Genomic DNA, 53,950 nt, shown 5'->3' with positions numbered 1-53,950 from the left:
CCTCAGGCGTCACCTCACAGGACCACGGCGGTGAGGGACACCCCCCAGGTCCCCTCAGGCGTCACCTCACAGGACCACGGCGGTGAGGGACACCCCCCAGGTCCCCTCAGGCGTCACCTCACAGGACCACGGCGGTGAGGGACACCCCCCAGACCCCCTCAGGCGTCACCTCACAGGACCACGGCGGTGAGGGACACCCCCCAGACCCCCTCAGGCGTCACCTCACAGGACCACGGCGGTGAGGGACACCCCCCAGACCCCCTCAGGCGTCACCTCACAGGACCACGGCGGTGAGGGACACCCCCCAGGTCCCCTCAGGCGTCACCTCACAGGACCATGGCGGTGAGGGACACCCCCCAGGTCCCCTCAGGCGTCACCTCACAGGACCACGGCGGTGAGGGACACCCCCCAGACCCCCTCAGGCGTCACCTCACAGGACCACGGCGGTGAGGGACACCCCCCAGGTCCCCTCAGGCGTCACCTCACAGGACCACGGCGGTGAGGGACACCCCCCAGGTCCCCTCAGGCGTCACCTCACAGGACCACGGCGGTGAGGGACACCCCCCAGACACCCTCAGGCGTCACCTCACAGGACCATGGCGGTGAGGGACACCCCCCAGGTCCCCTCAGGCGTCACCTCACAGGACCACGGCGGTGAGGGACACCCCCCAGGTCCCCTCAGGCGTCACCTCACAGGACCACGGCGGTGAGGGACACCCCCCAGGTCCCCTCAGGCGTCACCTCACAGGACCACGGCGGTGAGGGACATCCCCCAGACCCCCTCAGGCGTCACCTCACAGGACCACGGCGGTGAGGGACACCCCCCAGGTCCCCTCAGGCGTCACCTCACAGGACCACGGCGGTGAGGGACACCCCCCAGACCCCCTCAGGCGTCACCTCACAGGACCACGGCGGTGAGGGACACCCCCCAGACCCCCTCAGGCGTCACCTCACAGGACCACGGCGGTGAGGGACACCCCCCAGGTCCCCTCAGGCGTCACCTCACAGGACCACGGCGGTGAGGGACACCCCCCAGACCCCCTCAGGCGTCACCTCACAGGACCACGGCGGTGAGGGACACCCCCCAGACCCCCTCAGGCGTCACCTCACAGGACCACGGCGGTGAGGGACACCCCCCAGACCCCCTCAGGCGTCACCTCACAGGACCACGGCGGTGAGGGACACCCCCCAGGTCCCCTCAGGCGTCACCTCACAGGACCATGGCGGGAACACCCCCCCCACTCGCCCCCCCGCAGATCCCCCGGCGGCTCCTCCCGGGACTCGCCCCCTCCCCCGGCAGGTGGCCCCCGCGCGGCGGCGGCGGCCGGGGGGTGACGTCAGCGGCGGGGGCGGGCGCGCGGTGCCGGTGCGCCGGGCCGGGCCATGGCGGAGCGGCGCGGAGCCGGTAAGTGCGGTGTCACCAACACCCCCTCCCTTTGCCCCCGCTCCGCGCCGCTGCTGCGGGCTGAGCCCGCCGGGGAGCCGCGGGTTCAGGGGGCTTGGGGCGGGGGGAGCCGCCGCCGCCGGTCGCGGTGGGGCTCGGCGAGAGGCTTCACCCGCTCCTGCCCGGTGCGGGACCGGAGCTCGGAGCCGGCAGCCGTGGAGGGGGGAGCCCGCCTGGCCCTTAGACCTCGCCCTTCCCCGGGGGGCTCGGCCCGGCCCCGCTGCCACCGCCGGGCCTGGCGGGGGGGACACTCCCCCCCCCCCCGCCCCTTTTCCTCGGAGCGGTGGGCTTAAAACCCGCGATAGGACGGGCGAATGCGTGTGCGTTCGCTTCTCTCCGGTGACAGACTCGCTTCGTGGGCACCGACCCGCCTGGCGTGCCTGCACGGACGGTGCTGTGGGCTCGCACGCCTCCATCCCTGCACAACCGAGCTGGTGTCAACGCGTCGGGCAGGTCCCCAGCCCCGTGTCCCGGGAGGGAAAGCGGCTTTTCTCCCTCTTTCCCCCCCTTCCCTCCCCGAGATAGGCTGCGGTTGCTCTCGGTCTTATTTTATTTACTCCTCGCCTGAACTAGACCCTCAGGTCTGCGAGCGTGTGCTGGAGATGGCAGGTGGCGACGGTCCGGGCTTTAATGGCATCAAACATGGTGAACGGGAGGCCCGGCACTTTGGGAGGATTCAGCCTGGATTGGTGTAGTGTGAGTACCAAAAAAGGGGGGGGAAAAAAAACCAACAACCCAACCCTTATGTCCCATCAGCTCTGCCAAGCCCTCCCCACACAGCTCAGCTTCATCCTCCAGCCCCGAGGTGTGGGTTAGGGGAGAGGAATCCCCCCTCCCAGGTGCAGTGTCCAGCCAGAGCTCAACCTCTCCTGGGTGTCGGAGGGGTGTGGGTACCTCTTGTCCCTCGAGTCTGTGTCACGGCCGCGTGCTTCGGGGATGCTCTGGCTGGAGAAGGTGTTTCAAGAGTTTCTTGTCGTAAAGCAGCTGGTTTGGTTTTGGAGATGCAGTGCTTGGATACTGCTGAGAGGGGGGTTTGGTCCCTGCGTTCAGCTCTGCCTTGCTTGTTCCTCACGGTTAATTATATTAGATGGGTCTGATCCTACCTGGTGCTGGGAACTTCCCAAGAAATGCAGAGTGCTTTTCCCTCTCCTGGTCTGCAGCAGGAGCCCAGCCTCCTGCAGAATGAGGTATAGGGACGGTGACATCATTTTCACCACCTTGGACGTGATTTAAAGAATGCACCTGAGACTCAGATTTGCAGTGCCACTTTCCTCCTTTTGGATGGACGGACATCCGTCAGGTTGAAGGTGATAAAAAGCCCCGTAGAGGTGTGTGGGTATAAGATTGCAAGGAAAAGGAGACCAGGACTGTAGCGAGGATATTACAGGAACTAGAGCTGGAGTTGTCTGTAATATTTTGAAGATAAATCTCTCACCCAGAAGGTGAGCATCAGCATTCCCCCTCCCTGCGACAGAGGAGAGGGTAAAGGGATGTGATAACCCACATACCATCGATTCTTCTGCGCGTGGGAGACCGACTGCTGTGAGCCTCTGCCTGGCCTTGGAGCCCAAGCAGAGAAAAGTCAGGCTCACCGCAGTCCTTTCCCTCCTTAAGCTGAGCCCAGCCTGTTAATGAGAACTGATAAGGCCTGAAATCCTGATCAAATAACCCGTGTTCAGAAGGGACGCTGGACTGCAAACGGCTTGGCCAACCTCAGGCTCTCCAGGTTGAGTGCTTCGTGCAGATGGTCTCTGTTAATCTTTTTTTTCTTTAAATATATATATATATACCTAGAACAGAGATACAAAAGCCTACCTCTAGGTGCTGGAGTATCTTCTCATCCTGCTTCTGCCTCCTGGGTGCTGGGCAGCTCAGCAAGGCAAAATCACCAGAATTAGCATTTACGACTTGAAATTACCTCTCGATTTTCCAGGCGGTGTGAGGCAGTGGAAGCTGTTTTGGTGGATGTGAGTTGTTTGATCTCACTTGGGCATCTGAAAGTCTCTGGTCTAAGCTGCTCCCCCCCTTGCCAGGCGGAGGGGACAGGCACCTCCTGAACAGGATTTTTTTCTCCCCACAGTGAACCCCAGATGGAGGGCAGGCGAATGCCTTTCAAACATGCTGGTTCAGACTTGGATATCTACATTTAAGTGAGAAAAATCTCACCCAGTGCTTGCAGACCTCAGTTTTTAGTCCTTCTGCCTCCATCTTTTTTTTTTTTTTAGCATGACCCTGCTGTTCTCCTACCACTCAGGCCTTTTTTTTTTTTTTTTTTTTTTTAGGCATAAATAATGCTTCTGAAACTTTCCACCTCCCCAGGTGGGAGGTGTTGCAGAAATGCAACTGCAGGGAAGCGTTTGCAGCTCATCCTCCTGCAGACACAGAAGGCTGAGTTAAAAACCAGCCTGTTAATTTTGTTCTAATGCCTCTAAGCAATAGCCCCCCCCCCCCCTTTTTCCTCCCATACCTTGTGCCAACATTTAATTGCTCTCACTCTGAGGAGATACTATCTCATTTCAAGGTTGAACTTACCTAGCCCTGACTTGCAGAGGGGGGATGTTGTTGTGTCCTTGTCACAGAGGTGATGTGTCACTCGCAGCTTCTTGCCTGCAGTGATTGGGTCACCGCTTCACCTACTCCTCAGGAGCCTGGAGTATTTGAGGTGCTACGACCTCATGCTGAAAGGCTCCTGCTCCACCCGGTACAGTTTTTGTGGCCACCCCTGGGATTTTGCTGGTGTGCCCGCATCATCCAGGTGCTGGTCTGGATGCAGCTGTGACCTTGGCAATGCCGTGTGTCGGCTTGAGCTTCCTTCCAGCTTCTAACAGACACGTTTCCCATTGCAGCTCCACGGAGCCCACCACCTCCTTTTGCTCTGGCTTTGCTCTGACGCAGAAAAGATGCCCCACACTCATCCCAAATCCTTTTTTTGGCTCGGGCAGAGATCCCTTTTCCGGCCTTGTGTGTTACTTTGCCACGTGAAGACATGGTCTGTCAGACTGTGACTTCCACTGAGGTGGTTTGGGTCTCCATGCAACTGTGTCACCAACCAACCATCCGTTAGTTACTTGGGGTTTTTTTTATGTCTTACAGGATTACATTTAATATAATTCCCTAGAAGGAATCACAGATGAGACTGAGGAGTGACAAAAATCCCCAAGGACTGTGCATGGGTGCTGGCTTCCCTCCCCGGTCTCACTCTGTCAACACCCTGCTTGGGGCTGTGCTGGCACACACCTGATGTATGTGTGTGGTTCCTTACACCTTGTGTGAAATTCATCCTCAAAATATTATGTACTTTGGAGAAATGAAGGTAAACGCTGTGTCGAGGCAGTTGCCTGCATCATGCAGCCCTGTTGGCTGTCAAATAAAAAAAACCCAAGTCTTTTAAACAGATCTAATTCCAGGAGACTCAGCTGGCTGATTGGAATTATATTTTTAGTCTTCAGTTCATTTATTTACCTGAAATTTCCGTCCCATTTTAGCTGGACCTGACCCCAGTTGCCTGCTGCTTCTGCCTTTCACCTTTTGTCCTTAAAATACTGCGACTACACAAAATTTCCTTGTGTTTCACTGGTTGATTTTTTAAATGCTTTCTTTCAGCAGATGTTTGGCCATACCGAAACCTTTGTCATTAGGGGTTTTAAGAGAGGTTGTGCAGGAGGTTGTTGGGAAAGACCCTGCTTTTGCACAGTGGGGTGCAATGAGATTTTCTCGTCCTCTTGGGTAACTGTTCTATCCCATCAGCAACACAGTGCTCACTTTTAATTTTACTGATAGTACCTAATAATGAGTCTAGCAGGTATCTAATTCTCTATTCCTAGCATGCTTTAAAAGTGCCTTACTTGACAATTAATTCTGTTGGCTGTTCACATTTATTGGATTCCTTTAGAGGTCCTCATCAGTCACTGACCCTGGACGTTTCTCTTTCAGTGCCGTATCTTTTTTCCCCCTTCTTTGCTTTTTAGAAAGATCGTGTTTCTGTGCATTTTCCACATCTTATTTTTGCTGGAATGGTTATTGCCCAATTTAACTCTTGCTGCTTTTCTGGGTTTGTAACTTTGGGGGTCTTTTGTAGATGTTTCAAGTGAGTCCCGTTATGCTAAAAATTACTTTCAGCTTTGTAAAACATGCCCTTTTAAATTTAGACTCTGCTGCCATTATTTTTGGCTTGTAGTTTCTGTGACTAGCACAGAATCAAGCTCTGATAGAAGAGGACTTGCATTAGACGTGGCAGTTCATTTTGGCTTCACCCTCATCACATAGGTCTGCTGCTGCTCTGTGGGCAATTAATGCTGAAATGTGAGCTACTCCACCTGCCAGCAGTGTCTTTTCATCTGAAAGACTCACTGGTGTGTTCCTTCGGTATGGTATTGATTATTCATTAGTTCTTTGCATTGTGGCATTTTTATTTACCTCTCCGGGTTGTATGCAGGCGGTGAATAGTGGTGAGATGTTCTCCTCCTTGCACCAGTGCAGCTGAACCTGTAGAAGAGACTGAAATTAACTGTTTATGGCCTTGAGAATGGCCAGCAAATCGTCTTTGAGTGTCTTTGACACCTCTGTGGATCAAACCTGATCTTCTATGACAGGGCGACCTGTTTATTGGATGAGGGAAAGGCTGTTGATTTTGTGTACCTTGACTTTATTAAGGCCTTTGACACCGTTTCCCACAGCAGTCTCCTGGCAAAACCGGCTGCTCGAGGCTTGGATGGGCACACGCTTCACTGGGTAAAAAACTGGCTGATGGCCGGGCCCAGAGCGTTGTGGTGAAGGGAGTTAAATCCAGCTGGCGGCCGGTCACCAGTGGTGTCCCCCAGGGCTGGGTGTTGGGGCCGCTCCTGTTTAACATCTTTATTGATGATCCAGATGAGGGGATCGAGGGCACCCTCAGTCAGTTTGCAGATGACACCCAGCTGGGTGGGAGTGTTGATCTGCTCGAGGGTGGGGAGGCTGCAGAGAGACCTGGCCAGGCTGGAGCCATGGGCTGAGCCCAACTGGGGGAGTTTCACTGAGGGCAAATGCCGGGGGCTGCCCTTGGGCCACAACAACCCCCAGCAGGGCTACAGGCCTGGGGAGGAGTGGCTGGAGAGCTGCCGGTCAGAGAGGGACTGGGGGGGTGAGAATGAGCCAGAGTGTGCCCAGGGGGCCAAGGAGGGCAACGGCATCCTGGCTTGTGTCAGCACTGGCGTGGCCAGCAGGGACAGGGAAGGGATCTGAGCCCTGGGCTCGGCACTGGGGAGGCCGCCCCTCGCTGAGGGGTTCAGTGTTGGGCCCCTCACCCCAAAAAGGCCATTGAATGACTCGAGCGTGGCCAGAGAAGGGCAATGGAGCTGGGGCAGGGTCTGGAGCACAGGTCTGCTGGGGAGCGGCTGGGGGAACTGGGGGGGTTCAGTCTGGAGAAGAGGAGGCTGAGGGGAGACCTCCTGGCCCTCTGCAACTCCCTGCCAGGAGGGGGCAGAGAGGGGGGATGAGACTCTGGAGCCAAGGCCCCAGCGCCAGGCCCCGAGGGAATGGCCTCAAGCTGCCCAGGGCAGGGTCAGGCTGGCTCTGAGGAAGGATTTCTGTGCAGAAGGGGCTGTTGGGCGTTGGAATGGGCTGCCCAGGGCAGGGGGGAGTCCCCGGGATCCCTGGAGGGGTTGAAGAGTCGGGCTGAGCCAGCGCTGAGGGATCTGGGGGAGTTGGGAACGGTCAGGGGGAGGGTCATGGTTGGGCTGGAGGAGCTTCAAGGGCTTTTCCAACCCAGATGATTCTGTCATTTCTGAAAAAAATCACTTCATAGAATTTGAGTAACTTTTGCAGCACTGAGTCGCTTCTTTTGCATCTCGACACCTTCATACTCCTCACCTAACCGACCGCTGCACCTTGCAGATCTCACCAGCTGCGCTTCCCAGGCAGGCACTTGGCACTGGGAAGCCCCTGTGTGTTTCCCAGCATCTGTGCTAGGTGAGGTTAAACAGTGATCCCTTCCAAGGGCTTTCCAGGCAGAACTGCACGGCAGAATTCACAGGAGCTGCTTTCAGCCCTGCTGAAAGATGCCAGAATGATCTTGCGGGCGCTCCCCGTCCCTGGGGCTGTCTCAGGAGTGGGACAAGCTCCTAAATCTCTACCGACACCGTCCCCTGGCTTGGAAGTTGCAGGGGGAATTAGCGCTGCTTCTTCCTGCAGCACTTTGTGTCTGAGGTAAGCCTGTCTTTAAAAAGCAGCCGGCGTGGTTGTGCTTGGAACAAGCAGCTCGGTTTCTATATTATACACAACAGTCATCTCTGTAGGAAGCTGGCCAGCCCACGCCGCTGCAGCAGCCCAGCGCTACATGGCTCTTAGCATGCTTATCCTCGGGGCATTCCTGGGAGGAAGGGAAGGACAGGGAAACTCAAAAAAGCTTTCCCAGTCGCTCATGTGAGCATTCCCAGTGCTGTGAGGAGCGGTGCCCCGGGTACACGTGTGTCTGGGGGGTCACTGGCAGGGATGCTCATGGGGTTTTTCTAGGTGGTCCCCTCCTGAGACCCGGTGTAGATCCATCATGTGCAGGTGGGAAATCTTCATCCTGCTCTTTTGCCCTTTGTATTGTGTCTGCTCTCACCTTCATCATCCATGACCTGCCACGGATAAAAAGTTACCCACTGCTGTCCTGAGCTGTTGTCTTGGCTGAGTGATGGGAGACTTTCCAAGTCCGTACCAGGGAAGCGGCTTGGCTGTGTCTCAGCTTTGTGTTAGGATCAGGGAAAAGCAAACACCCCCCCAGGCAGGTACCTGTCCAGTGTCCATCTGTTCCAGCTGCTCAGATTGTTTGCACAAGTCAGTTCTTGGCTACACCTGATTTTACAACAGGATTAATTACATGGTAACTGATACACCTGCAACAATTAGCTACGTAAACCAAGATAAAAAGCTTAATCAAATTTCATGTTTCAGCATACAGGCCGCTTCCTATGCCCTCCTCCTGAAATCCCTTCCTAAAGGAAACTCTGCAGATCATCTCTGGACCCTGAGAGGCTTGTTCCTACATGTAAGTGAAGCGGGGCAGGGGGAAGGCAACGTATCAGCTGTGGAGGCGTGAGCCTTTCTGGAAGGAGTTGTTCCCCCTTCCCTATCTCTCTTTTGTGGCTGTGATGCTGCTGGTCCCTCTGGAAGGAGCTGGGAGTATCCCAGCCCCAAACTGCGTGCTCCTGGTCTGGGGTTTTATGGAGGAAAGGCGGCAGAAGAAATTGCAGGCTGGATCACGTTTGCAATCAAGGTGGAATATCATTCCACGTCTGCCATCACAGCACCAGTTGTACCCGGCCCTTCGCCAGGGCTCTGTGCTCCATTAACTCCCCCTGCCCCGTCCTGTGAAATATGGAAAGTTTTGAACTATTAGAAAGTGCCTTTGGGTAAAGGGAAATGAAACCGTTGCCTGCTGTGTGGAGGCAGGGCTGGAAATGTGAATGTGGAAATAGGTCCTGGCTTAAAATGACTTCAGGGACAGAGGGTAGGTGCTGGGCTTCGTGGGATCTGATTCAGCTGGGACCGGTTCCAATTGAAATGAGATCAAGGAGAATGGGAAGACTAAAAAAAAAATAAAAATAATTGTTCCTTTGCATTTCTGTCAGTATTGAAACATTGAGACTGGTTTGCATCTCTTCTACAAACAATGAAGCTGACCGGGAGAGTATTTCAGATAATTTCTTTTAAGAATTCTTCTGCTCTCTGGGGATTTTTTCTCCCTGTTTTTTTGTAATTCAAGGTTGTATCAGCTTGAGAAAGCCTTTCCTCAGAGTCTGAAATAAGCAGGCCAGCCTTAGTTTCCTTCAACATACCTCCCAGGTTGAGTGTGGTCAGAAATGCCATAAATTAGCAATAATTTTGTGCTTTTAGTAAGGCAGTAAGCACGGAGCAGAGTTGCTGCTGTTTCTGTGAAGGAAGGCAAGGCTTGTCGGGAGCAGGGAATGGGTGGCCAGGGAGCTGGTGGGGAAGTGGGTTTATGGGGGAGCTGAAAAGGAAAGCCTCATGAAGCAGCAAAAAAAAATGTTTGTGGGGTGGAAAGGGGCAGCTCTTGTTGCTCCTGGGGTTGGCTGCTAGGTTTCTGGTAGGCCAGATGTGCATACAACTGTGCTAGCAACAACAGCTGGCCTCTGTTCCTCGCTCCCGCATGGCCCTGCCACCATTTGCTAAACCTCAGCGAGGGAAATTTTGATGCAAAGTTGAAATTTCATACGCACTTTTCTCTCGTCTGGTTTTTGCTTTACACTTGAGGTTGGTTTTGGGTTTTTCTTTGGGTATTGTCAGCGAGTCCTTTCCTTTCTTGCTTGAATAAAGGGCAGGGAAATCTCAGGTTGGATAGATTGGATCGGTGGCCAACATCAACGGGACGAGCTTCAACAAGGGCAAGTGCCAGGTCCTGCCCTTGGGCCACAACCACCCCCTGCATGGCTACAGGCTCGGGGAGGGGTGGCTGGAGCTGTCTGGGAGAGAAGGGTCTGGGGGTTCTAATGGACAAGCAGCTGAACGGGAGCCAGCGTGTGCCCGGGTGGGCAAGAAAGCCAACGGCATCCTGGCTTGTGTCAGCACTGGTGTGAGCAGCAGGAGCAGGGAGGTGACAGTCCCCCTGTGCTCGGCACTGGTGAGGCCACACCTGGAGCGTTGTGTCCAGGTCTGGGCACCTCAATCCCAGAGAGATCTGGAGGGGCTGGAGCGAGGGCAGAGGAGGGCAACGAGGCTGGGGAAGGCCTGGAGAATCAATCCTGTGAGGAGGCAGGGAAGGAGCTGGGAGTGTTCAGTGTGAGGAGGAGGAGGCTGAGGGGAGCCCTCATCCCTCTCTGCAGCTCCTGACAGGACATTGCAGAGAGGCTGGGGCTGGGCTCTGCTCCCAGGGGATCAGGGACAGGACAAGAGGGAACGGCTGGAAACTGCCCCAGGGGAGGGTCAGGCTGGGCAGGAGGAGAAAATGTTTCCCAGCAAGAGTGGTCCGAGAGTGGAACAGGCTGCCCAGGGAGGGGGGAGTCCCCATCCCTGGGGGGGTTTCAGGGCCGTTGGGATGAGCTGTGGGGGATGTGGGGTAGGGGAGAACTTTGTAGAGTCGGGCTGAGGGTTGGACTCGATGATCCCGAGGGGCTTTTCCAACCTGAAGGATTCTGTGGTTCAGGTGGCATCTTGATGGGCTTTACATTTGCCAAACACTATCTGTGGTTGATATTATTGACTTTCCAACTTGTCTCGCGTTCCAGCTTCACCTGGTCTTATTAGACAGGGGCTCATTCTGATTATTTAAAAAGAAAACAAACATTCACGAGTCATGAGATAACTGCCCTCACTCCCAAAATACCTGCTGGATTTTAGGCACAACAGACATCCATGCCATCTGCCCGCTTCTTCAGGGCTGGGTTTTGCCCGGTGTTAGCGATCGCGTCTCCATGTCCCCTGATGTTAAGGCAGGTGAGCAGGTTTCTGGTAAATACCGACTGATTAACAAAGCGTAAATGCTGCAGAGAGCAGTTTGCTGAACTGGCTGAGGATGAAGGAGACACGAGGAGGATTGTTAGCGGCGCTAATCGGGCTGGTAGAAAGGAGTTTGATCATGGCACTTGAAGGGCCTCATTATCTTGTGTGTTTGGAGAGTGTGGAGGCAGTTCTGCATGTGGGAAAGGCTTTTACGGTCTTTGTCTCCTCAAGTCATTAGAAACGCCACAGAAAGATGGCTCTGAGGATGAAAAAACCTATTTTATCTCCGTGCTGAAAAGCTAATTGCTGTCTGCTCTTCAAATGCAGCAAAATGGGCAGAGCGTGTTTCGGAAGAAGTTTGAAGGAAATTCCCATTCTAATACTTGCAGCATCTTTTCAGTACCTGAAAAATGTGTGTTTCAGCAGATCCCGGGAGCAGTCACGGGGCTAACGCAGTAGCCAAGCAGCTAGGGGAAAAACTATGACTACAAAGTTTGGAAAACTTTTTTTTTTTTTTTTTTTTTTTTCCCCTACAGAGGAGTGTGGGTTAGTATTTTTGCTCATCTCACCCATTTCATTTCGCCAGTGCCATGAGACTGAGGAGGACAGACCCTGGGAAGCGGATGCCCATCTCCCGTGGAGTCCCCACATCTCCCCATGATTTAGGTTTATTTCATGGAATATAAGCTCATCTTCTACGCTGCCTTCTTTTATCTGAATAAATCTCATCTGCCTGCTGCTACTGAGACAGAAAAAATAATCTTTATTGCAGTAATATGCTTGTCAGTTTTCCTTTATCCCAGCAAAGTACTGCAAGACCTGCAAAACGCTTTAGAAACACAAGCATTTTTTGAGCAATACTGAAAGGGGAAAAAAAAAAAAAAAAGACTCTGAGACTTGAGTCTTGCAAACCAAACCACTCAGCCAGGTTTTCTTGGCATGATTCCTTCTGCAAAATGGGTATCTTTACCGCCCGCTGGAGCCAAAAGTCAAAAAAAAGGCTTAAGGCTGTGAAATCCCTCAATCCTGATCATTCTTTTACAGCCCCATGCAGAGCAGGAGGGATGTTTCAGAGCAATATTTGGCTAAATGCTGGGCACTGGTGGTCTGGAGCCCAAGCTGGTGCAGAGAACCTTAATTGCATTATTCTCAGTGACGCGTAGGGCAGACTGATGCTCTAGCCCTATGTTTAAAAGAGTCAGATTTGAAAACATAGCAAACCAACCCAAACCATCAGCAGCCTCCCTGTTTTGCCATGGAGTTGCTGTCTCCCTCCCACCTTCATTCTGGGCACCCAGATCTTGATGGGGAGCAGGATTGTGCCCAGTTTAGATGATCCTCGTGTAGCAGGCAGCAATAACCCGACAGCGGGCAGGCAATGCTTCATTCGTGCTCCTGTGAAGTGCTCTTTGAGCTTTGCTACTTACCCCTCCCATTTTCATCTTTTTTTCAACAAAAGTGTGGTGGTGGAACATTTCTTCTCCTCAGTAGCAATCAACTCGGACACGAAGTGCTGGGCAATGTCTGAGAGGCACAAGCACCACATGGGATGGAGTGGATATTTCCAGGGCTCTGGAGGACCACAGTGCATGGTTGCACGGTTTCAATTTTCTCATCCTGGTGAAGACTACTCCTGGCATGAAGAATTATCATTTTACAGAATCATCTGGGTTGGAAAAGCCCTTGCAGCTCCTCCAGCCCAACCATGACCCTCCCCCTGACCGTTCCCAACTCCCCCAGATCCCTCAGCGCTGGCTCAGCCCGACTCTTCAACCCCTCCAGGGATCCCGGGGACTCCCCCCTGCCCTGGGCAGCCCATTCCAACGCCCAACAGCCCCTTCTGCACAGAAATCCTTCCTCAGAGCCAGCCTGACCCTGCCCTGGGCAGCTTGAGGCCATTCCCTCGGGGCCTGGCGCTGGGGCCTTGGCTCCAGAGACTCATCCCCCCTCTCTGCCCCCTCCTGGCAGGGAGTTGCAGAGGGCCAGGAGGTCTCCCCTCAGCCTCCTCTTCTCCAGACTGAACCCCCCCAGTTCCCCCAGCCGCTCCCCAGCAGACCTGTGCTCCAGACCCTGCCCCAGCTCCGTTGCCCTTCTCTGGCCACGCTCGAGTCATTCAATGGCCTTTTTGGGGTGAGGGGCCCAACACTGAACCCCCTCAGCGAGGGGCGGCCTCCCCAGTGCCGAGCCCAGGGCTCAGATCCCTTCCCTGTCCCTGCTGGCCACGCCAGTGCTGACACAAGCCAGGATGCCATTGCCCTCCTTGGCCCCCTGCGCACACTGCTGGCTCTTGTTCAGCCAGTTGGCAATCAACCCCCCAGGTCCTTCTTTAAATTTTTGTGACTGTCTTAATTGCATCTAGGCAGCAGCCTGGGTGGTGTGTCCCAAAACAGACTGTGTGCCCGCAACAGGAGCCTGTGGTGGAGCAAACCCAGGAGACCTGAGCCTGGTCCTTGTTGCAGAGGAGCTGGATACAAGAGCTGGAGGACTGGCTGGATCTGTTTTCCACCCTCGCTCACCATGACCCCATTAAAATTTCAGGGTAAAAGTGGGAGGAATAGAAGAGAACTTGCTATCTAAGGCTTAATTCATTTTTAACCTCAAGCATTAGCTGGAGTTTGTGCAAACCACTGGCAAGGCAATTAAAGTGACTTTTTAATGGGTTATTTTTGTCGCTTCACCAGGGTGGGAGCTACAAGATCCCAGGCTGTGAGTTGCCTGGGTAGGGGCCATCCTTTTGCTGTGCTGCTCTGATGCTTAATCCCTAATGAGCTTTTATTCTTGAGCCCTGGCTGAGTCACAGTGAGAGGAAAGGTGCAGAGATGTGGCTGGATGGAACATGGGGAGCAAAATATCCGGGCTCCAGCTTGGATCCATCCGGAAAAAAGACTTTGGACAGCACAGTGTCTAGCTTGTTTGGAAGTTGCTGGGTGTTTTGTAGGAGTAAGCTCCAGGACTAAAAAACATTAAAAAAAAATGGATTCTCTGCGAGTTGCTCTTAAATCCTGAGGGTCATTAGGAAGGAGCAAGTGCTACCCCCGCTCTCTGCATGGGACGTAGCTGCTGCACCCCATGTGGTGAAGGCTGCCCTGATGATGATGAAGTCTAATTTCAGACTCTTTTTGGGGGACACCTTCCCTGGGGGACACATGTCCTGTCTGCAGCCAGGGAGAGGACAGGGGCTTGTCACTGTGGGGTGGGGGGGCGCAGGTCCCCCGAGGGCACCAGGGTACAAACCCCAGCATGTTCATCCTGGATCATCCCGGCCTCACGTTTTCCTCTCTTAGCACAGTGCATCCTCCCGAGTTACTCGTTCCCTCCAACTTTTTTAGTCCGTTTCACAACGCAGCGTTGGAGGAATGCAAGCTCAGGTCTGGCTGAATTAATTCCTTGTGTAACTTGGCCAAGAGAACCCAGGGATGAATCTGTTTTTCTCTGCAACGTGCATTCATTCAGCTACTTGCCTGCATTAAGGCACCTTGCAATCTCTCTCTACCTGGGTTGTTTAGAGGAATGCTTTCTAAAAATAGCTGCTGGGTTTGATGTCTTCCCAGTATTATTCTGTGTAGCACTAAAAACCTACCTAGAAAGGCTGTCCAGTTCATTAATGTTCCCTTAAAATGCAGCTAATCCATGTAATCTCATTATAGTAGTAGGTGATTATACTGAGAGCAAGCTTTAGCAGTGGTCCAGCAAAGCTTTTTTATTCCCCGTCTATTATCTGGATGGCTAAAAGTCACTGGGAGTGTGTTTTGGTTTTGGTCGGGCTATTTTAGGACCAGGACTTGCCACATTTTTGTTTTAATTCTCTAGAAAATCTCCCGCGTTATTTTTGATGATGCCGGCACGATTTCTGCCACTGGCTTTCAGCTTTGCTGGCTGCTGCCATCCCATGATTGCACACCACGATCTCCCGAAATCATGAGACTGGGAAGCATTAAAACAGCGGAGATTTTTTTTCCCCTGGAGTAGAAGAGGGGGAATTTGGCCGTGTGAAGTTGTTCGGCGTGAGATTCCCAGTTTCCAAAACATTGGCAGGTGTGAGACCTTGCGGCCTCGTTCTGTAGGGAGTCAGACCAAGGAAGAGGCTGGAGTTTGGGATGAAGCAGGGAAGGATGAAGTGGTGAAGCAGTTTGGGCTTGAACGGCCGCTTGAAGTAGAAAATTTTTCAGTAGATGCTGCTGCTTAAAGCCACGTAGACTTGGATCGAGGTGGCCCAATATGGTGAAATCCCACGTCTGGACAGCGATTAATTCTCCTGGAGGTTTGAACCTATTCCTGTGCTGTTTACGATGGGTTACGGGTCATGTTTTCCACCTACTTGGTCTGGCCAACGCCTGGGGGAGCATCATTTTGGCGAAGGCTGCCGTTGCCCTCCCAGAGGGTTGTTTGTAGGTGGATGCTCTGATCGCTCGCTCCTCTCGAGGACGAGGCAGGCAAGAGCACGTGGCTGGAGGTTCAGCTCCCCTGAGCCCCCGACGGTGCTGCCTGGGAGGAAAAAGGGATTTCTGGCTGGGACGCTGGGCAGTTCTCCACACCGTGTCGTTTTACCCCCTGTCCTCTCTCTGTCGTGGGGGGAGCATCTCTCTTGGGGCTGCAGCAGCGTGGGGCCATCACTGTGGGAGTGGAAACCTTTTACCAAGTGATTTCTGCAGACAGATGCAGGTTTGTGGGGTTGTTTTTTTGTTTGGGGTTGTTTTTTTATTTTTCCCCTCTCCATAAAGCCTGTCTTCATTGTTTTCCCAAGCTGAGCATGCAGATCTGCAAGCGATCCAGGCCTGTCCCCCAAACTAAACTGGATGAGATTTGTCAGCGAGCAGAGGGATTAAAGGGAAGGTTAATCTCCACGAGACACAAGTGCAAGCACTTTTGTGCGATCCCAGCGCAGTGTTTTGAGAGGACATCAGGCGCTTTGCTCGCAGAGGTACCTCTTGGGGCCCGTGGAGGGTAGGGGTGAGTTGAGGAGTCCCTCTGCCACCTCTCTGCTTGCTGGCACTTGTTACACATAACTCCTCTGGGGCAAATTCCTGGTGTGGGCTCCTCAGTCACAGTAAAAAAAAAAACAAAAAAAAAACAAACCCCAAACCAAAACAACCCTCTAGGGCCGTTTCTATGGTTTTTTAAAATATTTTTTTGTAATAACCATCCTGCTTTTGCTTATCTTGGTCCAGCCCCACCAGTGATAACACAGGCAAAGTCCTGACCTGTGGTGTCCTGGGGAGTGAAGGCCCAGCTCTCCGACGAAGCGCCGGCAGAAAGCACATCTCCTCATCTCTTTTTTAGAAGAAAAGACTTTGAAGTGCCAAACCAAAAGGGCAAAGTGATTTGCCCCGATAACGTATCATGTTTCTGCTCGGATTTCTGGCTAGGGGAGAGGCTTCTGAGTCATCCATTCTAGGAATTACTTTATTTAGGTAACGGAAATAGTTTTAAATTGATGTGCTGTCAGCCATTAAAAGCATGAAAACCGCAGCTGGCAGGACTAGGGCTGAAGAGGGAGCAGGATGGAGACTACAGGTGCTGTCTGTCTCTCAGGGATGGCTTGACAGAGGTGGATGCCTTCCTAAAGATGGAGCTGGTTTTTTTTGCAGCTTAATTCCATGTCAAACACGTGTACCTAGGCCGGTGGGAGAGGGCTCGTTGGCCGCGGGGCGCGCGTACTGAGCCGTGTTTGTTCAAGGCACTGTCTGGCTGCAGAGCACTGCGCCTGGAGCAGTTTCACATGCTGGGTCCTGCTGGGAAACGAGACCTTTCCCCACGTCTCGCCTGTGTTGAGCCACTCGCAGGCCTCTGCCACGGCTGATTTACTAAAAACCACCCGTCTGGCCAGGGGCAGCCGGGTGGCTTTCCTGCACCGCTTCAAATCCCTGCGAGTGTCAGCAAGTTCTTCATTGTTTTCTGTTCTTTCTGTGAACTAATGAGCGTTGTCTGATTTTTCTTTTCTTTTTTTTTTTTTTTTTTTTTTGTTTCCTGAGTGTAATTTGGCCTGGCCACAAGTGCCCTAACCATTAAAGAGGAAAATTCCCATTTTCCTGCGAGAGGTTTAGGCAGCAGAGGTGGCTTTGCAGTGCTGAGTGATGCTGCTCCACTCACTTACGGTACAGTGGTATGCATGGAAAATTGTGTGTGTGTGTGTGTTACTACCATTCAAGCCAGAACTTTGGGGTCATTTTTGTGCTTCTTCCTTACGGTTTTGTCTTCTCCCTCTGGCTTTTCCCACAGGCTCACGGAGGTTTCACCTTCCATCTGGGGCAGCGCTATTTGGTGCCTTCTTGGTGCCATCTGGGGCAGCTCTGCTCATTGCCTTCTCAGTGGGCTTCCATTTGGATCTGGGTATTAAAGGCATCTGATAAGTACTATTTTTTTGAGAAATAAGTATATGATCCACTCTTGAGCAGGTTACAGGGCTGTTGTTTGCCACAGCTGGCTTGTCAGGACGTGGTAGATCCCAAAGGAAAAAAAATTCTTCATGAAAAACAGGTTACTTCAGAGTACCTCATGTGCATCAGCAGCTCTAGCGAAGCTGGAAGGGTAAAACCCGTGCTCAGAAACCTGGAGTACACTCATCAATTTGACTGTAGTAATCAGCAGGTTTGGGGAACAGCTCGTTCCTCTGAGATCGAACTGGTTTTGCTGGGATGGGTTCTTGTCCACCCCATTTTCCTGTTTCCCTGGGATTCCATTGGGCAGATCTGGTTTATTGTTTCTCCTGTGGTGCCCGGTGTGGGGCTGGAGCAGAGCCCAGCCTGTAAGCAATGGGCTGTGTGGAGGGTCTCAGCATGGGGCCCCCAAACTCCAGGATAGAAACCTCGTATTCCTGGGAGATGCAGGAAGTTGCAAAGCAGGGAACCAGGTCCCGTAGCAGATCACTTGAGCTGCAGGAGGGAAGGAAAAAGGCTGTTTGCCAAGACAAGAGCAGAAGCGTTGCGTTTACCTGTGTTTAGCCCTGAAGAGTGACCCTCCCCGGAGCTCTCTGCGGGATGTTCCTGCAGAAGTGTAGAAGTTTCACTGAGGGCAAATGCCGGGGGCTGCACTTGGGCCACAACAGCCCCCAGCAGGGCTACAGGCCTGGGGAGGAGTGGCTGGAGAGCTGCCGGTCAGAGAGGGACGGGGGGGGGGGTGAGAATGAGCCAGAGTGTGCCCAGGGGGCCAAGGAGGGCAACGGCATCCTGGCTTGTGTCAGCACTGGCGTGGCCAGCAGGGACAGGGAAGGGATCTGAGCCCTGGGCTCGGCACTGGGGAGGCTGCCCCTCGCTGAGGGGGTTCAGTGTTGGGCCCCTCACGCCAAAAAGGCCATTGAATGACTCGAGCGTGGCCAGAGAAGGGCAACGGAGCTGGGGCAGGGTCTGGAGCACAGGTCTGCTGGGGAGCGGCTGGGGGAACTGGGGGGGTTCAGTCTGGAGAAGAGGAGGCTGAGGGGAGACCTCCTGGCCCTCTGCAACTCCCTGCCAGGAGGGGGCAGAGAGGGGGGATGAGTCTCTGGAGCCAAGGCCCCAGCGCCAGGCCCCGAGGGAATGGCCTCAAGCTGCCCAGGGCAGGGTCAGGCTGGCTCTGAGGAAGGATTTCTGTGCAGAAGGGGCTGTTGGGCGTTGGAATGGGCTGCCCAGGGCAGGGGGGAGTCCCCGGGATCCCTGGAGGGGTTGAAGAGTCGGGCTGAGCCAGCGCTGAGGGATCTGGGGGAGTTGGGAACGGTCAGGGGGAGGGTCATGGTTGGGCTGGAGGAGCTGCAAGGGCTTTTCCAACCACGATGATTCTGGGATTCTGTAACTGAGCACCAGGAGCCTGTGTTTATTGATGGAAAAGACTAATTAAGTTTCAGCCTTGAAGCAGTCGCTGGCCTGGGAGCTAAGAGCTGCAGGAGACTTGCCTGTATTTCCCTCTGCTTTAGTAACTCCGTTACTGTGACTAAAGCTTGGAGAGATTTCCTAAAGACATACGAGTCCCTCACAGGAGCAGCTGGCACCAAAGTCCCCAGTCTCAGTCTGCTACACCCTCCACCGCGGGGTCTCTGCTGCTCCGGCCTGGCGGTATCGCTGCGGCGCGGGGAGCACTGAGGCAGAGATAAAGGACGTTTGAAAGGCTTTTGCTGAGGCAGAGAGGGATGCTAGGGTGAAGAGAAGGGATGAACAAATGAATCTCGTCGTGCTGCTGCCAGATCTAGCTGATACAGGAATCGATAAGCTAAGCCTATGTGATGAGCACAGCCCCTGCTAGACCCCTCCTGCTTTTGCAGCTCATTGTTTAATCGTGGGCCCAGTTGCAAAGGTGGTTGAGGTCTAATGGTTTGCAGGATCTGACCCTTTACAAGGTGTTTAAGTGAGAGATTGCTGTTATCCTCCTTTAATTAGCACCTGTGATGCTCTTTTAATAACAGACATCTTGTTAGGACACTTGAGCTTTAATGAATTCAGGCGGTGGGAGGGATTGCTGCTGCTTGGAGGGGGTTCTCTGAAAAGGAAAAGCTCATCACATCCTCATGGGTCTTGTGTGGGGAAATGCTGGGAGGTGGCAGCCGAGAGCCCATGTGAGGGCACCCTGAGCCCCACCCAGAGCCATTGTGAGGGCACTGAGCCCTAAGCCCATGTGAGGGCACACAGAGCCCCCACACCCAGCCTGTGCGAGGGCACCCGGAGCCCCTGAGCCCATGCAAGGGCACCCAGAGCCCCTCTGAGCCTGTGCAAGGACACCCAGAGTCCCCTCCCTGAGCCCGTGCGAGGGCACCCGGAGTGCCCTCCCCGAGCCTCTGTGAGGGCATCCAGATCCCCACCCTGAGTCTGTGTGAGGGCACCTGGAGCCCCTAAGGCCATGCGAGGGCACCCAGAGCCCCCACCTCAAGCCTGTGTGAAGGCACCCGTAGCCCCCATCCCAAGCCCACACAAGGGCACCCAGATTCCCCTCCCTGAGCCCATGTGAGGGCACCCAGAGCCCCCCAAGCCTTCAGAGGAGTGAAGGGAGCAGAAAGTTCAGTTCAAATCCCAGCAGCAACATGAGGGCAACTGCTTTCCATGTGCAGAGTGGTGGGGGGGAAGAGAGAGAAAGAACGGAAGAATAAAAGAAAACTTCTTAATTCCCTCATCTTTGTGTTTTATGGCACGAGGGGTCCCGATGATAAAAATCTCTGTTTGCATCTGTGCAGAGGCCCCTCAGTGAAAAAGCTGTAAGAGAGGTAAATTGAAACTGTAAAATAGTTCCGTGTTCATTAGGAAGGAACGTGTCTCTACATTTCCTGCATTATTCTTACATGCACAAGATTTCTTGGGAATTTGATTGTATAATTCTCTGTATAAGCAACCGTATTCCTTCCTCCGTCACCCCTCCATGCCCAGGCAGCTGGTGGAAACACGTGAATCGTGGCAGCTCCTGACCTTCCCCTCCAGCCGTGCTGTAGGTTTGAATGATGATTTTGACCTCACATGATTTATTAAATCGATGGGATTTATGGTCTGCAGAACAGGAGAGTTTTCCAACAGAGAAAACATTTGATATGTGCTTTCTGAAAGTACCCCAAAGCTTGCCTGGCTTTAAACTGGGATAGATAATGGGTGGGAAAGGGGGTGGGAATAAAGTGAACTCTTAAATCCTTCAAAACTAGTGGCCCTTTGTGTTTTACTCCTTTCCAGCACCCCAGCAAAACTCACTATCAAGCACATGAGCAAAAAATTGGGGTTACTCCACCAATATAAACAAGTCAGATTTATTTTCCCAGCGTGTCATCTTGGTGTAACCACCAATTTTCTTACTCTCTGCTCCTGACCCTCTGTTGTGCTTCAGGACCTGTTGGCTGTATTCTGCTGCAGTTTGCCCTGAAGCTCCCATTGAGTTTGGTTTTTCAAGTGGATGGCAGATCCTGGCCTCATCCACTTGAAAAAAACCCTGGGGCTCTGCTTCGTAGTTCCATGAAAATAAACCACGTTTTCCGTCATGTGCAGCCAAGTAACATCGCTGCTGGTTTTACGACTGCTGTTGGTCTAAGCAGCTGTTTTCATTAGGCCACTGAAATAAGACTTTTTCATGACAATAGGCTTCTTCATTTTCAATACTTTTTCATTACAATAGACTTGGAGAACCAAGAAGACAGGGAGAAAAAAAGAAAAAAGGGATTGCTGACGCTGGGGCCAACATCCCCAAACTCCCTCTTGGTCAGCAGCTGTATTGCTCCAGGATCCAGCGCTTTGTTGGAAATAAACATTTAAATAGTTATTCCCTCCTCTGCAATTTCCAGGCATCAGCTGCCCGGATAACTTGGGAGCAGCACCCAGGCTGTGTGCAGGCTTTATTTAATTTCTTAAATGGAACAACCGGTCAGAAGTGATGTCTGATTTGGATATTAGAGAGCACTGTAAAAAGAACTCCTGTAACCTTTCAAGGAAGGCTGGTCAGCCTGATCCTTTGGGTTTGCTGCTGTCTCTGTTGGAGAAAGAAGATATAAGGACAAAGGGAGACAGCTGTTGGTCCTGCGGGAGCATGCTGCTTGCTGGTCCCTTGGCTGTGGCACGTCTCAGAATCATCTGGGTTGGAAAAGCCCTTGAAGCTCCTCCAGCCCAACCATGAACCTCCCCCTGACCGTTCCCAACTCCCCCAGATCCCTCAGCGCTGGCTCAGCCCGACTCTTCAACCCCTCCAGGGATCCCGGGGACTCCCCCCTGCCCTGGGCAGCCCATTCCAACGCCCAACAGCCCCTTCTGCACAGAAATCCTTCCTCAGAGCCAGCCTGACCCTGCCCTGGGCAGCTTGAGGCCATTCCCTCGGGGCCTGGCGCTGGGGCCTTGGCTCCAGAGACTCATCCCCCCTCTCTGCCCCCTCCTGGCAGGGAGTTGCAGAGGGCCAGGAGGTCTCCCCTCAGCCTCCTCTTCTCCAGACTGAACCCCCCCAGTTCCCCCAGCCGCTCCCCAGCAGACCTGTGCTCCAGACCCTGCCCCAGCTCCGTTGCCCTTCTCTGGCCACGCTCGAGTCATTCAATGGCCTTTTTGGGGTGAGGGGCCCAACACTGAACCCAGGAATCGAGGGGCGGCCTCCCCAGTGCTGAGTCCAGGGGCAAGAAACAGGGTCTCGTCATATTTTCCAGCACCTTTTCCCTGGATTGTTCAGTGAGAGGGACCCAACCACAAAAGCAAGGACAGGAGCACGGTTTGCCATCCTTTTAGGGGTGATTCTGCCCTCAATCCCTCTAATTGCAGAAGATTCTGCGGGGTCATCACTCAGCCAGGGATGGAGATGTAGCCAGGGCCACTGTGAAGCCCATCGCTTTGCTCCTGTGATAAAACGGGGCTTTCACTTCCCTTTTAGTCTCGTGCGTTGCATTTTCCCTTTCAGTGCTTCTAGAACTGTACTAATTATTAATAATTAAGCTGATGAGGCAAAACTTGGTTTCCTTCCATTGTATCTAGAGGAAGACAAGAAGCTCGGCGTGGGAGCTAGCGCTGCATCCCATCCAGTCCTACCTGGTCTCAGCAAACCCCGTGGAGTTGGGCTCGTAGAACCAAAAAGCTGAGAAATACGGCGGCTTCTGGGTGATGGGGCTGAGAGATGGGTGATAGAGACGGATCTCAAACCTCACCTCATTGAAACATGTTGGCTTAAGCCCTATTTCACAGAGTTCCCTTTGCCAGTAGGAAATTTTTGTTACTTTTCTTGATTTTTTTTAACTTTAGACATCCAGGAGACCCCTGCAGAGACCGAGGTCTTCAGCCCAGGCTTAAGAAACTCAAGTGAATCACCACAAGTGGAAGAACCCCTGTTTTGTTGCAGACAGATGTACCTCTTGCAGCCCCTTGCTTGCTCATCAGATGCCAGCCTGCCCTTAAGCCTTCCCATGGCCCTTGGACCCCCCAGCACCAACTTCTTGAAGTTTAAACTCCCTTTCCACGGACACACAGCTGGGTTCCAAGGCAGGAGTAACCTTCCTGCATGGGGTGCTCTTTCCTGCTGTCCTTGCAGAGCCTCAGGATTTATTTACCTTCCTTTTCACCTTCGTTCCTTGTTTCTCCTTTTTATTTTTTCCTTTCTTTGACCATAGATCAAGGCACCTCTCTGGCTGTGCATTGCCCCCCTTCCTAACAGCAAGAGCAGCTTTATCTGTTCAATCCTTGCGTGCAAAACGAGGCGTTAGATAATTGCTGGATTGGAGAGAGGCTGTAATTATTTTTGCTTCCAACTACAGAAGCGAGCAGTGTTTGCCAAACTGCTTGGTAACTACTGGGTGATGCTCTTCAGAGGGTATCCCTGCCCTGCCTCCACCCCTCCCTGCTGTCATATGGTCCATATGTCTTCACTTTAACCCTTAAACCTCTTCAGATAGCTTCTCCGTGCTGGCCTGGAGCATTGACTTCAGTAAGGCCTTTGACACCGTTTCCCACAGCAGTCTCCTGGCGAAACTGGCTGCTCGAGGCTTGGATGGGCACACGCTTCGCTGGGTAAAAAACTGGCTGATGGCCGGGCCCAGAGAGTTGTGGTGAAGGGAGTTAAATCCAGCTGGCGGCCGGTCACCAGTGGTGTCCCCCAGGGCTGGGTGTTGGGGCCGCTCCTGTTTAACATCTTTATTGATGATCCAGACGAGGGGATCGAGGGCACCCTCAGTCAGTTTGCAGATGACACCCAGCTGGGTGGGAGTGTTGATCTGCTCGAGGGTGGGGAGGCTGCAGAGAGACCTGGCCAGGCTGGAGCCATGGGCTGAGCCCAACTGGGGGAGTTTCACTGAGGGCAAATGCCGGGGGCTGCCCTTGGGCCACAACAACCACGCACATGGATCCAGCAGCATCCCCATCCTGCTGCTGAGCTCTGCTCAGGACCCCGAATTCAGGGGGTGTCCCACCCTCACAGCCAGTTTTTAAGGCTCTTCACAAAACTGGCCCGATGGCACCGCCTTGTTTGCCCCAGAAATTTTGGGCTTTACAAGCTGAAAGCATTAGTGGCCCTCCCTACTCTCAGCTGCTCAGCAGAGAGGGTTCATCCCCTCATGAGCCACTATCGAGGTTTTTTTGTGATGTATTTTAAACAGCCAGTTGGAGACGTAGCGTGTTGTTGAACCTTTGCCTTCTGCAAATTGCTCTGCAACGTTTTCAGATGGATTAAAATTTAAAATAAAAAGAATCCACAAAGGAGAGAGGAAGAGTTACAATTTTCTGCATATTTTGAATCGAAAAGGAAAAATTAACTATCTGAAAAATGCTGGTAATGATGCAGACTTTTGGAGGGGATAATTAATGAGTCTCTGATAGGTCACAGTTTTGCTCATGGTTAACCTTCAGAAAGCCGTTACATAGTCCGGCAGTGCTGGTATTAAATGAATCCATCTCCTCTTTTCTTCCAGGAGCGGGGCTGAGACCTGCTGAGGGATAACGGGGCTGTGCAGTGCAGGGAACGCCTCCGTCGAGCCGTAAAAATCAGATGGCGCTTGACTTCGCCAGCAAAAAAAGTACAAGGGGAAGGTGTTGGAACTGCAAATGTGGCAACTTGCTGTGCTGAATGTAGCCGCTGAAGTGAGTTTTGGTTGGCAAAACATTTGCTGCCATCGAGATTTCTATCTGCTGATGGGCAAGATGGAGTCTGCCCGTATCAAAAAAGGAGCGACGAGAAGGGCGAAGCTTTGCTGACCGCTGGGGGGCCCAACCAGTGGCTGGATGCGCGTCTCTGGTGGGGAAAACGCTGTCAAAACTTGTGGGCAGGGAGGGTTTGGGGCAGTGCAGGGGCCATGGGGCTGCTCTGGGCTCTGCCCCACAGCGGGGCCGGCCGGCTGCCCCGGCACTGAGACGCTGGGGACGTGCCCCCGCCGCCAGCCCTGCGCTTCAGCATCGTCTTGGGGACATCGGAGAAGGAAAACAAGAAAGTGGCTGAAAAATCTAGCAGCGCTGATCTTTTAATCTCAAGAAAAATAACCTTTCTGTTTTGTTAGAGCCCTCTGGGCTGTGTTTATCCACGCTGCTTGGAAATTCTCTTCTAGCCCTTGATTTCTCCCTCAGTTTGAAACATTTTCCGTGTGTGTGTGCGCTCGCATCTATTTTCACTGCGTCCGTGTGTCATCTTGAAGCGATGGGCTCAGAGCAAGACCCCTCCAAGCATCTGTAAGTAATAATGAGGCGCTTGATTTCCAACCACATTTGGGATCTGGAAGCCCTTCAACTCTCCCAGCTTTTCAAGTGACGAAGGAGAAAAAGCTGAAAGAGGAGGGAGCCCGCGATGGCAGAGAAGTGCGACTGTATCGCCAGCATGTACGGGTACGACCTGGGCTGTCGCTTCATTAATTTTCGCCCCTTGGGCTTCGGGGCCAACGGGTTGGTGCTGTCAGCCCTCGACAGCAAGAGCTGCCGCAAAGTAGCAGTGAAGAAAATCACCATCGGCGACGCGCGGAGCATGAAACATGCGTTCCGGGAGATCAAAATCATCCGCCGCCTGGACCACGATAACATCGTGAAGGTGTATGAGGTGTTGGGGCCGAAGGGGACCAACCTGCGGGGGGATTTTTTCAAGTTTAACATGGTGTACATTGTCCAGGAGTATATGGAGACAGACCTGGCACGGCTGCTGGAGCAGGGGAAGCTCGCCGAGGAGCATGCCAAGCTCTTCATGTACCAGCTGCTGCGGGGGCTGAAGTACATCCACTCGGCCAACGTCCTCCACCGCGACCTCAAGCCGGCCAATATTTTCATCAGTACAGAGGACTTAGTGCTGAAAATCGGTGACTTTGGGCTGGCCAGAATTGTGGATCAACATTACTCACACAAGGTAGGTGATGCTGAATCGATGAGGCTGGTGCTGTCTCGACAAGTGGCCGGCCGGCACGGGGAGGCGTTGAACGCGTGTAGGGTGAAGCGATCGCACCATGGTGGATCTTCTTCTTTTCTGCACTTTGGTCACAACAACCCCCAGCAGGGCTACAGGCCTGGGGAGGAGTGGCTGGAGAGCTGCCGGTCAGAGAGGGACTGGGGGGGGTGAGAATGAGCCAGAGTGTGCCCAGGGGGCCAAGGAGGGCAACGGCATCCTGGCTTGTGTCAGCACTGGCGTGGTCAGCAGGGACAGGGAAGGGATCTGAGCCCTGGGCTCGGCACTGGGGAGGCCGCCCCTCGCTGAGGGGGTTCAGTGTTGGGCCCCTCACCCCAAAAAGGCCATTGAATGACTCGAGCGTGGCCAGAGAAGGGCAACGGAGCTGGGGCAGGGTCTGGAGCACAGGTCTGCTGGGGAGCGGCTGGGGGAACTGGGGGGGTTCAGTCTGGAGAAGAGGAGGCTGAGGGGAGACCTCCTGGCCCTCTGCAACTCCCTGCCAGGAGGGGGCAGAGAGGGGGGATGAGTCTCTGGAGCCAAGGAGCCAGCGCCAGGCCCCGAGGGAATGGCCTCAAGCTGCCCAGGGCAGGGTCAGGCTGGCTCTGAGGAAGGATTTCTGTGCAGAAGGGGCTGTTGGGCGTTGGAATGGGCTGCCCAGGGCAGGGGGGAGTCCCCGGGATCCCTGGAGGGGTTGAAGAGTCGGGCTGAGCCAGCGCTGAGGGATCTGGGGGAGTTGGGAACGGTCAGGGGGAGGGTCATGGTTGGGCTGGAGGAGCTTCAAGGGCTTTTCCAACCGAGATTGTGATTCTTGGGAGAAACTGGTCCTTGAGGGTGTTTGGGCAGCTGTAAGCGCTGCTGGGGTGGTGGTTGCCCACCCTGCTCCAGCCAGGACATGTTTCCTGAGCAAAGCCTGTGGGTTGAGCTCTGCCAAGCTCATCCCAGGGCTGTCTAGCGCTGCAAAGCAGCAAGTGGGGCACAGAAAGGGTTCAAATGCCCTTCAGGTGTCTTTTGTTGCTTTATATCATATATATCAAATATATACTTACATATTTTATTCCATCCCACCAACGGACATGGAGGGGGGTGTGTGTATTTGCTCACTTTACTTAAATGACTAAGCTCCGTATTTCTTGCTTTCCTGCTTTTATAAAACACAAGCTGCTGTTCATCCCCACAGTGGAAGCACGTCGAAAGGGTACCTGGCTCATCCACAGCCACTCTGCTTATCTTTATCCTCACTTCTGTGCCAACCTGCTTCTAAAAAAAGCCCAACTCCGTCTGAATTATTTGTAGGGCAAGAGGGATGAGTCTTTGAGATGCAGTCATATTCTTTCATTTGAGGTCAAGATCCAAAGAACATATAAAATTTTTTGCTCTTTGGTACTTAGATACTATATTATTATGCAATAATAATTTGAGGGGCTGGGTGCAGCCCCTCTGATCCCACCCGTTGCTCTGTGCGTGCTTTCTTGCTGTGCTCTGGCTGGGATGGAGGAGAAGGGAAAGGAGAATGAAGCAAAATGCAGAAAAACAAATACCTGCCCTTGAGAAGGGGAAATCCGTCCCCTCCTTGAGGGGTTCCTTGGGGCTGACTCTGTTTTCTTCTCCTGCTACTGTCGCCAGCTCCCCTCCATCTGCCCAAATTGGGCTGAAACTCCCCCAAAGTGGCACTTTCTGATAACAAATTAGGGAGCCTCGGGCTGTTGGCTCCTCCGCGAAGGGTCACGTTCCCAGGCAGCTGCCAAACCCCGCAGAATGATTTAAGGTACTGAAACCCATTCTATACTCAAGACAAAAATGCAGCTATTAAAGGAAGTGTGGTTTTTTTCTCTCAGAAATTGAATTCAGCATGGCAGTCTCGTGCAGCGAAGCCCATGTGGTGGGATAGCCCTGGGTGTGTTGAGACGGAGCTGGGGAGGGATCCAGCATCCCACAGCCACCGTGGCCAGGCTGTCCCAGGCTCTCCTACACCCTCGAGAAAGGGAGACTGGAGCTGGGAGCAGCTCAAAGTGGGAGAGGTGGCTGTGCTGACAGCGGGCAGGCAGCGTGGGAAGGAGGGAGGGAGGCAAGGAAAACGGGGGAGAAGTCTCTGGAACGCACAGTCCCGACGCTAATGGGTTTTGAAGGGACTTGGCAGATGTTTAATGCAGGTTGCCATCCAGGCCGGAGTTTTTGAGCAGAGGAGGGGCGCAGCGGAGGCTTCATCAGCTCGCAGATCCACGTGGTCCCAGGAGAGAGCAAAGCATCATGTGGTCTGCACCAGTAGACACGATGCAGCAGCTGGTTTCTGCTTGAAATTACTATTTATTGTGGTAAGATAAGATATAAATCTGTTTTCTTGAGCTGGATGTTTGTGTGGATGAGTTCAGTGGCCCCCATGGACCCACCGTTGGGCCTGTGATGAGATTTACATTCTCTTTGCATTTACCAGGGGGTTTCTGCCCAGCACGGCTCTGATTTGGGCACCGGTGCTTTGCATGGGGAGACAGGGAAGAGGAGAGGGAAAAGGATGGTGGAAAGATGATCTCGTGATCCTGAACCTGAGCCCTGATCTGTTCTGGTTTCGTGTCTGGGGTTTGGGAAGAAAGAAAGGCTGAGGAAAAGGAAGAAGGTTGCAAGGGACATCAGGGAGTGAGCACGGGGTCCTTGTCACTGCTGCCTCCCCCTCCTGTCCTCCCATCCTCACCAATTATTTATTACCCAACTCAGGAAGAGGCTTCTGGCTTTTTAAGTGTGTGAGATTTGGTTTTTTTAAGTCGAGTGCATTCAGAAGCTTTTCCCAAGGAGGGTAACTCCTGGAGAAAGTCCCTGCAAAGAAGGTAGCTCTGTGTGAACGCAGGAAGTCACTGATTTGAGGAGCATCATCTTGTCAGGGACTGCAGGATCAAGGTAGGAGTCATCTGTCCGTGTCTGCTGCAAGAATTATTATTTCTAAGCAATTCTTTGTTGCCTTAATAACAGCCAGTGCAGTGGGAAAGAGCTGTCAGGAGGATGGTCAGGGCTGCAGCTTCGTGGTAGGATGTAGCTTTGTGAGATGCCTTTGCACGAGCATCCTCCGATCCCTCCCAGGTTTGAGAAGCTGGAGCATCAGTGCCAAAAAACCGGCAGATCCCCACCGTGCAGAGAGACCTGGACACTGCTCCAGAGCAGAGCTGAAAATAGCAGCGCTGTGGGGAGCAGCCAGCACTGCAAATCACGTCAGTTATTTGTAAATTCTGGCGAGGGGGAGGGCCGGGTTTGCCAAAACTAGGTGACAGACGCTGCAAAGGTACGACAGGAGGGCTTGGGTGGGGTTTGGGGTCAGTCCCGCCTTTGGTTTCCAGCTCTTCTCAGCTGACTCAGAAAAATCAATTCCTTTCTGTATTTCTCTTTCAGCCTCTCTTTCCTCAAGGGCTCATAAAGATTTATATGCTCCTTGGTCTGTGCTCTTGCAGAAAACAGCAAGAGGGAGAGGACCAGAGCATCAGTGTCTGAAGCTGCTGAGCCTCCACCCTGCTGCCGCCCAGCATCGAGCAGAACAGGGATCTTAGTCCTAATCTTATTCCTAATCTTAGGCCCAAATCAATCCTAATGCAGAGCTGCCCAAAATCCTGCTCCCTGGATAATTAATTGCTGTAAAGACCCGGTAGATCCAAACCTCTAAAGGCAGTGCAGAGCTACACCTCGAGCATGATATTTCCTTGTAAGCCTTTGTGGTGAGAAAGGGTCGCCTTAATGGTTTGGATTTTTTTTTCCCTCACAGTGTTTTCTAGCTGGAATATGCTTAGACTGATGGCTGGGTTCTGCTCACACGAAAAATTGCAGGTTGTGTGTTGTTATTCATCTAAAAGGTCACAGCTCTTCTGACCCCGTGTTTCTCAAATCCCAAATCATCCTGCTGAGTGTTAAAATGGCAAATAATAACTGCGGTGGATTGTGGGCAGAGTTTTAAACACAGTTTAGAAATACATATAGTACCTAAATAATAGCCCTTACTTGGCAACGTGTCTTGTTTGCACGGCTTGCAGCAGGCAACCGTTTAATTAGGATAATTTGGTGGGAAAGGGAGAGCTCTCCCACTCTGGGAGATGCTCTAGACCACAACGGGGTGCTGGCCTTCACCAGCTTTGAAGCAGAGCAGCTTCACCTCCGTTTCTCCCACCATTTGGCTGGTGTTTGCTGCTCAAATCCCTTTCTCCATGTGCTAAGAGCAGCACAGGGGCATCTGTTCGTTTGAAACTTCCCCGGAACAAATGAGATGAATTTCAAGCTGCCAAGGTCACGGCCAGATCTGGGTCTTCACTTTCACGGGCTGCTTAGACCTGACGGCTTAAATTTTAGCCCTGTCTCAGATAAACACACTTCTGAGCTCCCTGGGTGCTTCCTTACTTCCAAACATCTCTTTAGGGGAAAGAATATCCTATTTAGCAGGGGAGGACGCTCAGGAGTTGATCCTGTGAATCCCCTTCTCTCTGTCACCCCATCTCTACCCCGATGTTCTGGCCACCCAGCTGTGCAGGCTCCTTTCTCCTCCTTCTTACCACTCTTTTTATCCCCAGGAGTCACTAATCCCGCTGTTTATCCCTTTAGAACATCTCCACATTAATCCTTTTTTCCTCAGTTGCTGCTGTTCGTGGTCTGAACACTTTGCTATGTGACTTGGTGCCCAAATGGGGAGTGTGGGAGTGTTGGAGATGAAGATATGGGGCAGCTCTGGCCTCCGTGAGCTCCTTATCTTTATGCAAACGGTCGAAGCTGAGCATTTCTTGTTTCATAAACCACCTCCTTGTTGAATTCAAGCATCTTGCCTTCACCGTCAGAGCGCTCGGCAGTGCCCCCTCCATCTGCAGCCTCGTGGTCCTGCCTTCCCCCACAGTCTAGCCCCTGCCTGCATTTCTTGTTATATAATTAGAGATTTATTATACATATATATAATTATATATATATTGAATGACTCGAGCGTGGCCAGAGAAGGGCAACGGAGCTGGGGCAGGGTCTGGAGCACAGGTCTGCTGGGGAGCGGCTGGGGGAACTGGGGGGGTTCAGTCTGGAGAAGAGGAGGCTGAGGGGAGACCTCCTGGCCCTCTGCAACTCCCTGCCAGGAGGGGGCAGAGAGGGGGGATGAGTCTCTGGAGCCAAGGCCCCAGCGCCAGGCCCCGAGGGAATGGCCTCAAGCTGCCCAGGGCAGGGTCAGGCTGGCTCTGAGGAAGGATTTCTGTGCAGAAGGGGCTGTTGGGCGTTGGAATGGGCTGCCCAGGGCAGGGGGGAGTCCCCGGGATCCCTGGAGGGGTTGAAGAGTCGGGCTGAGCCAGCGCTGAGGGATCTGGGGGAGTTGGGAACGGTCAGGGGGAGGTTCATGGTTGGGCTGGAGGAGCTTCAAGGGCTTTTCCAACCCAGATGATTCTGGGATTCTTCAGAGAATGGGTGTTTAGCTGCCCGTCTGTCTGTCCATCCCCACTCTTACACCCTAAAAAATATCTTAGGCTCCAAATGAGAGCCTAGATATGATCTTCCCCAAGTTTGGGGGGCAAGGGGGTGTAGAAGTGAGAAGCTGTCCTCCCCTTGAGCCCCCTCAGCTTGTGGTGGACAGGAGGGATGAGACAGCAGGCAGGTAGCAAAGCCATGCATTAAAAATTGGGATAAATACGGATGAATCTCTAGACTTAAAATGTTTTAGGAGGCATCTCATGTGGCGTGTCACCCAGTGCTGGTCAGAGAGAAGCCATTGGATTGGGTGGTCGTGTCTGGAGAGGACAACAACATCACCTGCTATTGGGGGATACGGTGGCTTGCTGAATGTCTTTTTTGGGTGATGAGGCAGCGAAGCAGGACCCTCCTTATCCTGATAAAACATCCAGATTACTTCTTCGGGGGGTCTGGGGGCTCTGCTTTGTGCCCCACAGCACTTGGGGGGCATCTGCATGGGGCTGTTGGGAGACCCTCTCTCCCTTGACCTATTGGCAGCATTAATTACAGAATTAATTGGCAGAAATTCCATGCTGAGGAGGGTGCAGCAGCCCTTTTAGAGGGAGATTTTGTGGTAAATAGTTTCCAGAACATCTTCAAACCTTTGAAGTCCTCCCTTTTTGTACTTGCTGATCGGTGCAAACATAATAGCTTCCAGTTCATCCAGTAAAAGGATAAAATTCCCAGGTGGATCATCATGAGGAGGTCTTCAAAGTTGATGAGGATGTGGGACGTTGCTCCCTGCTCGCCCCGGAGGGGACCACCCTCCACGTTCAACCCTGGGGCAGCTGCCTGTGGCCCCACACAGCCAGCACTGAGCCTCCCTGCTGTGACCCCGACTCAATTCTGCTCCTTCAGTCCTCTGATGAAGCACGTAATAATCTGTGGTCGTGAAATAAATGCACTCTGTCATCCTAAAACGATGAGAACGCACGTCATGTTGCTGGAGCCATGCGCAACGGCAGTTTTATTATTTTATTAAGGTTCCTGCAGACCTGGTGTCTTTCCCAGCCTCTCTAGAACTGCCCTACCTGCCTTTTTTTTTTTTTTTCCTTCAAAAAAAAGCTTAAAAAACATGCTGTGAAGAGACACCAGCCTGCTGCTGCCCCAGGATTTTTCCAAAAGCCCGGGGCTGTTGTTATTTTGAGTCCTCCACCTTGGCTCTGCTCCCACGGGTGCAGCAGCAGGAATCCTGCTCCTGGCTGGGGATGGAGGCACAGATGTGCAGGCTGTGGCTTCATCCTCCTGGATTTCCAGTTTATGGGCACCTGGTCCACACCTCTGCAGTTTTTTGAGTGCAAAAAGATGAATTTTAGTGTGAAATACGCTCAGGAGAGGCTTTGGGTTGTGACATCAGGGCTTGCTTGGCTTGCAGGAGATGGGATCCTGAATTTCGGTGTCTGCCTCGAAGAAACCTGCCCTTGGTACCTCCAGCTCCCAAGGAGAAGCTCCGGGCTTGGGTGGTGGTTGTTTCACAGCACTGGGGGGTCTTGCCATGCTCCCTGTGTGCTGCCATGCCGGCTCCCCTCGGGATGCAGATGGTCCAGCGTGTGTGACACGGGATGCAGCACGACCTGCCCTAAATTGTTTCTCCTTCTAGTGTTCCAAGCGACACAAAAAAATGCCATGTTGTGTAAAGATTAGAAAAAGCATTCATTTTTCTTAGCTTTTCAGTTCCCTCACTGTGCTGTTTGATGCTTATCCTACCTGTAGTGAATTCATCACCTTTATAGATTGCCTGAGCTCTTCCTGCACATGCTGCAGGAGCAGAGCAGACGCCAGAAAATGATACTTGAAAATGGAAAAAAAAAACCAAAATCAGCATGGGAGGGCTTAAGAGCAAGCCTTGGTCTTGAAACTATTTCTGTTTTTAAATAACTCCATTATATTGGTTTTTAAAGAGACTCTAGTGATTCATCAGTTCAGAAAGGGCTGTGCTAAATCCATGGAATATTGTCCTGTAGGTGTATGTTCCATCTTAATTCAAACTAATTAATATGCTTCTGGTCTTGGTCTTTTTGTCTGCTTGAATCTATGTAAATGGTGAAATTCTTGTGCGCTTCCAGCCATCGCCTACGCAAGGCACGGGCTTTACCACAAAAATTTCACCACTTATGTAGGTTCAACCAGACAGAAAGTCTTGGCACCCCGAATAAGAGCAGAGCCCGGACCTGACCCAGGTTTTGGTGGGTCCTTACGCAAGCGTTGTGTGGCTGAGCCAGCAACTGTGTGATCCTGGCTCCTGAAGCTGTCGTGATATTTCTCCAGAGCACTTGATAGTCCACACAACTGTAGTTACTTCCTCCAGGTGGTAGGACAAGAATTTATCTTCTGTATTTTATAAAAAGAAAGATCTAGCCTGTGTTTTTAGCCACTGTGGAGGCAGAGCAGATGTAGGTGTTGGGGTTGTATATAAGCTGCTGAGGTGTCATTCTTCCCAGCTGCTCCCACCGGAGGACTTCAGGCCAGGTTGGAAAAATCTTGATTTTCAAACCCCCCATCAGCCCTTCCCAGTATTTTCCCCTTGAGAAAGAGGAGTGAGAACCCCAAGCAGGGCAGTGGAATGCCGTGGGAAGCAAAGGAGAGTCCAACTTGGATGGTCAACGAGTTGGTGGGATGGGGAGAAGCTGTAGGTTGCTCCTCTCCACGGGTCCTTCTTGGGCTTGGTGGTGGGTGACCTGATGCTCTGGGTTGTTTATTCAGCAGATGAAAGCAGGGAGACAACAGCCAAATACACGGTGATGGGTAACAGAAGAGAGAAGCACAATGAGAAGCTCTGCTAATTAATTACCACCACAAACCTCACGTGGCAGGGGAGGGGTTGAAGCTACGTCCAAAATATTCAGTGAGTTTTTGCAGGGAATTTTCTCCAGTACGTAGGAGATTCCTGGGGAAGAAAAGGATTGGCTTGTTCCAACATACAGATATTTGCAGTATATTGCTTATACATTTTTCATGGTGCACACCCCCCCCGAGAACTCAAATCCATCTTGCTGTCAGAGAGGAGAAACGTATGAACTCGGCATTAAATCTGTAAGGAGTGGGGCATTCCTTTGCTGGGAAAGGGAGGAAATTCCTCCAGCCATGAATTGCCCAGGATCACTATCCCCAAAATTTATTTTTCTTAGGGTTTTCCAATAAATACCAGCGTCTCCATTGTTGGGAACAATTGCAGTAGCTGAAAAGCTGCGGTCTGATCAGATAACGCCTGGGGGCTTTTGTGCTGGTTCTGATTCAGCAGCATGAGCAAAACTAGACCAGCATTAAATGAAACTTCCCAGCTAATCAGTCTCCATTACAACTTCTCTTCAGAAGACCAAAATTAAAATGTTCTTCTAAAAGCAAACCCTTTATGATTATAAACCCTGACAACTTAAACCTTTGGAAATGGGAACAAAAACCTGCAACTGGGGGAAGAGGAGCATTAAAAACTTTGTGATGGTGCCCCAAAAAATTCCCCCGGTGCCACTTGAGGAGAAGGGGTGGGTGGTACATCCACTGCTGCCCCCACGTGCCTCGGGAAACTGGGAGAGTAAAGAGTCCTGTTAGCACCCTTGCTCCAATCCTTTTCATCATGAGCAATAAAGAGAAAAGGAAAAAAAAAAAAGGAATTAGGAGTGAAAAATAAAAAAAAATTGACCCGGTTGCATCATTTCTGATGGGAAAATTGTGGTTATATTGCAACTGAAAACAGTTTATGAAACGATATCGGTTAGGGTGGAGTTTTTGATTGAGTTTTTATGCTCTTCTTGCATTTTGATACCCTCCAAATGTTTCACGGCATTTAAATGCAATTCAGCTTTATCATCTAATTTTATTTCATCTTTTCTGTGTTCAATCTGCCTCGTTCTACTGTTCCGCTGTGCTTCAACCTACCTCGCTCTGTCAACGCCTTCTATTAAATATCGGAAATACCACTTATAAATATTCCGACGTTATTCTGATGAAATAACCATTCATGTCCAACCCTGGCGTGGCACCCGCGCATCCGGAGCTTGGCCGGCGAGCGAAGCCAGGGTGCTGGGACATCCCTTACGATGCCAACGTTATTTACAGGCTTGAACGCATCCCCTTGATTTCAGCGGGAGCTGCTGAGCGCTTGGCACTCGTGCTAAATCTCCCGGGTGAGTTCAGGAATGGCGAGGGCTGTGATCCAAAGAAACGCCGCCGCTCGGTCTTTGTCCCAAGGGCATCTCCTTAAAAACCAGCTCAAACATCCCAACCCGCCGTCTTCACTATAAGCAAAGTAGGACAGAGGATGAGGACCTGCCCTGTGCCACCCCGCTGCCAGAAGTGACGCTGGGGCCCCAGCAGCTGGGCGAAGAGGGAGGGACACCAGTTATTAGGTGAGACACAGGTTCAGAGCAGAAGTTTCCTAGCTCTGCAGCAGCCAGTTAAACCCCAAAATGGCTTTCCCACTTAAACCGTGGCATTTAATTTCAAGATTCTCGGCTAGGAGCCACCGCAGGACTGTGTGGTGTGCTCAGCGATGCTTTAAGACAGGTCCAGGAGACTTTCTTTCCAGGCAGTAGTGATTTTCCTCCATAAATCTGTTTCTCACAGAATCCTTCAGGTTGGAAAAGCCCCTCGGGATCATCGAGTCCAACCCTCAGCCCGACTCTACAAAGTTCTCCCCTACCCCACATCCCCCACAGCTCATCCCAACGGCCCTGAAACCCCCCCAGGGGTGGGGACTGCCCCCTCCCTGGGCAGCCTGTTCCACTCTCGGACCACTCTTGCTGGGAAACATTTTCTCCTCCTGCCCAGCCTGACCCTCCCCTGTGGCAGTTTCCAGCCGTTCCCTCTTGTCCTGTCCCTGATCCCCTGGGAGCAGAGCCCAGCCCCAGCCTCTCTGCAATGTCCTGTCAGGAGCTGCAGAGAGGGATGAGGGCTCCCCTCAGCCTCCTCCTCCTCACACTGAACACTCCCAGCTCCTTCCCTGCCTCCTCACAGGATTGATTCTCCAGCCCTTCCCCAGCCTCGTTGCCCTCCTCTGCCCTCGCTCCAGCCCCTCCAGATCTCTCTGGGATTGAGGTGCCCAGACCTGGACACAACGCTCCAGGTGTGGCCTCACCAGTGCCGAGCACAGGGGGACTGCCACCTCCCTGCTCCTGCTGCTCACACCAGTGCTGACACAAGCCAGGATGCCGTTGGCTTTCTTGCCCACCCGGGCACACGCTGGCTCCCGTTCAGCTGCTTGTCCATTAGAACCCCCAGACCCTTCTCTCCCAGACAGCTCCAGCCACCCCTCCCCGAGCCTGTAGCCATGCAGGGGGTGGTTGTGGCCCAAGGGCAGGACCTGGCACTTGCCCTTGTTGAAGCTCGTCCCATTGATGTTGCCCACCGATCCAATCTATCATTTTTTGTGCTCATTCCATTGTTCTCCTCTTTATTATGAGATCCCACGTCTCAGCCCTGTGTGATGCTGCGTGGGCTCGTCTGCAGCCCCCAGCACATGCCCCAAACCAAAGCGGGGTTCACTGCAGCAACATCCCAGGGAGAATTCACCCCCTTTCTGTGTGAGGCTGGATCCTGCTGAGCACATCCTCTGGGTGCTGCCCACTTGGGAGCCCCAGCACACTCCCTGGGCCACCTCAGCCCCGCTCTGGTGTCCCCACTGGTACTCGCTGGGCTGCTCTTGCATGGGCTCTCCTGGGTGCTCCTGCCCTTTAAAAATTAATTTTCGGTGTTAGGGCCAGGAAGTTGGATCTGTGGGAATTCAGCAGTATGTAGCCTGCTGTTACCAGTGGTTTAGGCCGCTATGGAGGTGTCACGACCTGGACTGTAAGCCCCAAGAATCGCAATGGTTCTGTGATCCCCTCGGGTTTAATTAGGGTGAAATGACACCAAACGACTGGTTAAAATGTTTTACTTGTGGTAGAAAGCAATTTAAACTTGGAAAAGAATAATAGGCAATGGGTTGTCTTATAGGTCTGTAAGAAAGAAAAGAAAGAAAATCAAAAGAAAGGAGAGAGAGAGTCAAAGCAATCCAGATCAGCACTCCTGGATCCAGCGTTGACTCAGGTCTGGTAATCTTGGGTGGTGGGTGCACATGGGTCTAGCTCTGACGGTGAGTGCACACACACAAAGTTTCTGTTGCCCTTTATAAGTTCATCTTATCAGATGATTTGCATACTAGATGAGGAGGGGCGGGTATTCCCCAAATTAATTTCTGAGAGAGGAGGAAAAAGGTGGAGCAGTGGTTCCAGTTGAGTCCATGGTTGTTGCCCGGCTTTGGTTTTTCGTGTTTCCAGAGATGATCTCAGTCATCCCAGAAGTGATCACCTCGCATCAGTTCTTGTTACCACTTCAGTGACAAGGCCCATTGGTCATTAGCAAGGCCTGCACGGTGTTTGGGTTGCACAATCGAGCCACAAAGTATCGGGCTTAGTGGTCCTTGTGCTGGAGAGGAAACATTTGGTTTCACTCAGTCCATGTCTCCCCTTTGAGGTTTATCTCAGGGGTTTGTCAATGCAACTGCAGGGCAGCGGGGGGTGCACCCTTCCACACACTCCTGCTTCCTCGGGTGACATTCCTGAGACTCGTCCAAAGGCCACAGCTGGTCCTTGATGGGGATGAGTCTCTGGAGCCAAGGCCCCAGCGCCAGGCCCCGAGGGAATGGCCTCAAGCTGCCCAGGGCAGGGTCAGGCTGGCTCTGAGGAAGGATTTCTGTGCAGAAGGGGCTGTTGGGCGTTGGAATGGGCTGCCCAGGGCAGGGGGGGAGTCCCCGGGATCCCTGGAGGGGTTGAAGAGTCGGGCTGAGCCAGCGCTGAGGGATCTGGGGGAGTTGGGAACGGTCAGGGGGAGGGTCATGGTTGGGCTGGAGGAGCTGCAAGGGCTTTTCCAATCCAGATGATTCTGGGGTTCTGTTTTCTGTGTGGATGAATGCTTGAGGCATTTCTTCCTTCAGTTCCTTACAGGAGGGGCTGTAGATACAGGATTAACTGGGGATGGATTCAGCAGAATGTTGCAGACTGGTAATGTGTGGAAATCCATGTTCTGTACTTGAGGTGGGAAAGGCTTCCTTCACACACTGCTGGCTTATAGCTGGGACCCAGCAAAGAACTTAAATAGTGTTCTCAGCTTCCAAAATGCCTCAAATGGTCCCACTGGAATTTATATACCACGCCTAAGTCCCCTAACAGTGACCTGAAATAACTTTTGCAGGTACCATCTGCAAATCTGCGCTGTTAAAGCCATCCGTCCTGTGCAGAAGATGCTTCAATACCACAGTGACAAACAGCAAATAAGTTTTTGGGGAGCAGCAAGTGCTTTGCCTCCTGGAGCCCCAAAGCATCTCTGTTTCCAGGGGTGTAGGCCTCACCTCTTTGCTTCCTGCAAGATACACAACAACAACCTGCCAGCGATGCAGCACGAGCAGGTTTCTCCGGCAGGATCCCATGGTGGGGCCTGACCGGGGAGGAACCCAGGAGCTCTCTTGCAAGGTTGATGATGTCTCTGTCTCTTTTTTTTCAGGGTTACCTTTCCGAAGGCTTAGTAACAAAATGGTACCGCTCCCCCCGCCTACTCCTCTCGCCAAACAACTACACCAAAGCCATCGATATGTGGGCAGCTGGCTGCATCCTGGCTGAGATGCTGACTGGAAGGATGCTCTTTGCTGGTAGGTTTCTAGCTCCCATTGATTTTTTTTTTTTTTTTTTTCTCCTTCCCTCCTTCCTTGCTACCCAATTCAAAGGGTTTTTAGCATGGCAGAGGGAATTCCCCTCTCCTTGCTAGCCAAGGCAACACTTGCAGCATCACTCCGGGCATGCTTCGGTTGGATATTAGACACGAGAGCTGTCTCCAGCGCAAACTTCACTTGCACAACCTCAGCTATTAGAGGGTCCTTTGGTTGGTGCAAATTACCCTGATACAGGAAGGCCCTTGGGGACAGAGAAAAGTCAGCGTTGTGATTTTAACTCAGCTTTCTTGTGCTTGCCTGGGAAGGACACGTGATGGTGTGGGTGTGATGGCACCCGGTGGGAAGCCACCAACCGGGATTGACGGTGCCTCTGTGCTGAGCCTTGCCGGGCAGGGATGATCTGCTGCCAAAAGCAGAACCCCAAACAAAGAACAGTGCTGATGAAACAACAAAACCTTGTTTCTGTCTCTGGGTTTCCAACAGAAAATAAGAGCTTTTTTGTTGGCAGGAAGGATGCTAAAAAAATATCATAGGGTGGAGTATAAAGATGGAAGTCAGTGTGTCCCTGTCCCATGAAATTTGTGCCGTGGATTGAATTGATTGGTGCCTTCAAGGTATTTCTTTTCTTTGAGGGAACACATTTGAACGCCACTACCCATTTTCAGCCATTTTCAGCATTTTCCTATAAGCAGCTATTAGAGTTGTAAAGGTCCAGTGCAAGGAAAGAAGACAAAAAAAGCACTGGCAAGGTCAGCGCAGCATTCGAAGCTCAACACTGATGTTCTCGGGCCATCAAATTTTTATTTAAACAGCAAAGCTTTATTTAACCCCGTTCTCAAAATGCTACTGTCAGAAGCAAAGCTCTCTGCCTGTTGAAACAAGCCACCTCCCTGCCCAAGGTCTGTGGCAATCCTCCTCCTTGGTTGTCTCTCCATCACCTGTGTTTTGAATGACAAGGTTTAACGTGAGCAGCTGTTTGCAGAATTGTGTAAATAAATAATTAGACCCATTAATAATGGAGAAGGACATTTTCTTCACAAATATTTCAGTGCACCGCAGAGCTCCGCAGCCGGCGCTTGAGTGCAGCTGCTCTGTCGCTCCCTCTCCGCTCCTGCTTGCAGCTTCCATATTTCTGTTGTGAAAGCTGAAAATGAAGCAGTCGGTGTCATTTCAAAGAGATTATTGAAGTTGCCTCCTTTTCCTTCCTTCCTCTCATCGTTGGGTCTCCCCTCCCCCAGATTTTCAAGTCCAGAGACTTCAGCTCCCAAAATTCTTCATCAGACCTGGATGCTCCAGCCGCCACCTTGGGATTTATTCCAGGAGCAGGGATGTCTCCACATGCTGCTTCTCTCTGCAGGGCATTTTCTCATCTTGCTGGGAGATGCTGGGTGAGCTCTCGAGGAAGCTCTGCCAGCCCTCTCCCCTTGCTGAGCTGTGGTTCACACTGTGGAAGAGTCTCTGAGGTTTTTTGGGTGGAAGCAAACTGGATGATGCCTTTCCAGGATCTGAACTAGCCCCAGCTAAACTAGACCAGCAGAAGCAAACCCCAGTGCAGATGGCAGGGTCCTGGTCCTGCAGGATTGCACCAGACCAGAGCAACGTGCCACCTCGTATTAAACCGGGTGTAGCTGGAGCCCCATGGAAATCCTTTTGGACTCTTAAGACCCCTTCATGGTCAAAGCAAAGGCGGCTCCAGTATGTCACTACAGAATCACAATCTGGGTTGGAAAAGCCCTTGAGGCTCCTCCAGCCCAACCATGACCCTCCCCCTGATCGTTCCCAACTCCCCCAGATCCCTCAGCGCTGGCTCAGCCCGACTCTTCAACCCCTCCAGGGATCCCGGGGACTCCCCCCTGCCCTGGGCAGCCCATTCCAACGCCCAACAGCCCCTTCTGCACAGAAATCCTTCCTCAGAGCCAGCCTGACCCTGCCCTGGGCAGCTTGAGGCCATTCCCTCGGGGCCTGGCGCTGGGGCCTTGGCTCCAGAGACTCATCCCCCCTCTCTGCCCCCTCCTGGCAGGGAGTTGCAGAGGGCCAGGAGGTCTCCCCTCAGCCTCCTCTTCTCCAGACTGAACCCCCCCAGTTCCCCCAGCTGCTCCCCAGCAGACCTGTGCTCCAGACCCTGCCCCAGCTCCGTTGCCCTTCTCTGGCCACGCTCGAGTCATTCAATGGCCTTTTTGGGGTGAGGGGCCCAACACTGAACCCCCTCAGCGAGGGGCGGCCTCCCCAGTGCCAAGCCCAGGGCTCAGATCCCTTCCCTGTCCCTGCTGGCCACGCCAGTGCTGACACAAGCCAGGATGCCGTTGCCCTCCTTGGCCCCCTGGGCACACTCTGGCTCATTCTCACCCCCCCCAGTCCCTCTCTGACCGGCAGCTCTCCAGCCACTCCTCCCCAGGCCTGTAGCCCTGCTGGGGGTTCATTAACTTGTGTAGGAGAACGAAAGCAGCAAGTGACATCTATTGCTAATAACCGATCACCTTAATTTAACCGCGTTAAATAAACCCAGATACGACTACTGAGTTAATTATATTGACTTATGCTAAGCACTCAAATTGCACTGCTGACGCGTACTCAAACAACAATTTATCCAGCGTAAGGCAATTACTGGTGGTTTGCAATTTTCTGGGAACGACGTGGCTGTTATTTCCCACGGGGCGTTTGCTGGTGACCCAGGACTCTCCGAAAGTCTTGTGACAAGGGCTGCAGCTGACCCAGGGGCAAAGCCCTTCTCCCAAGAACAAAAAAGCAAAAGCAAAGATGAACCCATGCTGTCATGCAAGTGTTTGCCAGTTTTAGCTGTTCTGAGTGGTTGGGTTTTAGTCTCCTTCCCTCTGGACAACAGCAGAGGAAAGATGGTACGTGGTGTGGGACACCACAGGCACCAGTGCCAGGCTCTTCTTTACTTACTGGTATAGGAGGAGGCCAGGAAAATGGGGCACAGGGCCAGAACCTTCCTGGAACAACTCTACAGGCTAGTTTTAAAGCAACCCGAAAGGAGTATGTATTTTGAGCTTCGTTTTTGATCCCCACCCATTAACTAAGTATTCTGCCAGCATCGGGGGGTTTATTAAGCGATCGCACAGGACTGGAAAGCAGAGAAACAGGGATGTTTGCAGCATTTGCCCAGCTGAGCCCAGACTGTGACTTCCCAAATCTCAACTCCTAATCTTTAATCTGCTGCGGACTCTCAGGAACCAACCGGCAAAGCAGGTTCTTCAATGGCTGCTCTGGGGCATCTCGCCTGGGAAACCTGGATGGAACTAATCTCACCCCGAGCCATGTGCAACACCAGCACGAGCACTTGGGCTTGTCCTCCAGATGCTCTTTATGAGCAGCAGTGGAAAAAAAATGTTTCTAAAGCACAATCTCAGCTGAAGGCTAACAGAGGCCAGAAAAAGGTCAGTGTTAGGTTAACCCCAGCAGGGCTACAGGCCTGGGGAGGAGTGGCTGGAGAGCTGCCGGTCAGAGAGGGACTGGGGGGGGTGAGAATGAGCCAGAGTGTGCCCAGGGGGCCAAGGAGGGCAACGGCATCCTGGCTTGTGTCAGCACTGGCGTGGCCATCAGGGACAGGGAAGGGATCTGAGCCCTGGGCTCGGCACTGGGGAGGCCGCCCCTCGCTGAGGGGGTTCAGTGTTGGGCCCCTCACCCCAAAAAGGCCATTGAATGACTCGAGCGTGGCCAGAGAAGGGCAACGGAGCTGGGGCAGGGTCTGGAGCACAGGTCTGCTGGGGAGCGGCTGGGGGAACTGGGGGGGTTCAGTCTGGAGAAGAGGAGGCTGAGGGGAGACCTCCTGGCCCTCTGCAACTCCCTGCCAGGAGGGGGCAGAGAGGGGGGATGAGTCTCTGGAGCCAAGGCCCCAGCGCCAGGCCCCGAGGGAATGGCCTCAAGCTGCCCAGGGCAGGGTCAGGCTGGCTCTGAGGAAGGATTTCTGTGCAGAAGGGGCTGTTGGGCGTTGGAATGGGCTGCCCAGGGCAGGGGGGAGTCCCCGGGATCCCTGGAGGGGTTGAAGAGTCGGGCTGAGCCAGCGCTGAGGGATCTGGGGGAGTTGGGAACGGTCAGGGGGAGGGTCATGGTTGGGCTGGAGGAGCCTCAAGGGCTTTTCCAACTGAGATTGTGATTGTGTGAGGGCATGAAGCCAGCAATGGTGCCCACCATCCCTTCCATAAGTGAGGTTCACTCCTCTTGCTGTGGATCAGCCGGGTGCTGCTTCCCAGTGGAGCAGCCAAAATTCCATGACTTGCACAGCAGGGACTTGGTAGCCCAAAAATCCCCATTGGTTTGTCTGCCCCAGCCAGCTCATTGTTTTAATGGATAGTCCTGCCTCTAATGACAGAATATTTATAACCAGCGCTTCTGGCAGACAGAAAATCAATAGCACAGCTCGGTATTTCTGCCAGGCTGCTTCTCTGTACACGTAGGAAGCTGGAAATCAACCGCAGAGCTCTTGGTCACATCCAATATTGCACTAAAGAATGAGATTAATGTTCATTAACGAGGCGGTTGGCTCCACTCCGCTGGCGCTTCTCTCTTCTCACTGACGGGTAGTTAGTCCTGAGCGGGGGCTTAGGGATGCGTAGATAAATATGGCCTGAAGGAAAAGGATTAAAAATATGTTATTGCTCGTAGTGGTTGTGGGGATTGTCACCATCAGAGCCTTGAGTTGATGCCCACCAAGCCAGCTCGGTGCCCAACCTTTCCCATCGGGAGAACGCAGAGTTTGGGCACTTGCATTCATTTAAAGCTGAAGCTTTGGAGCCCTTGGAGCTGGGTTCAAGATCTTGTTGTTATCGTTGGGCTTGTGGCAGAGGTTTTTGTGGCTGCTGTGCAGGGGGAGCTTTGCTTCTCAGCACAGTGTGGGGCAGGGACACATGGTGATGGCATCGGGCACTGCCCTGCCTGCCTGCAGCCACGTGAGTTGGGATGTTTCTTTTGGGGTTGTGAACAAACCCAGCTTTAAGCGTTTCTTAAAGAGAGCTGGTGGTTTGGGGGTCGTTAGAGCTGATATTCGTCACCTTCTGTCATGAAGGATGGAGCCCACCAATGGGGAATAACCCCCACCTCCGTAATTTCATCTGGGTGCAGTTTCTGCTCACCCTGACAGCCTCAGCGTGATATCCCAGGAGGACAAATCATCTAGATTAATTCTTTTCCCCTTTAAAATGAAGTGACCCAACTGGGAGTCCCACTGACATGAGCGGGAGAGGGAGGGATGGGATCCTGGGGGGCTGCCCAGCCTGTGTGGGTGCAGGTGGAGGCACCTCTGCCTCAGACACGCCAGAGCAGTCACTCCGTGTGCTGCTGTGCTCGTTTCAGAGGGGTGGCTCGTAACACCACCCCCATTTAACGGAGTTAAATTTTACTAAACTTAACTTAGTTTGAAAAAACAGGGATTGGGGGGGTGGGGGCTCCACCCGGGGCATGCATCTCACCTCGCTGCCCGTTTTCTGCCCGTTTAGGGGGTCACGAGCTGGAACAGATGCAACTTATTCTAGAGACTATCCCCGTTATCCACGAGGAAGACAAAGAGGAGCTGCTCAAAGTGATGCCCACCTTCATCAACAGCAGCTGGGAAGTGAGGAAACCGCTGCGCAAGCTGCTCCCCGAAGTGGACGGCGAAGGTACCGTAGCACCCCCCGGCTTCCGCAACGTCCTTCTCCTGGGACATCCCCCAGCTGCCGTGTTCTCACGCCTGTTTCCTCCGGGGGGGTCCCAGGAATTTTCCTCCAAAGCCAAATGCATGAACACTTGGTGAAGGGGGTTGAGGTATCTGGGGGTTTGCAGCACGTGGTCCCATCGGGAGCTCACGTGGCACCACCCGGAGTGGAAGCCCAGAGAATAGCAAAGGTTCTGTGATCCCCTCGGGTTAAATTAAGGTGAAACGACACCAAGCGACCGGTTAAAATGTTTTACTTGTGGTAGAAAACAATTTAAACTTGGAAAAGGATAATAAGCAATGGGGTGTCTTATAAATCGAAGGGAAGGGAAGGGAAGGGAAGGGAAGGGAAGGGAAGGGAAGGGAAGGGAAGGGAAGGGAAGGGAAGGGAAGGGAAGGGAAGGGAAGGGAAGGGAAGGGAAGGGAAGGGAAGGGAAGGGAAGGGAAGGAGGGGGAAAGTGGAGGGGAAAGAGGAGGGAGAGGAGAGGAGAGGAGAGGAGAGGAGAGGAGAGGAGAGGAGAGGAGAGGAGAGGAGAGGAGAGGAGAGGAGAGGAGAGGAGAGGAGAGGAGAGGAGAGGAGAGGAGAGGAGAGGAGAGGAGAGGAGAGGGGAGGGGAGGGGAGGGGAGGGGAGGGGAGGGGAGGGGAGGGGAGGGGAGGGGAGGGGAGGGGAGGGGAGGGGAAGGGAGGGGGGGAGAGGGGGGGAGAGGGAGAGGATCTGGATCACCACCCCTGGATCCAGCGCTGTCTCAGGTCTGGTAATCTTGGGTGGTGGGTGCACACCCAGCAAAGTTTCTGTCGCCTTTTAAGTTGATTGTATCAGCTGATTTGCATACTAGATGAGGAGGGGCGGGTATTGCACCAACTCATTTCCAGGAGAGAGGAGGAGAAGGTGGAGCAGGGGTTCTGTGTGTGCACTGGGGAGGAATGGGGTGCACCAACCCCTTGTCCAGTCAGTCAGTGGTCGTGCTCACCTCTCCCTCCTTTAGCAAGGCCTGCATGGTGTCAGGCTTAGACATTAGAGCCACAAAGTATCGGGCTTAAACTATAGAGCCAGGGATCGGCGGGCCTTGGGCTTGAGGGGAAGCGTTTGGTTTCACTCAGTCCGTGTCCCCCCCTTTGAGGTTTGTCTCAGGAGTTTGACGGTACAACTGCAGGGCAGCAGGGGGTGCACCCTTCCACACACTCCCGCTTCCTCGGGTGACATTCCTCAGACTCGTCCACAGCTGGTCCTTGAGGTTTTCTGCGTCGATGAACGTTTGAGGCATCGATTCCTTCAGCTCCTTACAAGCTCATCCAGAAATAAGGGTGCAATAATCTTCCAAGAACATTCCAAGACACTTTCAAGGTGCATCCCTGCCTTCCTGTGCTTCTTCTTGAGTTGGAAGTGAGAGTTCAGCCCAGAAGTTATTTTCAAGCCTTTTTATTTTCTTTATTTCTTTTTTATTTCTTTTCATTTATTTTATTCCTGTGCTTTTTGCACGAATGCAATTGTATAGTAACCAATTCTTTTACTTCGCAAATGTCTGAACGCTGTGAGATGGTCGCTACAGGCAGAAACGTTGTCCAAGTGCTCTGAGGCTTGGACATCGCTCACATCGGGCTGTCACAGCTCGAATTTCACTTCAGCTGCTTCCCTTCTTTGGGTTAAAATAAAAAAAAAAAGCAGCGTGTTGTTGCGAGGGGGCTGCGACAGCTTGCAGGGTGGCAGCTGGCGCTGAGCGGGGTGGACCAGGGCACGTCAGCTCTTCTGAGCTCCTTCCAAGGCTTAAACCAGGCCTGGTGGGCCTGGCCTTTGGGAAGACATCAAGACCAAGCCCGGCTTTATGTTCGCTGGCGTAAATCTTTGTGATAAAACATCCACTACGTGGGCTTGGCAGTGTGATACTGTTGGCCCGGGTTACCCAGGGACTACGTCAGGCTCTGGCAAGCAGGAGTGGATTTATTCCCTGTTGTTACTGCGGGGAGAAAGGTCACCTGCACCCCTCGCATAATTCACCAACGTTTTCCTGCCGCTCTGACCCATAACATATCGTAATATATAACTGGTAATACATCCTTCTGCCGTGCTTCTTGCCCCTAGTCCGTGACCTTATGAAGCCATTGATTCCTTCCTACTTAATTAGTCCAAGCAACGAAATAATCTCACGGGAGACAATCGGATATTGGTTAATGTTCAAGCACTGAGGTACGGGCCGCCCTTTTTGCTGAGTGATTTTGCCCCTAAAGATTTTGTTCCATTCCCACAATTACATCTTTCACGGGGAATATTTCTGAAGGTACAATGCGAACGTTGTAACTGAAGAAAGGCATATTCCTATTTGTGTTATTTAATCTCTAAGGGATTCTTCCATGCACCAAAAATCAACTGAATATGCAACATCTTCAGTGACAGGATTTGGTCTTTTCACGTAACCTCGGTAAAAGGAATCATCAAAGAAATCGCAACAATCCCTCTACATTTAAATTTAAATCTAATCACTTTATTTGCACTTAATTTCCTCCCTTGTTATTGTAGAAAGAGTTCACGCACCACAGCCTCCCTAAAATAATTTTAGGCACTCGGAATTCTTTAATTATTAATGGGTAAAATAATTTCATTGTGTTGGACACGGTGAAAACTTTTAAAAACTGCACTTTAAACCTAATCCTGCTTAGTTGTGCGTAAGGATGTGAAATCAGTTTTCTGAAACAAAAAGTGCTGGTCGGAAGGATCTGAGAGCACGGAATCAAACCCCGACACTGTCCAAAGGTCTTTTTGGGGTTACGAGCTTAGTGTTCCAGACAGGGATGGCAGTGCTGGGTATAACATGTATACGCTGCCCCGGGGAGGGGTGATGCTCTCGCAGTCAGTTCTCCTGCCCTGTGAGATGATGCGACGCCTGCGGGCTGCTGGATTGCTCTGCTGCAAGCACACAGCTCCCGTGGGGGGTAAGGTGGGTGCAGCAAGGACACAAAGTGCCTGTTTGAGGTGCACACAGGGTGTGACCTTTCATTCCTTCCTCACTTCGACGGGATTTGTGATGGGGGAATTGAATGACTCGAGCGTGGCCAGAGAAGGGCAACGGAGCTGGGGCAGGGTCTGGAGCACAGGTCTGCTGGGGAGCGGCTGGGGGAACTGGGGGGGTTCAGTCTGGAGAAGAGGAGGCTGAGGGGAGACCTCCTGGCCCTCTGCAACTCCCTGCCAGGAGGGGGCAGAGAGGGGGGATGAGTCTCTGGAGCCAAGGCCCCAGCGCCAGGCCCCGAGGGAATGGCCTCAAGCTGCCCAGGGCAGGGTCAGGCTGGCTCTGAGGAAGGATTTCTGTGCAGAAGGGGCTGTTGGGCGTTGGAATGGGCTGCCCAGGGCAGGGGGGAGTCCCCGGGATCCCTGGAGGGGTTGAAGAGTCGGGCTGAGCCAGCGCTGAGGGATCTGGGGGAGCTGGGAACGGTCAGGGGGAGGGTCATGGTTGGGCTGGAGGATCTTCAAGGGCTTTTCCAACCCCGATGATTCTGGGATTCACGAAGCTCAGCCTGGAGAGGAAGCTGGTATTGCTTTTGAGGAATTAAATGAGCTTGTTTCTCTCTGCTTCACAGCTATTGATTTTCTAGAGAAAATACTGACATTTAACCCTATGGATCGATTAACGGCTGAGATGGGTCTGCAGCATCCTTACATGAGTCCCTATTCCTGCCCCGAGGATGAACCGGTGTCTCAGCATCCGTTTCGGATTGAGGATGAGATTGATGATATTTTACTGATGGAAGCCAACCAGAGCCAGATGTCTAACTGGGACAGGTATGGTACCCAAGACTGGGCCAGAGACTAGCTACCGGCTTAAATTCTTTAGGCAGAGCTTGACTGCTGAGTCTCTGACCTGCTTGTGATTGGATTCAGTCACACATGTTCCAGACCCACAAAACACACTTGTTTTTCCTTTTTTATGCCACATTGTAATTCTAGCTCAAGTTGGCACCTTGCTGAAGCCAACGAGAGGTTCATCATTTTTTTCCACAGGGCATAGATGTTGAGTCTGCACGTTCCAATTACTGAGTATCTTTCTGCTCTTGGTTTTATTCACAGCCTACGTTGTCATCAGCTGACTTACATCTATTTAAGTGACACCACAGTTCTTCCCTCTGTCCCTATAATATGTTATAAAATAATGTAATTCTTGTACCTTTTGGGGACCGGGCCTGATTTGGAGCTCTATATTTATCACTTCTCACGGAGCATAAGCCCCAGAGGTGACAGATCCGAGGTCTTTAAAAAATCCTTAATTGTGTTGACTTTTAAATGGGTTGCTGAAAGCCGTAGAGGAAGTTTAGAGCAGATAAAAGCCTTGAGCTGGGGTCTCGTGTCCTAGACAATCACCTCAGTTACTAGGCCAGTCCCAGTACTGGGGCGGGTAGGACAAAATAAGTAGATAAGAATTAACTAGGTTCATTTTTCTATAGAATTAACTAGGTTCATTTTTCTATAGAGCTCCTTCCAGCTGAGCACGGTGAGCTGGCTGAGGATATCTGCAGCATTGTTCCTCTCTGCATAGCAATTAAATCCCCTCGCCTTCTTAATCTGCAATCTGCTGTATTTCACCAGCACTGAAAAATTAATCTAAAGAAATCCCTCCTCTTCCCTATTATTAAACTCCTGGGTGAACAAGGGTGGAGCCTGGGGGGGACAACCAGGTGAATTAGGTAAAGAGGAAAGCTGGAGGCTTTTCTCAGGATATTTATCTTCGGTGCATCCCTGCTGGTTAAAATCCCCAAAGCAGCAAATCAATTGGCTGGAGGTCACCTTGTCACCCTTTGATCTTGTGGCTTTTACATTTCTTGGTGTGACACAAGAGGTGGGACCTAGACTCTCGGTCCTGCCGGCCACCTGGTGACGTCTGCGATAGGGCTGTTAATTTTGCAAACCGAGTGTTTTAGAGACAGGAAATGATTTTGCCTGGGTGTTGCGGGACACCGGAGGAGCATTTCATTGCTGGGTGTTGCATTTAAGGTAATAATTTGGTAAGAGATGAATCCCTTTGTGTTCTAGCCAGTCCTCAGAGATTACAGAATCACAGAATCCCAGAATCATCGGGGTTGGAAAAGCCCTTGCAGCTCCTCCAGCCCAACCATGACCCTCCCCCTGACCGTTCCCAACTCCCCCAGATCCCTCAGCGCTGGCTCAGCCCGACTCTTCAACCCCTCCAGGGATCCCGGGGACTCCCCCCTGCCCTGGGCAGCCCATTCCAACGCCCAACAGCCCCTTCTGCACAGAAATCCTTCCTCAGAGCCAGCCTGACCCTGCCCTGGGCAGCTTGAGGCCATTCCCTCGGGGCCTGGCGCTGGGGCCTTGGCTCCAGAGACTCATCCCCCCTCTCTGCCCCCTCCTGGCAGGGAGTTGCAGAGGGCCAGGAGGTCTCCCCTCAGCCTCCTCTTCTCCAGACTGAACCCCCCCAGTTCCCCCAGCCACTCCCCAGCAGACCTGTGCTCCAGACCCTGCACCCCTTCAGATTAGAGGGGCTGGGGGTGGCTGGACTTACCTTCTAAGAGTTTTGCCAGTTGTGGCCATGACTATAGGCCTGACACCAGATGCACGAACAGCCCATGTGCTGTAGATCTGGTTGCACTCGAGAAGCAGTCAGGGTCATGCATAATATGGTTTATTCTTATACAACATCTACAGATTCTTTGAGGTTGTGTACAATAAATGCACAAACTGCAGGCTGGCTCTATAGCTCTACACACACAAAAAAATTGCAATCACACACACTTAATTCCTGGGTAATCTCTTGGCATAGCCAAGGGCCCAAATCTTACCAAAATGCATCCCTTCTTGGGGCAGAGGAGCACAAACCCATCGATCTGTCCCTCCAGTTTGGTATCAGATTATCGTCCCTCCGATAAAATAAATACAAACTCAGGGTAGTATTTATTTGTGTATGTGTGAGTGGGTGGGACTGTGCTCAAGCCATTGTTTCTTGAGTAACGACACAGCACATTCCTCAGTGCAAGGTGTGCGCTGGTTTTGTGGGAAAAGAGGAAGAATGAGATAAGGTCTGTGGAGTTCTGCAAAACAGTCCTCGAGAGAAGGGAAAGAACAGGAGATAAATCTGTGTGGTCGTGTCAAATGTTCCGTGAGAAAAGGGGAAGAACGGGACCACACGGCCTTCACCTCGCTTCCCATTCCTCCTTGGTGCCACAGCAACACAAATCACTGGATCTTCATCCTGTCCTGGGTTTGTTCTGGGCATCACGTGTTAAGGAAACAGGTGTTTTGCAGATTTTTCATCCTTTTGCTTTTCCCACACTTCCAGTACTGGGACATACCCCAATACCTGGGGTAACACAGCTTTTAAAGGCAGCTTGTTTAGGAGTAATTAGATGTAAATTAGATGTCACTTTGACAACCGTGGCTAAGAATGGGTGTTGCTGGGTAATTGCAATCAAGAGAGTTCAACTGGCTTGAGAAACTTTTACTTACCAAGGGATGCTCTTGGTCCACGACATGAGAGTAAACTGGTGCTTTCCCATGTCAGCGGGGATTTAAATTCATCTTTTTTTACTTTTATGCCGAGAAACAAGGAGCACTCACACTGGGGGTGCTTGTCTGTGGGCTGAAGGACAGTTTGATTATTAATGGTGTTAATCACATTTTAAATCCAAGTGGAGGGACGGTGATGAAGCGTTAAATAAGGGGGCCGGTTGGTTTGGTTGTTGGGCTTTTTTATTCCCACTACCAGTCCTGTCTGACTCTTGATAAATTACTCATTCCCCCTGCCTTTTTTAACACACAAAAAAAGGTCTCTAATAGGAATAAGAACATAAAGATCTGTAGGTAAGCGGCGTATTAGCAAGAAAAAGGTAAAAATAGCAGCAGCAGCGTGTGTGTGTTTGAGCCCTGTGGTGACTAACAAAGCCATGTCTAATAGCAGCGTGTCTTTCGCAGGTATCACGTAAGCCTCTCCTCTGATTTGGAATGGAGACACGATAAATATCACGACATGGATGAGGTTCAGCGGGATCCCCGGGCGGGGTCGGAATCCATCGCTGAAGAAGCACAAGTTGATCCACGGAAATACTCCCAGAGCAGCTCGGAGAGGTTCTTGGAGCTCTCCCACTCATCCATGGACCGAGTATTTGATGCTGATTGTGGGAAATCCTGTGATTACAAAGTGGGGTCACCTTCCTACTTGGACAAATTGTTGTGGAGAGACAATAAGCCCCATCATTACTCGGAGCCCAAGCTGATTTTAGATTTATCCCACTGGAAAAGAGCAACCATAGCACCCGCAGCTGAGCTCTCTCTGGAAGAAGAACCATCCAACCTCTTTCTGGAGATTGCTCAGTGGGTGAAGAGCACGCAGGTGGGTCTCGAGTGTCCCACTTCTCTTCCAGAGATTCAGGAACGGAGCCTGCCATCTTCTCCTCACCATCTCCACAAAGAACCCACGGAGGTGAACGCTGAAACAGACCCTGAGTTTGACTTGGACGTCTTCATCTCCAGGGCACTGAAACTTTGCACAAAACCCGAGGATCTTCCAGAAAACAAGCTCAGTGACATCAACGGGGCCTGCATATCTGAGCACCCCGGTGAGATTGTACAAACAGAGGTGTACCAGAAAGAACGATGGTGAGGAACCCACACCCGGGAAACCCCGCTGTATCTCCCTGTTCCTCTCTCTGATGGTGTGGCCATTGCCCGGGGCCAAGTGGCTTCTGTCTGTCATTGAGCATCAGTTTTTTTATGCTATACCGAATGCCTTTTTCTGAAAAGGCAAGCACAAACCACATGCCCCTTTTGATGCCTTAGAAATACCTTTAAGGGAATCAAGAGGTGTGAATGAAATACTGAGTTTCTTATACTGCCTTAACACTCTTGCCTTGCAATCTCTGGGACCTGTTTGAAACTTAAATGTACGAGGGAAAGGTGACAGTACATGGTAAGTTTACAAACAGAAGTCAAATCAACTTGTTTTCCTTTCTTTTTCTATAGCATCTTAAAATGACGAGGACAAAATCAGCATTTTCATTATGGTCAGATACCCTCCTGGTTTGACGGGTTCCCAAAACACCCAACTGTGAGCTCCTCTGAGGCACTCGTGTGAATACAGGCGGTACGGAGTCAGCAGAGAATGGAGCTCGAGGTAGAGTTTGGCCACCAGCCAGAAAAGAACTCTTCAAGAATGTTAATGGGGCAGAAATTCGACCTACAAAATACAGGCCACTTGGGATTTTGTTTTATTTTTTCTGATTGGAAGACAAAATTTGTGCTAAGCGCATTCTTGTTTGGTTTCTCGCACATAAATTCTCCCTCCTGTTGCACGGGGTAGATCGGAGCTCTCCGAGTGCTTAGGAGGCCCCACACGATGCGTTTCAGTGGAACAACCCGGTGCTGTGGGTCCTGTCTTGAGGCCCAGCAGATCAGCGAATCCTGTCGAGAGCTAGAAACGGGGTGTCCCACGGTGTGATGCTGCCTGGCACCACCAGCTACACAGACTCAGCAAGGGCGTCCACCTTTGCTAATTAAAAAAGGAATGAAATGCTACTATTTTACCTTCTGACAAAGATGCTGTGAAGAAAACAGCAGTTCCTGTGGCGTTAGACACGTAACTGGCCGCTCTGCTTCGTTGGAAGATGCTGGTGTCAGCAGGCAACCGAGCGTGGTTTGTAAATAGACACAAACACAACTGATCTACTGTAACTTCTGTTTTCATCCACACTTCTGAGCACCTTAATAATTAATCAGCTAACAAGAGTTTGTATATGGGAGAAATGTTCTATACTTATATTTAATCCAACTCGGCAGTTTTTTAAATGGAAAATCTGTAAATAGTGTCATAAAAGCCAGTCTCTGCTTCCCTTGCTGTTGTGTCACTGTGCTCTCCAGCACACTGGCACTACTATCACTTGTAAAAGAGAAACTACTGTACTTAGTAACTCCAAGGTCCGTATTTAACTGTTGTTCCTGTATGAATTATTTCTCCCCTTTTAACAAGCAATCTACTAAATGTTCTGAGACGTGAAGAAAACTCATGTGAGACTCAGACGGTAACTAACAGCAGCATTTACTGTATTAACCCTGGTTTCTATTCTTGGTGGGATTAGGTACGGGTTTAGCCGTAGGAGAGCTGTGCTAGGCCAAAAACTCGTTCTTATTGTGAAGGTCTCTCCTTTGGCTGATGGAAATGCCGTTACTCCAGCTGATTAGTGGCATAGGCTGCCGGCTGCGGGGATGGGATGGGATGGGATGGGATGGGATGGGATGGGATGGGATGGGAGTCCTGGGGCAGGGGTGGAGAAGGCATCTGGAAGGCAAAGCCGTTGGAGAAGGGATCATCTGGAAGGCAAGGCCATTGAAGAAGACATCCGGAAGGCAAAGCCATTGGAGAAGGGATCATCTGGAAGGCAAAGCTGTTGGAAGAGGCATCTGGAAGGCAAAGCCGTTGGGCTCTGGTCATTGCTTCGAGCATCTGGATGTCCCCCACTGTGGTTTAGAAAGGGGAAACAAGGGAGAACCAGGGGGTTGGTTCCCAGTGTGTTGCAGATTATTGATATACCTCAACTAAAGCTCAGCACTTTCACTAGTGGTGGGAGAAATTCAGACGCCCAAGAAGCGGCCGCCCC

The 53,950-nt window shown here is 52.1% G+C and overlaps 1 protein-coding gene across 2 annotated transcripts; it reads left to right on the top strand.

Moving 5' to 3' along the window:
* The first annotated feature begins 1,329 nt into the window (after window positions 1-1,329).
* Window positions 1,330-53,573, top strand: MAPK4 (mitogen-activated protein kinase 4). Of its 2 annotated transcripts, XM_074932488.1 has the most exons (8): window positions 1,358-1,405; window positions 2,018-2,140; window positions 24,171-25,582; window positions 38,540-38,684; window positions 44,162-44,323; window positions 47,930-48,131; window positions 51,273-51,956; window positions 52,320-53,573. In XM_074932488.1, exons 3-8 carry the CDS (start codon window positions 25,037-25,039, stop codon window positions 52,330-52,332), a joined length of 1,752 nt encoding a protein of 583 aa, XP_074788589.1. In that variant the 5' UTR covers window positions 1,358-1,405; window positions 2,018-2,140; window positions 24,171-25,036; the 3' UTR covers window positions 52,333-53,573. The 2 variants fall into 2 exon arrangements, with proteins under 2 accessions (XP_074788590.1, XP_074788589.1); XM_074932489.1 differs by lacking the exon at window positions 2,018-2,140 and having other exon boundaries at window positions 1,330-1,405.
* The last annotated feature ends 377 nt before the right edge of the window (window positions 53,574-53,950 follow it).

Source organism: Athene noctua, chromosome Z (genome assembly GCF_965140245.1).
Source record: "Athene noctua chromosome Z, bAthNoc1.hap1.1, whole genome shotgun sequence".
NCBI classification, from domain to species: domain Eukaryota; kingdom Metazoa; phylum Chordata; class Aves; order Strigiformes; family Strigidae; genus Athene; species Athene noctua.
Note: the sequence above shows the minus strand (reverse complement) of the source record. Positions and strands in the feature narration are given on the sequence as shown.

What these genes read in the sequence shown, in the direction of transcription:
- MAPK4 (XM_074932489.1), top strand. Translation starts at nt 25,037, where the DNA reads ATGGCAGAGAAGTGCGACTGTATCGCCAGCATGTACGGGTACGACCTG. An exon ending in TGGAAGGATGCTCTTTGCTG is followed by an intron (nt 38,685 to 44,161) that starts GTAGGTTTCTAG and finishes CTGCCCGTTTAG; the next exon opens with GGGGTCACGAGCTGGAACAG. An exon ending in CAGATGTCTAACTGGGACAG is followed by an intron (nt 48,132 to 51,272) that starts GTATGGTACCCA and finishes TGTCTTTCGCAG; the next exon opens with GTATCACGTAAGCCTCTCCT.